The sequence below is a fragment of the Falco peregrinus genome, chromosome 4, assembly GCF_023634155.1.
Source record: "Falco peregrinus isolate bFalPer1 chromosome 4, bFalPer1.pri, whole genome shotgun sequence".
In the NCBI taxonomy this organism is placed as follows: Eukaryota; Metazoa; Chordata; class Aves; order Falconiformes; family Falconidae; genus Falco; species Falco peregrinus.
The window spans coordinates 90295047-90354781 of NC_073724.1; the positions used below are offsets into that span (position 1 = coordinate 90295047).

The 59735-nt window shown below is 45.4% G+C and overlaps 1 protein-coding gene across 1 annotated transcript; it reads right to left on the reverse strand.

Moving 5' to 3' along the window:
- Nucleotides 1–11702: 11702 nt before the first annotated feature.
- SIAH3 (siah E3 ubiquitin protein ligase family member 3) lies at nucleotides 11703–59462 on the reverse strand. The gene is made up of 2 exons (XM_005240257.3): nucleotides 59172–59462; nucleotides 11703–12361 (listed from the first exon to the last, which is right to left on the reverse strand). Exons 1-2 carry the CDS (start codon nucleotides 59304–59306, stop codon nucleotides 11768–11770), a joined length of 729 nt encoding a protein of 242 aa, XP_005240314.1. The 5' UTR covers nucleotides 59307–59462; the 3' UTR covers nucleotides 11703–11767.
- Between the last annotated feature and the right edge of the window lie 273 nt (nucleotides 59463–59735).

A 59735-nucleotide genomic window follows, 5' to 3' on the forward strand; every position in this document is an offset into this window, starting at 1 on the left:
GTTCATGCGTTCATTGGGAATCACCTGCCACATCTCCCTCCTCCAACACCAGCTCTTTTTTTGTGTCTGCCATGAAGAATGTTGTTAATCCTGAAAGTCCTCATCTTTAGACCTTGTTGAAACAGTCTAGGATGGCACTGTCAGGCGAGACAAAAGTGAGGACAAAAGAAATTAAATCTTCTGTGGCTGAACCGGAGACTGATGCTAATCCACAGCCCAGGATGCTCCTTTGGTAACCTTTTGTTATTGCTAGCTGGTAAATGAATGATCTCCCTGGGGAATTTTAGCCTGTGGCAGGAGTGCAAGCACGAGGCACCTTTTGCTTCTAACCTGCAGTGTTTAGGATAGCTTTTGCCCTGGTTTTCCTGGAGATTAAAGTCCCCAACCAAGAGCGGAGGTTGATGTGAGCAATGTACCAGCTTTATTTCTTCTTCCCTTCCAAAGTAGATGTCTAAATAGCTGAAACGGGTCACATCCTCAAAGTGCCCTACCTCCACCTTCCACACTAGAAACTGTTGGTAACCTGTGCAGACACAGGCAGTTATCTTCCAGATGTCTAAAATCAGAAGGGACAACGTCCGTGCTTCATGTCCAAGCAGGAAGCTGGTTCTTGTAGTCCCTTCAGGTCCACTTTCATTTGTACGTACAGCAGAGAATTTCAGGTTTTTCCACTCTGAGTCAGATACAGTTTTCTTTCACTGTTTTGCTGAATTATTTAACATGAGTTTGATGTCCCTCCCAGCTCCTCCAGAGGAATGAGTGGTAATGAGGCAGTAATTTGTATGAGAGACAATAGGTCAGCTGAAGGTACCCTGCTCTGAGAAGAGGGTGGATGTTGTTCCAATAAACCATGAATATTCATCTTGCACGTCTGGTCAGTTTTGATCACTCAGCTTTTTTCAAGGCAATTTCTATCAAGCTTCATGAGTGCCTGAAACAGGTTTTTGGCAATAAGAAAGCAAAGAAAAAGATTGATGTTAAAAGGAATTGACAGGCAATAGGGTTAGAGATCCTGCCTAATTTAATTCTGGTCTTGCAAATAACAAACCTGAAATTAAAGAATTAATCTGTGAAGGTCCTTGACAACTTATGGGGTAGCATTAAAATATATTCCCTGTTAACTGTCCAGAAGAAAAAAACAGACAAACAATATCAACCCCCAAAGCTTGCAGGAAACAAGGAGCAGCCTCCTGTTGTTTCCATTCAGTGAAATGACAGAAAGATTAGAAAATGCCAGGAACCCCTTTCTTTGTTTCCCCACATGACCACCTTCGGGCTAGACACAGGACCAAAGCGCTCTGAATCCTGCGTGGGTTTTCAGGCTCCTGCCGCCAAATGCAGGCAGTGCTGAATCCAGTGCACAAGGGCAGCTGGGGACAGCCCAAGCTGGGAGCACTGGGACCTGAGTTTTGCCTTTGGTGATGGTGACACTTTTCAAACTGGTTATGACTGTGGAAGATGAAAGGTAGGCAATAACAAATCGTAAGGCAAGCTTTAGTAGGCAATGCACTTTGGCAATTGTTCTTTTCTTCCTAATATTTCATTTCTACCCTCTCATGATGTAATACCCTCTTCATAAAAGTAGCCCTCCAATGCAAACAGGTGATACAAGCTGAGAATGCCAAACAGGATTTAATGGCGATTTTCATGGCAGACACTGTGAAATGTTTTACGGATACCAACAGAAAGGTTTATTGCTGCTCTTTTGTGTAATATATCATCATAAGGTTTTCTAGAAAATTATATACATTGGTTCAGATTAAGAAATTGTTTCTGAGGTATCATTGCATGTTAAAGTGGAGCACTTCATACAATGTAATGTATTAAGTCGATGTCAAATATTTGGGACAGACAGAGAAATATGAACAGTAACAAATACAACTATATGTCAGAAAACATGGAAAAGAACACTGCTTAGGATCTGTACAGTAAATTTCTTACCTATTCCTATGCCGCTTTCTTAAATTCCAGTCTGGCATACCTCACCTGGGTTCAGGCAGGTAGATAATCTGTGCTTATCTTCAAGCCTGTATTTAGTCCTTCCCTGTCCATTGAAATGCGTAAGCATATGTGAAAGTCTCCTGACTGAAGTCCTAGGAAAAAATTGCTATGCATTGGTCCTTTAATGAAGCAGCTGGTCTAGGAGCTTTGCCATCATAAGGATCTCAAGTGGCACAGCCTCGTACTGCTCATCCAAAAAGGAACCGTTTCAATTTCCCAAAGGATTAATTTTCTTGAGGCATGAGCAGAGTGATACTGCTTGAATTTTAATAGAAAAAATAGGCTTTTGAAGATGCTGTCATTGATGCTTACAGATGGACACACCTCAGCATCTCAGAGGTTAAGCTAAGCATCTGGATTAAGTGACCTGAACTGTAATTAAATCATGGAGTAGTCATGTTCCAGAAACCCTTCTTCTCCAGTCTTCTGCTGAGCTTCAGTGATGCCGACCTTGCCAGCCCAGCTCCAAGCACTACTTATTGCACTCCTTGATGCTTCTTTCTAACTATCTGAAACTGGAAGCCTGTCTCTCAGTCTCTTGCTGGTTTTCTGCTTGCTGTGCGCTTTGCAATGCCTTGTGCTAGTTTGCCTTAGGGTTAAATGTCTCTATTCTGGGAAATGACACTGTATTATGACATGTGGCATCTAACACAAGGCTGAAGAGATAGCCAGGATCCCCTAACCCTCTGGGAACATGAAGTCTTGTGGAATTATGTTGACATAACATAGCACTGGGTTGCATTCACTTTTCCAGCCGGGAAGTTTTCTTTTTAGAAGAATTAAAGTGAGGACCTTTAAGCACTGCAAGGGGATGGGATTGCTACCTGTGGAGGAATAAGGATAGTTTTGTGGGGTGTTTGGGCTGGAGGCAAGGCTGCTTGCCAGGGAATGAGACCGCTCTGCGGTGGGGTGATGAGGGGACAGCCGGCTCTTCTACTTTGGGGGTGCTGACACTATACCCCATGACAGTGTCTGAGCCAGAGCTGCAGCCTGAAGGCTGTGGTCCAAGGGACTGAGGACCATTCTCAGGATCATGCATCACCATGACCACAATCAAAATCTCTCCCAGATGAAGCGATTTGAATGTGGCTGTAACCACTGGATGAGAAGAGAGCAGTAAACTAGAGGCATTTTAGTGGAAATAAAAATGCTTCCCAACATCACCACTGTTATTTCTGCCTTTCCCTAGAGGACCTGAGGCCAAATATTTGTGTAGCTGTGGAGTCAGTCTCTTGATTGTGTGCGAGCTGGCCAAAAGCAGCCTCTAACTACACAGCCCTTTTCCAACACGCTCCTGCTTGACAAGTTAGTCCCCCGGCCAGCTTGGTTAGTGCTTCTCTGATCAGAGGCAACTGCCACTGAGTCTTTTAACATGCAATTATACTTTGAAAGGTCACTCTGTGAAAATGGTTCCATGAAGCTTCGTGCTTATTGACTGCCTTCCCTGGGCAATTTGCTTAGTTTACATGTAATGAATAAATGCTGTTCTTGGCTGCTGCCCAGCCCAACAGGTCTGAAAACAAAGCTGTGTCAGCTTTCTGCCAGGGCATTATCACTAAAACTAAAGGTTGTTCCATAAAAAACCTCTTGACCTTAGCCTAGGAGTGTATTTTTCCTGTCACATTTGCATTTGGGCACTTTGCCGTAATCCTCCTTATCAGCGTCCTCCATTTCTTCTCGTTTTCAGCTGCTGATGAACTCCACCACTGCTTGTATCTGAGCTAGATTTTGGTGCCATTTTGTACCACTGTCAATTTTCACCTGCAGCGTAGCTCCCAGCTTAACTGTGATGGTTCAGACCTGTCTCTAGAACTGGCTGTTGTGTCCACTTAAGGCACTGAGGAGAAGAAAATGGGGTTTGTCATGTTAGACAGTATATCAGCCTTGTAGATGGCTGCAATCTATAGGGTTAATTTAGCCCCGGGATGGGCAGCACCCATGAGCTCACTCACCATGGGCTAAGCGAGTGACTTAACCTGGTAAAGCAGTAGGACTGTCACCTCAGGATGGCTTCTGATGCTTGTGCTGGCTCACCTGTAGTCAGATCCCAGGTGTAACAGCAATGCAGTATAAATGTAACTGCTTTTCAGATCTAAGGCTCGAAAGGATCATTCTGATTTTGTGGCTTTATGGTGCAGATGGGGTTTCTGCAGCAAGCCTGCACCTGGAAAATATCACAAGTATGTAGAAAAGCTACACTGTGGCTACACAGAAAAGCAGTCATGTCAGTCGCTGAGGAACCGAGAGCCAAAATGTGGCTCATTTGACCTGATATCCCTCAAGTCTGAATGGGAAGTGCAACCATCACTGCACAGGGAAACTCCCCGAGTCAAGTAAGGCTTTCACTTAGGTAGCAACTTGAGTGAAGACAAGTGTGTTTTGCAGGAAAAAAATGCTCTGTTTGTCTCTGGATGGGAGAATCTCTGAAGTTAAGGCTTATATTCAAAGACTTCTCAGTATTTGGGTCTGTGCTGTTTGGAGTTTCTCCCTATGCGCAGCAATGGGCCCTCCAGGACAGACACCTCCATGGTGCTTCTGTGCTGGTGTCAGTAACCTGGACACCTGCACAGCTGGTGACTCAGCTCTGGTTCCTCCAGGTTTCCAGCTGAGATAAGAAGAGCAATCAGGAGGCATAAGTGAAATACAATCCAGCACAGACAGTATGATTAAGTGCTCGCCCTCAATGTGCTAAGGACATATCTCGTGCAGAAATGTTTTTTCAACGTGACTTCTCAGTGTTTACATAACCACAAGCCAACATATGTCAGTCCTGCATAACAGGCTATAAGGCCATAACCCACAGCCTGGCTGTCACCATTAGCCGGTACAGACATACACTGCTGGAGGGCCCAGGTTTAATCTCTGCTGGTTTTCAACACGGGAGTTATCACACGCAGTCGCTGTACAACAGCAATAACAATTTACAGGCTGTCAGGAATGCAGCCAGCCCTCCTCAGACCCGGGGCTGTCCCTGTCCTCTGCCAACCCAGCAGAGGAGCGGCGTGGAGGCTAACCCACAGGAGAATGGATAAATCTCTTTGGCAGCTCTCACACTGGTCACACTGTTCAGTCGATATTAATACTCTTTTTTTGCAGTCCTGGTTAAGTATTTCTTTGTGAAAACTCTGGTAGTGACAGAGCAGGGGCTGTGACATGCTGAAGTTCAACTGTCTCTGCCTACTGGAAATCCTTTTCCAAGGACATGACACAAGAAACTGCTGCCCAGAGGCAACAGCAATATATCTCTGCTTCACTCGGGACTCCCTTAGCTAATTTTTTTTTTAGTTCAGCAGTTCTTTGAGTAATCAGGGTAGCCCTGAGACTGTGACTCTTCTGGATATCTTCTTCCACATCTCAGTAAGGGAAAAGCACAGGCACCACCTGAAGCTTATTTTGAGTAATGATCCCTTTCAGTATCAGCTGCTACTTTTGAAGATGTTATCAGCCCTAAAAGGCCTCACTGCATTATTATTTTATGTTAGTATATTATGTGATTGTTCATTTATATTACTATAATTCCCAGAGGCCTTTCTGTGGATCAGGACACTACTGTGGAAGGTGTAGGAGCACTTAGCCTTGTTTTGTAGCCCAATGTCATTGTCAGGAGCCAGAGAGGAACCTGTATCCTGAAAAAAGAGCCATTTGACGGACATATGAATGGACTAATGTTTGTGTGCATGATCTTGCTTTAATTCTCAAAGCTAAGGGAGGGACTGAAATTGATTTTGGCTGCCATTGGACTGAACATCTCTAGAACTGGTGGCATCCAGTTCTGTGGTCCAGCCATTTGCCACGGAAAGACCCAGACTGGTGCCTGTGGATGTGTCTAGTGCTCCTGCTGTGAAAGGCAGAAGCAAAGATGGAGGGCTTGCCTGCATCCCTGGCATGCACACACACCGATGAGCCTCGCTGAGCCTCAACAGAGCCTCACTGTCTCATGCCTGAAAACCACCTAAAAGTCAACACTAGTAAATTCTCAGGAAAAAGTCTCAAAGTCATCAAAGACCTCAAGTCGGCTGCCTGACAGCTGTTATCTTCAATAGTTGAAGCAGTGATTGTAACATGAAGAAAATGTATATATAGGTTGTGCCTGTGACTCTGAATTGACACTGGACGGGAAGGAGATGTAGTGCCCTCCCCACAGTCTGCTGGCCAGGCAGTCCAGTCTGAAAAGAAAGATTCTTTCCAGACTTGTTTCTTACACAACAGTGTTTTCTTTACTTTTTAAAGTGATCTTCTTTAGTAGAGACAGGAAGAATCTCAGAGTTTTTGAACTCAAGCCAGTAGGACCTGACTGGCAGTGAAATGACTTTTGCTATGCAGACATCCAGTCTGCAGCAATAAGGAAGGTACTTTTAAGATCACCTGAAAAATCTGCCCCAAATCTCATGTTTGCATTTGAATAAGTTTATCTCTTTGTCTAAAAGCTCTGATTTTTTCAGCCTGCACCGCATGGATGTTGAAGCAGTTCATCACTGTTGCCATGAAAGTTCAAAGCCATTTATCTTCAATAAGGTTACTTGATGCAATTTCTAACAGCAAGAACCCCTCAGTCCTGGGGCTTTCTACAAGATTAAGTGATGTATTCAGATAGGCAATGTCTCAGGAGGATTTTCAGTACCTGGAAGATATAAAGCTCATTCTAGTCAAACGACAACAGGCTTTGCAATTGGTGTTTCCCATTTGCCTCCTGCTAAGGTTTGTTAAGCTCTTTTTTGGAGCCTGGCATCCCTTTGTGAAACTACTGTGAGAACAGCCATCTTTGCAATGGATGTTAGTCCTCATCCTTCTCTTGAAGATGATCATTGCCTGCTAATCCTTCACATGCATGTTCTGGAGGGGCAGAGCCCAAAGGGGGATAAAAAAGCTATGCATTAGTCTATTTCCTTTGCAAAGAGAGAAAGAATGAGTGATCATAGTCCTAACCAAGGGTATGAGCTACAGGTTTAATTTGATGTTTTGCCAAAGATTTTTTTGGGTGGTTTTCAGCAAATACTCTCCTACCTTGGTGGGAGCTATTCAGGTGAAAGACAACAAAACTGTCAGGTGCCAGGGCTTGGAGGAACCACTAGCAGCTGCAGGTAGCTGGGTACCCACCAAAACCAGAGGAGCTGTGGGGCAGGATATGGGCTGGGTGTCTGCACTCACTATGCAGCATCAGGGCCATCTGCATGCAGACCCATAGCACCAAGGGCTGGTCCTCTCATCTACACTGCTCCCAAGACAAGGCTCCCAGCAGACAAGAGACCATTTTGCTGGGTGGAAGGTGCTGATGTGAAGAGACACATCTCTGCACAGAGCCTCAGCTCCCCTCTGGTTTGCTACTCTCAGAAGGTCTGATCATTTTCCTGACAGCCCCTGCTGTGACCTCACTCCTAGTGGTTTCTGTTGAGTAATGTTTCTGTCCGGAGGTTGAGCTCTGCCCTCAGTTGCAAGTGTACGCCTCCAGAGCCTGCAGGCACTGCCTTACACTACCCTGCTGTGAAACCCTCTCGTTTTCTGCAGGGTCATCTCTGTAGAAGATGAATCATCTTATGTGAATAGTTCTGGTGATGGTACATGTGGCAATCTTTGTTTTCCGCCCTTCACTCAGATGGTGTGAGCATGCACAGTTAATTGGATTTTAAAAAAAAGGATTAAAAACTCACGCTTGTGTCTGAACAGTTCAGAAGCTGCAGCTCCTCCATGTGAGAAGGTGTTTCTGATCCACTTGGAGCAGAATTGCATCTCTGAATCTGTTCTGACAGACTCTTCTCCAATGAAAGTGTTTTTCAGGTGTGTTACAAGCTAGAAAAGCAGACAAATCACCTACACTACAGTATCGTCAATCAGGTTTCATTCCTTTGATGCCCAAAAGCAGTATGCAGAAATTTATTGTAAACTATTAATTTTGTTATAAGCCTTTCATTGTCTGGAATTTACCATCCCTCCTTTCTTCAGTAGCTCACTGGCCTGTATTCATAAAGGGTGGTATGAAACGGAGGATGTGATATCAGAGTCCAGTGGGAAGAGGACTATTGTCCTACTTCTCAGCAAGCCCTCTGTCTGGCACTGGCACAGCAAGATCCTTTGTCATCTTCAAGATGATGAGACTCGGGAAGCTTCAGCTGATTTATAGAGAGTCATGGATATATGATGTGAGCTTAATTCATAATGGGATTGAGCTGAAAGCACTAATGCTGTTTTACTGCAGGTCTGACATTAACATTCACACTGTGTCTGATGGATAGTGCAGAAGAACCAAAGCAAGTTTTCTAGTGGGTCTGGTAGCAATCCATCTGGCTTAGCCTGATGAAACTATTGTTGCAATTTACTGATCAAGGCACAATTAAATCCATCCATGAATACAGATATGTAAAAACTCTAAAAAAAGGGTCCATCATTTTGCCTATGTAAAAAAAAAAAAAAACAACAAAAAACCCCCAACAAACTAAAGAAGCAGCATTGTAGATAGGAAAAGAGAATTTTGCAACAGCTGTATAGCAATTTTGCCAGACCTCACTTTCTCCTGCACCAAATGAAGGGTATTTCCATATTTCAAAGAGATGTAAGGCAGTGTTCTTCACAATTTTGAAGGAATTTGGAGTCACTGGGTTCAATACATTATAGATGCAAAATACTAGAGTACAAAGTTAATTCTAGAAGTCCCAATTTCAGCCGAAGTTTGGGAAGCAAAGCGACAGCTGCCTTTCAACCATGAGTAGAAAGCTATAAAAAGTGCTATATTATGGGTACTGAAAGACTGCGCATAAACTGAATTTCATTGTTGATCCTATTGGCCAGATTTTAGGATTTATGTCCCACCATGCAGAATATTTGCTTCACCTTTGCTTTATGGCAGCAAAGTGTTGCTCATAGGCTTTGAATTACAATAGAATTAGAATGTCTTCCATGGTAGCAAGTCCTTAAATATACCCCTTAACATTTGAGTTTTACGTTGAGATGCTTATGAAGGCTGGATTTAGGCACCCATATCTCCTTTCTCCCCAAAATGTGTCCTCCTTTTTCATACTAGAAGTCTTACTGGGCATATTTTCATCAGTATTCTAACATATCTGGATTTCCAAAATCCCTGCCAGAGCTGGTGCTTTGCAGCTGTGGAGAGAGGCGAGCAAGGAGGTTACTTGGTTGGCTGCAAAGAGCAGCAACAGCAGTTTAGACAATGGCTCCTAAGAGGCAAAAGTGGGAGGAAGCAAGAAACACCACGAGCTCTGTTGAAGGGTGAAATCCAGGTTGAGAGCTTGAGAACAGGCTGAGAAGGGTGACCACAAGATGAGGGGGAGGACTGGGAAGGAAATGGAAAGGCTGAACTGTTGGTGTTGTCATGAGAAAGCTGTGGGAGAAGGACACAGGGGATGTGAGGAGGTCCATGTCAGGGAGGTCGCATTTCCACTGTGCCTCCTGCCCCATTGAAACCAGAAAACCAAGGTGCTGGCAAGGGATGGAGATGCCCATCCCAGAGAGCTGTTGTTGTCAAACTCATCCTGCTAGAAATACACTGGTCCTTTGGTGAGGGGCATGCCCTAAAATACTGACAGTGCATTCTTCATTTCAGTAGCTATTTCAAGAGCAAAAGCTGCCAGGTAGCAAGAAGTAAATAGTCTGGAACAAATGAATACCCAAGGAATATCCCTCCCTCTAGAACTGGTTGGGATCAGGCAACAAATGCAGCATTACGTTAGGTCTGCACCACAGGGTACAAAGAGCTCAGGCAGTTTAAGCTAGAGGAACTGTTTTTATTGGGGTTTTATTGCTTTATTTTTGGTTTTAATTCAGCAGTAGAATATTTGCCGGAGGAGCTGGAGAAGCCAGTTTCAGTCCACAAAAACGCCAATGATTTATTTATTGCTATCATTTAGGGAAAGGGCAGCAGTAGCTGGTTCTGAATATTTAACATCTCAGGGAAAAAAAGCAAGCCACTCTGAAGCCTGTGTGTTCCAGTGAAACACTGCAAAGCAGCGTGCCCCCCCATCCCCAAAAATTCAGAGGTGGGAGAGCTGTGAAAGTATGCCCCAGCACACTCTTACAGGGACTGAGCCTTCTTCAGAGCTCAGCTTGTGTGGTCACAAAAAGCCTGTTGAAGGGACCCTAGCTCCTCTCTGAGCAGTGACCTGCTATGGCAGCAGGTAAGGAGGCGAGGTACAACTGCAACTCAGAAGGCACTACCTGCACAGCATTCATCTCAGGAAAACTGTGATTTGTTTTACTTCACGCATCATTTGTAACAATTCCCAGGAGAGCAGCAGGTGGGAGAGATCAGCATCAGTGTTTTTGCCTACCCAAAGCCAGCTACAGCAAGACGCCTTTTGAAAAGCTGAAGGACTGTTCTAGCTTGCTTCCCCTCCTTCCTTAGTTTTCCAAGGGACTCAAGCAATGAGCCTCAGTCTCTCCAGCTACTAACTGACCCAACCCGCCAGATGTTTCTCAAACGAGCATTCAGGAGCAGCCAGGCCACAGCCACACGCGGGCAGATGGGAAAATGGGAAAAGACAATTTCCCATGCTTCTCGTGTGTCACACTCGCTGTAGAGCCCTCTCTTTCCACACGTCACCTACTGTGGTGGGATTTCACTGCTGTTGTTGGCTATGGAGGAAACGTGCCTGACTGCAGATGGGACCGAGTGTCCGGAGATGGCCAGCAGCTGCCTCTGACTCTCCCCAAGAATCCATCCAAGGTAGAAGCTCTTAGAGAAGCCTGTGCCTTCACGTGGCCATTGCTGTCTGTGAAACACCCTCAGCAGAAGGAAGGGACCATCATCACCCCCAAGTGTATGGAAGAAAAAAATTTAGGTTTGTCGTTTGTTTTTTTTAAAGGATAACATTTCAAATCTCACAGCCAATTTGCAAAAAGATATTCCGGCTGCATTGCTTTAAATCAATATTTAGCAGCACACAACACATTGTGGGTCTAAGGGGCCCAGAATTCAATAGCAAGATCAGTGTACAAGTTAGGACTGTCCTGATGTTTTATTTTTATTTTGTGAAAGTCTCCTTTTGAATGCTTAAGGAAATAGGAGCTAAAACTGTGAATGCCCGATGGCTGGCTGTGATTATATCCATCCTGGCTCCAGACCATCTAGCAAGTCCTTCACTGCCCGTCATGATACAAGAGTGAGATTTAACCATGCTCACAGTGACCACCCACTAGCTGTCATCTCTGATTTAATGCAGGATGAGGTTTTCCAGGCCCTGTCTTAGCAGAGGTGGTGACTTTGTCTTTTGCAGCTTTCACTGGCTGGTAAGGGAAGTTTCCTCGGAAGTTGAAGGGAGATGCAAGCTCCCTGGGGCTTGGTTGTGAACCACAGTGTAAGGGTTAAATCACTGTTGCTGGTATGGAAACCTGGGTGCTCTTTTCCCTTAGTGGAATACCTTACCTTTTACCAGGCATAGGGGCCTCCTCTAATTACCAGGCAATTAGGCAAACAATGAAGAAAACACATTTGCATAGCATGCTCAGGCAGAAGGTTTCTGTGAGTCACCCTGGGTGCACTTTCCAGGAGAAAGTGTTGTTTCCAGTGTTGCTGAAGGCAACAATAAATTGATTAGCCTCTTTAAAATTTCTCATAAAATTGTATTAACAAAACAGTAAATACATTACACAGAGACCGGAACCACAGGATGTTTACATAACGCCCACTGTGGACGAGTGCTAAATACCATAAAAGACCTGGGACCCACCCACCCCACCCCCAAAAAGTCCACAAGTCCTGGCTCTCAGAAGGCAGAAAGAGCACCATTGTTGTTCCTGGTCCTCTTCCTCTTCCCCCTCATATTTCAGCTTCAGCATTGTGAACTTTGCTGGTGGTTATTGCAATTCCTATTGCTAGGCTTCCATTGTCAGAAAAGAGCTGAGCCAGGGAAGTGTTCAGCACAAGGCAATCTCCATCTGAAATGACAGAGTCAACACACTCCAGTACCGACCTGGGGGTCGCCTCCCATTTGAGGCGCCTCTGGTTCCTGTTGAGCTCCAGCCGGTAGGTGAAGTTGTCAGCTTGGGTCGGCGTGCCGATCAGCATCATCGTGGCGAAGAACTGAGGGTGGCCTTCATACTTCTCCTGCTTCCTGAGGACCAGCAAAAACTGGTGGCCAAGGCAAGAGTGCATGATGATCCAGTCCGTGGGTGCAGGCAGGTGCATGTCTGTGGCCAGGAAGACAATCTCTGCCCCCTGAAGGATGTTGATGCGATGGGTCTGCCTCAGGTGGGACACCACCACCTCCAGGTGCCCTTCCCATGGGCAGGAGAAAAGCGGGCATGTGCAGGGAACCAGCTGAGGGTCATGCACTGCTTCATGGTGATGGCAGGGAGAAAGGATGCCTTGCTCCGCAGATGTCTGTGCAGCTGCGCAGCGGGTCGGTGCATACTACAAGAAGAGAGAAATTACACGTGATAGCAGGTGGATCAGGAACCTGTGCAGATCTTCAAGGTGCAGCCCCCGCAGGCATCAGTCACCTAACATACCGCCTAAAACAGCACCAGTGGGAACATCAGGAGCTCAGCACTCCAGAGATCAGGGGCAATTCCAGACCTGAAATCTGCACAGCAAAAGGTGCTGGCAGTAGCCTTGTTCTCCAGGGGAAGAGAGAAACGGTTTGAGCCATGATAAGTCACTTCAAATGAAAGTGATGTATGTGTTTAGAGAGCGGGGGGAAAAATCTGATTAAAAGGAAAAAAAAGCCCAACAAAGCAAGGACAGCATGGGGCGTTTTATATAGTTAAGGCTCTTGCAGCTCAGAACAAGAAAATGAAATATGTATGGCTTTATTATTCTTTAATGAAACACACTGGCAAATACAGGCGTTTCTCCTGAAACAATATGCTTTATAACACCCATAATTTGTGAAACAAAAGTCAGTTTTTATAGTATACGATGCCTTCAGTTGTGTTTATTTCTTGTCAATGTATTTGTGCTTAATTGATGTGCTTGCCTCCATGAATCTTAAATGGCTTTCAGAGGTGGATGGATGGCAAATATAGGGCACGTAAATTTGGATTAAGGTAGGGCAGCCAGCTAAAAAGGCAGCAGCTCTGGCAGCAGGATTCCATGTGAGGAGTAGGAAGCAAACCACTCTGCCTCTGTCAAGTGGATATTGTTGAAGAGAAATGAGTGAGTCTTATTCAACTAAAAGTGTATCCACATGTAATGCTATTCAGGAAGAGTAATGGCTTTCTGCAATAACTCTGTACATAGACAAACCCTAAGGCACAGGCATGTCGGTTGTGATTCATCCTTCCCAATTTTAAGCATTTACTCCAGCCTCCCAGGATGGAAACCCTGTTACCTTGGACTGCCTCTGCAGTCAATAGAGTGAGGCCACCCTTCCCAGTGGCAGATTCAGATCTTAGCTGGAGTAATCCACCTCCTAAAGGTGATGCTGGCTGCGGCCAGAGTGACTGAGATCCAGCCTGTCTAGCTGTATCTAAATTTTAGATGCTTAAACACAGGAAGACATTGCCTCTCTCTGAACTCCTCTGGAGATGCTTATAAAGAGTACAAGAATTAAGAGTACATACATATATACATACATTTTGCTTTAACATATGTTTTAGGAAGATTTATGTAATTCCTTAAATACTGCCCAATGTCTGCTCATTTTAACACATGAACATATGTACCCGAAATTATAGGAACAACAGTATGGTTCTAACATCTAACAGTTGTTCTCCATGCCACATCCAAGTCATAGCAAATCTGGGTTTTCTTCAGCTGTTTTTGAGCAGAGACTTGTCTTAACCAGGGGCAAGCATAAACCTGTATAATAGGTGCGGGATATGCTGCAGATGGCTCGCTGTCTCATCTCTCTGTGGGTACTGTGATGCCTTTATTACACCCTTGATGTGAGCGTAAGCATTCTTACTGTAAGCAGTTTTTCCTTAATGTTTCCTTAATGTTCCAGTAGTACCAGAACTTGTACTTTTGCTTTCCAGGATGTTTTTGGAAGGCAAATCTCTTGGGTCAACTGTCCTAACTCTCAGGTGATGAGGGATTCCTTGCCAATCCAGGATGACAACGTCTTGGATCTCCATTCTTATTGTGTCAGTAGCTGCCAAGGGATGTGTTGAGCAGAGCAAGGTTGTGATTGCTGCTGCTGTGAAATTCATGGTTCTTCCCAAAGCACTGGGTGTCAAAGGGAGCTGTTTCTTCCTCCTGACATTTGATACGAAGAATAATTGCCTATTTAAGCCCGGCTATTGAACCTTGGCAACTTTTTCTTTGGAGAATTATTGCTGTGATAGTACTGTTCTACTTTTTCCTTCCTCATATTTTATTTGTTTTGCTGTATAAAATCCAAGAATATAAACTTTCCAAGAAGATAATGAATTGAGGACAGATAAATGACTATCATTGTCTGGAAAATAAAACAGGTCATTATAAACTAATTGAGGTTTGTGGCTTTAGTTCCCTGCTTATCACGGTGGGATTGCTGGTTCGCACTTAATTCTACATTAATTTTTGCATCCCATTAGGATGAAAGTTATGGTTAAATTAAACTCTTTTTGGTGAAGGAGGCTACTGCAATGGCGGATCATAAAAGCCTTTTAAAAAAATCCCTGAAATGCTAATTGCCTCATAAAATGAATTCTAATCTCCCAATCTAATACAGTGGGTGTGAGCAATTACTTTCTCTCACCAAACTGTTAATGCAACATCAGTGATTATACTAATTAAAACTAATGAACTCATACTCGCATGCTGATAAACCTCTCAACCACTCGACAAGTTCCAGCCTTCTATCAGTTTTATTTAACTCCTCTTTAGGAAGATGAATCTTAAATTAACCTCTTGAATAACATTCAAAATTAGGTTTTGAAATGTGAAGCTTTATAGACTGTGTATAATTCTTCTCCAAAGATTACCAGAGTCAGAGAACCAGTTCTACTGAGGATGTAATTGAATTTAGAAATGCATTCTCCTAATTTGATGAGCATGGAGAGCAATGGTAGCTCATCCATCTAAACTGTATCCAAGGTAAGGAAATACAAATATCTCAAAAAATCAATTTGTGACAAGCACAGTTCTATGGCTCAGGAACTGGAAAAATAAATTACAATGAGCAATTCATTAGATCTTCTTTGCTTCATTTGTGATATTTTGTGTGTGTGTGTGTGTGCAGATAATTGAGATTTCCCTTTCACAACTCACATTTTTGAAACATTTCCATGAATCATTTCAGCAAAGTATTTTTGATCTGACTTTGTTCAGTTCAGATTTATTGAAAACTCTGGAAAAACAGCACAAACCACATGATCTATTTTTATTCTCTGACTGGGTAAGTCAAAATCTGGTTTCTGAATTATTCAGCATTCCTGTTTCTAAATTATAAATTTTTGAATATTCTGAAATATCTTAAAAATTTCCTGTCTTTGTGAAGAAAAGTCTCACAGAAAACTATTATTTTACTTTTATTTTTGAGGTATGAGTGTAACTGTTGGGGTGCCTGTCCCCTTGTTGGTCTTTCATATGGCTGTGAATGGAACCTCTAAAACTGAAATGCAAAATGGGCATAAAATGGTCACCTTGAGAGCATTTAAAAGCTTGAATAAATATTTATGAACTTTTTTTCCCATGTTTAATCTGCTCCAGTATTTACTTTCCATCATTTATTGCCTGATTACCTAGTTAAATAAGGTTTATTATATTTTTGTGTCAGTCCAGTATTATTTTCAATTACCTTTCAGCCTGTTGGACAGTTTCAGTCAAATTTAACTGTGTGATAGAAGTCTCAAAGGCTTTAATCTTCAACCGGTTTTGTGAGAAAAGGCAGCGCGGTAGAGAAGTATGACCCTTCTGCATCTCCAGGGAGCAACAGCTTGCCCCGTGTGCAATGTTACATTGTCAGATAGGAAAGAACCTAAACAACGGCAGTTTGAACCCACATGTACTGTAGACACTAGAGAACCCACATGAGACAGTGTCTTTATGAACAGGAGAAAAGGCTTCAGCCAGAGTGCTCCTCATTAGATGTGAGATAATCCCACCACGAGACACCAAACCGCAGGACACCAGGCTCTGCCGCTCACAGAAAAATTTCTTTTTAATGATGCAGCTTATTACAGTGTAATTCTTTTAAAGAACAAGTCATTTGGCAAAAAAGTAATTTATAAACACATCATGCTTTTCTTACAGGAAAAAATAAAAAGGGTTATATTTGGACTTGGAACACAGGGTTCCTGGGTCCTGCCCCAGCTTTTCTACAGACTTTCTGCTAAAAATGCAACAAACCACTCTAGGTGTGACTCATCTGTTCTACCTTTGACGTCGGAGGAGTAGGTGGCTAACTCTGAAGAACATCAGCTCCTTTTACAGCCTATGCAGAGCCCTGGAGTGCGATTCACTTGAAAGAAATGAGAGAAGGAGTAACCTAAAAGATACTAAGGAACTGCCCCTGGACACCACTTTCTACATGCAGCCAGGACCAAATCCATCCTCAGGGCAGGCCCACAGAGGTTTTACTGGTTTCTAGACAAGAAGCAGGAGGGTACCCCTATCTTAGTCAGGAGAGAGTTGTACCTTCTCCAGCTGGAGACAAAGCAGTCCATGGAGAAAGAAATGGATGCCTGTTCATCTGAGGGTGTAAATCTGTGGCTCCCTACCACCATTACACTCTGGTCACCAGTGGCTTGATCCAGGGGAAGGTCAAAGGGTAGATCCAAGAGGTAGAGATCTCCAAGAGGTAGACATGAGCATGTCTCTGAGTCTGCAGCTGCAAAGCTGAGGCACCCATCCAGGAGAGAGGGCTTTGGGATTGCTCCTCATGCTCTGAGGGAACTTTTGTATTTTAACTAGCAAAGACTTTAGGTCAGCTATGGTAAAAATAGTGGAAACAGAGACAGCAACCCACACCGCACCCCTGCTGGCTGAGCTCTGGGCCCTGTGGGGTGCTGGCACCAGCTACACCACGATCCCTCAACCTCTGCTTCTCTGCTGCACATGGGCACAGCTTCTAACAGCAGAGCAAAGGTGGCTGCTGCCCTGAGTAGCCAAATGCTTTGCAATTCAGGTCCTAACTTGCAAATGAGAGTTTGCTCCCTGCAAACACCTCAGGGTGAGGGAGTGTTCAATCCAGTTCTCCCACCCCATGGGACAGGATCCAGACACTGATGATCTGGAGTAAAAGGAGGACGAGTAGCACCGTTGCATTGTAGAAGAATAAATGTTGCTAAGGTCTTCAGAGCAAAGGTTAAAAGTCACCTTTCTGCACTGTCCAGTATTTCCCAGTGTTATACTGGGAGCCTGGATGCCTTATTCATACTTTTACTTACAGTAATGCACATGATGTGCAAAAAACCAGCCTGTGAACGGTGCCAGCATGTGCTGAGAATATCCCAAAGAGTGAGGACAAGGACTCATTCGCTGCCCAGTCAATAAAGGTTTTTGACAGCAAAGCAGGTGCTGCAAATAGTCATCCTTTTCCAGACATTTCACACCTGTGCAACTGCATTCTACCCACTGATCACACACAACTGTGCAAACACCCATCAATTCACCTATGGGCTGGGCTGTTTCCTTGGGGAAGTCAGTGATGTAGTCTGAAGGTCATCATGGTGGGTCTTCTGAGTAGGATCACTCAGAAACCAGCAGAGATGAAAATAAAGCCATCAGACACAACAGCCAACCTGAACAGCAGACAGTGCTCCTCTCTCTCCACCCCCGTCCAGCTTTAGCACACCCTGAGACATTGCAACCTAGTCCTCTTCCAGGGAGGGAACCCATATCTTCTCCTTCCGTGGGTCCCAGCTCTTCCTTCCTTAGCCACATCTTTCTTGGCTGGATTACAGGAGGCTTGGTAGGAGCCGTGTATGTTCATGGAAGCTGTCACCTTACGTGGGAGCCAGGGTTTCAAAGGGGCTGTGCTCACACCCCTGCCACAAGCCCGTCACTTCTGCTAATGCTGCTTCCTGCTATGGCTCACCTCTGTCTGAGATCCAGTTTCCTTTTGTGTACAACTTTGTAAAGCCTATATTCTCCAGGGTAACATCTGATTCAGACTGACTTATTATATTAAATTATATATACACTTATATAAACACACATACACATATTTATACAGGGACACATAATGCTTACAGGTCTGTTTTGAATGTTTCTTAGAACAATGCAGTGGGGAAAACCATATTTTTGTGCTGGTTAAACCATTCTGGTGCCTTTTTTATTTAAAAAATGGTGGGATATGGAGGGATGGAAGCCCGTGAATTTTGATAATGAGCTTATTTTTGCTATCATTGTGAAAACAGTGCCAAATTTGAGACTGCATTTTTTTTAAACTGCCTCTAAGAATAATTCACTTTGTCATGTATTTTTTTCTCCGATGAAGCTCCTTGCTGTGGCTGTCTCTATGGATCACAGGCATCTGTTGGCTGATATCTATGACGCTGAGCTAAAGTACAACAGTAGTATTATTTCTCAGTTTAGGGTCAAGGAATTTAGGCTTGGGGAGATTAAAGATCTGAGTGCATTGACCATATTTTATTGCCCAGCTTCTATCACATACCCCCTGATTTTTCATAGGAAAATTGCCTCCTAGAGCACTTGATATTTTCAAAATCCATTAACCTCACATGCAGCTACAAGTGCTTGAACTATCTGCAGATCGGGTCTAAGATTTTAGGTTGAGCATCCCAGGGGCAGAGATCGACTGACTAGAAGCCACCCATGAGAGGCTTGCTGTAAATGACTCCAGTTTCACAAAGTGCTTTCCAGGCAGAGACATGAGTGCAGTCCAGCTCTCCAGGGCCATGTGGTCTTCCTCCTAGCTACAGGACCTCCTTGCTAACATGCCATCACTTATCTCCTCCACCACCCTACCTATGACAAGGGAAAACAAGGGATGCAGTCAGCCTGTAGGCAGGTGGGAAACCACCTGGAAACGTGCTGTGAAAACTTGGTGGATTTTTGGCTTTGACCTAAAGATTTTCTCAGGCAAGGAGGGACCCAAGTCTGCAGCTGGTGAGATGCTTTGAGTGAGAGCTCCATGGCAACTTCCAGGGTTTCTATTGAAACAAATTGGTATTTTCTTTGCCAGTGAACTGTGCCGTTTATTCAGTTTTCTTACTGTCGTCCTCCTCTTCCCTGGCTTCTCAGTGTCTGATTGCTTCTTCTCATCTGTATGGAAACTGCCTCCAATAATTTTCTAATTCTCAGCTTCTTTCTGCCTCATAAAAGCTTTGCCACCCACTAACATCCACCTCCACATTACTCACACCCACCACACAGGGACAGATGCTCAAAAGAACTATAAAGGTGACATGAAGAAAGTAGTGAGTCTTTTAATCCTGGTCTTGATTTAATTTCTCGTCTGCTATTTTCTAGTATGCTAATGAGATTTTATAAATCTATCAGGTGAAAGAAAAGAGAAGGAAAATACCCCAAAACCCTCAACCTATTTTGTCAAAAGCTGTACTTTCATATCTGCAATTAATAAGTCCAAGCCAAGGCTCATGTTGGGGATTTATTTAAAATTTTAATTACACAAAATCCTATTCATTATGAATGCAGCAGCTGAATTTCTTAAGTACTGAATATTAGTTGCAGCTTTGGCAGTGGAGGGATTTGTTTTCCCTACTATCAAATGGCAGCGAGAGGACAACTTCAAGCTCATTTTGCTAATCTCACTTTGCAACATAATCAGGCATGACTTGGTGACACAGCACACGGGATGTGTTAATGGCTGTCCTCATGCTAATTACACACCTCTGACTATGCAGAGGAAATGCTGCTTTAGTACATGTCCACACTGTAGCATCACACTTCTCTTTATCAGAGGACCCTGAATTTTAGACGAGGCCACGTATTTTTAGAGGTATTTTGGAAAAAAAATAAATTTGTTTTTGTGGTAGATGTAGCAAAAATATGTTACGGCATTTTAAATGCATCCCAGATGGAAAGAAAGACATTATTCTCAAATTAAACCCCCTTCCTTGCTTTTCAAAAATCAGTTTTTTCAACATAAACTGTCACGCAGACTTGCAGTGCAAGTGAAAAAAAAAATAAAAAAACCTGACATTCTTCAATATATTGAAAACAATGCAATTATAATGAAATATAAACAGGATTCACACTAAAGCATTTCAGTCTTAGAGATGCTTTCTGAGGGACACCCAGGTATAGACACCGGCAGGGTGGAGCAAGGTCATGGTCTCCAGCTCTCCTGCTTTAAATGCAGGTTTGATGGACCATTCCCAGCCCAGCGAGGACACTGAAACTTCCTGTGTTTCAGGCTCAAGGGAGATCAATCATCTTGCTGACCCCCAGTCCAAGCTGTAGATGGGTCATGGACATCCAGGCAAATGATCCTGGTTTAGCTGCTGTGTTTGCTGGATCCTACCTGAGATCACTTTCTGTGCTTTCTTTGAGGAATAAAACACATTGAGTAGATACAAACAAAACCATGCACATGGGCAATTTCTGTGGAGTATCTTGCACAGTTATTTGCTAGCCAAAATGAATGAAAAGCGTGGAGATTAAGTGGATGAAATGGAAGCATCTGGACCTGTGGAGGTCTGGCGGGTTGGCAAGCAGATCCACATCACCTGCTCTGGGGTAATTGCCCTGTGCCTGCTCCAAGCACTTAAACAAGGATGATTCTTAGATTTAAATCTGTAACCACAGAAAAAAAAGCATCCCAGCTTTCCGTAACACGGTATGAGACCATGACTGCAGGACCAAATAGGATCAGACATGCTCATAGTGGCCAGAGTATCTTTGGTCAATGTGGGTTTATCCTGCACCCATGCTCACTACCCTCACCCATGTGGCCTTTCAGCTCTCTGTTACTTGGGTTTGGGACCCCCTGACAGAAACAGTGGCTTCCTGGAAATTGTGAAGGACTCCTAAAATGAAGGGAAACAATAGAAGATGATGAAATTCTCCTGGTCCTCAAGGAGAAACCCATAAAGGTTCTCTTGCCAGTACCATTTAAGCCCCTTGCAAAGGCATCCAGGAGAGGAGTTGTATTAAAGCTTGTTTTGTGGAGCAGGAGGCTGGGTCCCTGCTGTGGCCAAGCAGAGACAGACTGCCTCTGCCATGAGGAGCTTCCCTGAAGTGCAAACAGTTACTGGGGATGAATCCAGATCCTGGATCCTGAGCTACAGCTACTGTCAGCAATAGAGGTGGAAAAGGGTGGACATCTGCAGGTCAGAAACACGGTTTTCCTCTGCTGGTTTATTCTGGGAGAACCTAAGCCTCCTCCAGAAGGGCTGGAGTCATTATGGATTTGGAAGAAACTGGGCTGGAGGGTGGGACATGCCCCTGGGACCTGATTTGCAACTTGAATTCTCTTTGCTGCATTTTAGGACTGGGCACAATGCAGTGACAACAAATCGTAGCGCAGAGTATTTGATGTTGCATTGCAACTGCTGATGCACTGGGGCATGGAGAAGTTTACTCCCTTCTCTTTGGACTACAAGAAGATTTTATACCTTGTTCTAAGCAAGGGTGATCCCTCTAAATGCCATCTCCTTTGGCCACAGAAGGCAAGTATCAGAAGCCAAAGCACATGCTGTCAGCTTTTGCTCCAGAAGGGCAGGGTGTAACCACTGTTTATCATCAGATCTCTCATGAGACAATGCTGGTTGTGGCTCTGGGTGATGTAGTGAATGGCCTGCACATGTAAAAAGAGATAATCCAAAATGTAGAATTATCTGAAGATTCACTTCATCCTTTATCCACTTTGTGTTTTGGATAAAGCCTGTTAACAAAGTGCAAAACCATTATAGGCTTTAATTCAATGCAAAGTGATAAAGTAGTTCCAAGCTGCATCTGCTGTGTCTGATAGGGGAGGCAGAGTTCACAAGAGCCCTATCTCTGACCTCTTGATTTTGTGTTTTACATTCACACTGAAAAAGAAATTAATATGGAAAAGATTTTTTTTTTAAAAAAGCGATTACCCACTGTGCTCATAAACTTACCAGTTCAGACTGCTTCTAATAACTCATCATCCAATATTCATTTACAAGTTACTACAGTAACAGCATGTCTCCAAGAGGAGCAGATCTGCTGGTGTCATCTGAGATAATTAGACCAAATCCACCCTGAGACAATCGAAATGCTTCCCTTCCATCAGGCAACCTCCAGCTATCACAATTATATGACATTTAAATCTACTAACTGCTCTTTCAGAAATGCACCCCAGGAGTGCCAAAGGACGGCACAAACGTTATTGGTTTGTTGGAAGGAGACCAGGGATGAGGTGGTGGCTGAGCAAGCCGGCAACCTCCCTTGGCGGGTGTGATGTCTCCAGTCCCATCCATGCACACCTCCCTGGCCAAGGAATTGCTCTGTGCTCTGTGTCACATTGGTCTTGCAGTTGCCAAAGGGTAATGGGCAATTAAGGCTATACCAGGCAGGTCACAGAGAGCTCAGACCCTGCGCTGCGGCCGCAGAGGTGGAGCAGGGAGCACGGGGCACGCAGCACTCCTGACGCTGGCTCCCTGTCCTGTCTCAAAGGCTGTGCCTGTGCCTACATCTCTGTAGCAGTCACTGAGCAATGAACGAGCTGTAAGACACTCCTCATTTTTGGTTAAGACCTTCTTCTGAGAGCTGTGTCTTGGGAAATGCAAGAGTGGCTTAAAATCATGTCTGCCTCCCTCCTGCCAAGGCACCGCTGGTACTGGTGGGTGATGGGCACCTCAGACTCATCCACAATGGCCTGGTGTGGTGAAGGTCATGTTCAGGTTTCAGGAGCATTAGGAAGAGAAGACGGGAAAATAAACTGTGCCAAGCCCAGAGTCACTTCCCTTTACAGTACCTGTTCTTGCCCCTTCTCCATTAGTGACCTAGCCCTGCGCTTTCAGTTTGCCCTTGCTCTGGATACCTGCCATGTGAATGCAGTGTTGAATGAAAAAAAGTCTTCCTGTTACAAGACAACCCAAAAGTCATCATTATTCCACTATCAGCTGAAAGTGTGTCTCGAATTTGTACAGTCTTAAGAAAGGGGCGGGGGGCGGGGGTGGGGGGGGGAATGCAAAACAATCCAGAAAACCAATGTAAGCCATTAGCTTTGGGCAAGTCTGGGGAAATTTTTTAAGTTTCTGCAATGTATGTTGGTGTTTCATTGACATATTCTTTGCAGTAAAGAAAGGGACATTTCTGTGGGAACATTTGACTTTTATCACAAATACTTTTAATTTTGTGCAAATCATAGCCTGTTCCTTCTTTATCCTCCCCCTCCAATTCTCAAAGAATAGTTCCTCTATACGTTTTCTTCACATGGGGAGGGTGCAGGTGGAAAGAAAGAACAGAAAGGGAGGCTCATCTTTGCCAGAGAAGACAATGTTCCATCTCTATTAATAGGAATGAAAGTTTAAAGAGCTTTATTGAAGGGGAAAAAACCCAACACCCAACAACCTACTAAGTTAACATTTATGTTTACGGAGAGGTACTGTACTGACAGCCTCTGAGCCTGCAGTGCTTTGCCTGCAGAAGAAGCAGAGCACAGAGAAAAATACCATTCATTTTTTTTTTTCCAAAATTGCCTTAGGTCTGAGACAAAATGGTCTCCTCTAGCCAGGAGAAGTTGAGTCTGTCTCCACGCTACCCTTCCTGTAAGCACTGCCTTTTTGGGGAGGGAATCTGCTGTCATCCCCTAGCCTGCTGGCACCTCCACTCTGACCACATGTGCCATCAGGAAGAGGGAGCATAGAGTCACAGAATCACAAAATGGTTGGGATCGGAAGGAACCTTTGAAGATCATCTATTTTCAAACCGCCCTGCCATGGGCAAGGACATCTTTCCACTACACCAGGTTGCTCAAAGCACCATCCAACCTGGCTTGAACACTTCCAGGGATGGGGCATCCACACCTTCTCTGGACAACCTGTGCCACTGTTTCACCATCCTCATAATAAGAAAATTCTTTCTGTCCAATATAAACCTACTCTCTTTCACTTTAAAACTATTAACCCTGGTCCTGTTACTACAGGCCCTGCTAAAAAGAGTTGTTCCGTCCTTTTTATCAGCCCCCTTTATATACTGAAAGGCCAAAATCAGGTCTCCCCGGAGCCTTCTCTTCTCCAGGCTGAAAAACTCCAGCTCTCTCAGCCTGTCATCATAGGAGAGGTGCTCCAGCCCTCTGACCATTTTTGTGGCCATTCTCTGGACTTGCTCCAAAAGGTCCATGTCTGTCTTGTGCCGGGGGCCCCAGAGCTGGACACAGCACTCCAGGTGGGATCTCATGAGAGCGGAGTAGAGGGGGTGAATCACCTCCCTCAACCTGCTGGACATGCTTCTTGTGATGCAGCCCAAGATAATATGGTTGGCTGCCTGGGCTGCAAGTACACATTGCTGAGTCATAAATGAGATTTCATCCACCAGTATCCCCAAGTCCTCCACAGGGCTGCTGCCAAATAATTCACCATCCGGCCTATGTTGATACCAGGGGTTGCCCCGATCCAAGTGCAGGATCTTGCACTTGATCTTGTTCAACTTTGTGAGATTCACAAGGTCCCACTCCTCAAGCCTGCCAAGGTCCCTTTGGATGGCATCCCTTTCCTCAAGTGAATCAACTACACTGCTCAGCTTGGCGTCATCTGCAAACTTGTTGAGGGTGCACTCAGTCCCGCTATTTGTCATTGATGATATTAAATAGTATCGGTCCCAGTATGGACCCTTGTGGGACACCACTCATTGCTGGTTTCCACTTGCATGTTGAGCCATTGACTGTAACTCTTTGAATGCTGCCATCCAGTCAATTCCTTATCCATCTAACAGTTCCTCCATCAAAACCCTCCCTCTCCAATTAAGAGGTAAGAATACTGTGAACGACCATATCAAAGGCCTTACAGAAGCCCAGGTAGATGACATCTGTAGTTCTTCCCATGCCCACTGAGGTAGTCACTCCATTGTAGAAGGCAACTAGATTAGTGAGGCATGATTTGTCCTTGGTGAAGCAATATTGGCTGTCTCTAATCACATCCCTGTCTTCCATATGTTTCAACATCTTCCAGGAGGATCTGCTCCAAGATTTTACTAGACCTGTCACCCAGCAGAGCTGCAGCTCCTGGGTTCTAGTTATTTTTAAAGCTGGGGAAACTCTTGCTGGAAATCCATTGGCATAGGCTGTGTAGCTCTGGCTGCAGCACCACAGGCTTTTTCAGTTTGCTCTGGTCTCTCTGGTTCTCCATCCTAAAATTTCCTATTTCATTACAAGTGTAGCTTTGGAGAAAGGGGGAAGAGGGACCACTTTCCTTATTCAAAGTCATCCTTGCACTTTAATGTCCCCCCTCTCACCCTCACTTGTCTGGTGGGAAGGTTTTATGTTTTAACTTCAGCCAGGTCCTCCCTGTGTAGCCAGCTTAATACATGTTCTTATAAACTTGTCTGGCTGTACACTACTGCGTACCTTGCACATCTTAAAAGTGAATAATTGTACAATTATTCTGATACATTTACGGATTTTAAGGATTTGAGAGTGGGATAGGTTTTTTTTAATTTATTTTCAGCTTTCTATAGAGAGCTTTTTATAGAGCTTTGTGTGTGACATGTTATTGAACAAGATGACAGACCACTCATTTCATCACATCAAAGGTGTTTCAGCCTTTCTTTCACAGGGAAAACCTCTCTGCTTTTTCCCAAAGGGCTGCCAGGGCTGAAAGGAGGACATGTGGCAGCCCAGTGACTGGACACTGGGAGAAGATCTGCTCCCCTTATATCACACTGCAGTGCTCTCTACCTGCTCCCTGGGCCAGGGTGCATGTGTGTGAGGCAGACCTCAGCTCCACTGCCCAGGGCTCAGGCTGCTGAGCTCCCCGCTGCAGTCCCCGCTCCCTGTCAGGATGTGACTCTTAAGTCACAGTATGGTTTTGCTGCAAGGACCTGCACACCCCTGTGACAATCCGAGTTAGCTGAGGTGGACATTACATCCCCTTCTGGTTTCGTATAGGGCGAGGAGATCTCAGGGAAGACCTCTGGGACCAAGGGTGAACGGCTGTGTGGTGTTTTGTGCAGCCTGTCAGGCCAAAGGCATGAATCGCATGTGTAGTCACCACAGGAGAGATACCCACATTTCCAGGAGGAGCCACTCAAGTGTTTCTGGAAAGTGCCTAACAGCTCAGTGAAGGCTGTTAGGCACCCTCACGCCCCTGTTAGCATAGCTTCCATCTATCTTTAAAACCCTTCTTTTCCCTCCTTTCCACCCTATGAGCATGCAGTGAAGGCTTACCCTGCAATTTCCAAATCCGCAGCGAGTCCATGCTAACTCAGAATGCTAACTCAAAATAACATCTTTTAGACCCACAGGGCTCGCAAGGACTTCAAGGGGAAGGATAACATTCCTTAGCAGCAGAAACACCTGTGACAAAGAACTGGATAAATTTTGGGTGGGATTTGTCTTGTCTAATGTATATGTCTAAAAGACAGACATGTTCAAATCTGAGCTACTCACCTGAAGCTCCCTTAATAACGAAGGTAAGATGTACCTCCACAGAGCAATTAATCATCCCTATTTTGAATGTGCCTATCTTCAGGAAAAGATGAAATTACCTTCCAGCATCTGCAGGTGATGTTCACTTCTCTTCCTTGGCTAGAGGTGGAGCTAGGGTTTCTGGCCCAGAACAGGACATGAGACTTGAAAAGTTTCACCACATTCAGTGCAGCAGGACAGTCACGACTTGGCGTAGCAAAGGGTGTCAGGAGACAGCCACTGTGACTGTTTAATGGGTGATTATGAGCTGCCTATTTGCCTAATGCAGAAAATCCCTTGAGCTGATACATTTTCTTCCCAGCTAAGGGATGGTCATCCTAATTTTCAGGCCTCTAGATTTAACAGTGAAATAAAACTAATTTACAGCTCTTGCCATTACGAGGACCAATTTTCATCTCCGTCCTTCAAGTGAGAGGCACTATAACAAATGAATGATTACTGACCCATGATACCTATTAGAGATTGCAGTTGGGTCATCTCATTTGTTGTTTTAACACAAGAAATTAAGAGCCCTAGCAGGGCTGTCACAGAAATTGAATTGATAATGAGATGAACACTGCCTTTACCAGAGCCTCTTCCTAGAATTACATGCGGTAAGAGCTCAGCAACGACAGGACCTTGAGCCGTGGGCCTGAACTGCAGAGCCCAGCAGGACTTGCTGCTTGCACTGGCTTCCTTCCATTGCTGCCTGGAAGTGCAATCCAGCTGCTGCACGTTGGACTTCACACAAACAAAGAAACAGTTAACCATGTACTTGCTTGGCCCTTTTCTCTCTATCGCTGCCTGCAGCTAAATTGCCCACCAAAGAGGCTTTGAATCAAAAGGGGGTAAGTGGATAGGACAGCTGGCTCCCAACATCAGCTGCTGTGGCAGACCCCTGTGTGCTTAGACTGACGCTGATTGCAGACCAATCCCTGCTGCCTGGTCTCCTTCAAAAATATCCTTAATTCTAGGAAACAAATAGCCTTTAAGTTTTAGGAGAAACACTGGAGAACATCATGGATAAGCGGACTTTGAGCTGTAACTATAACTGTGGGCACTGTGCATCATGTACGTGTAACTCAGCACCACAGCATCGGTCCTGGTCTGAGCCTGTGCTCCAGCTGCACCCCGGACCCTTGGAACCACCAGTCATCTCTGATCTAGCAGTGCTGTTCCTCCCAGCAACCTACCCTGACTCCCCAGGCTTTTCCCATTGTGTGACAGTGCCCTGGTATTGCCTCATATATTGAAGGAAAGAAAATGTTAAGAATCAGCTGCAACTTAATCACCTACTAGCTAGCCATCAGTTGACTAGTTGTTTCTTTTTCAGATCTAACATAAGATGGAAAACTGTCCCGCTACGCTTAGCTCACAGAGGCCTGTTTAGTGCATTCACAGGCAGAGAAAGTACTCAGAGAAGTATCCTACTCTTACTTTGTGGAGTTGGGTTATACCTTTCCCCTCCACACTGGGGTTTCAGCTTAGCACTGGATGGAAGGAGATCAGAGCTATAACTTTATTCTACAGCAGAGCAGCAGAGCAGCAGAGCTAACTGCCCTGTTTTCATAGGCTCAGGGAAGTACAAACAGGAGGCTTTGAAAGGTTGTGGTGTGAAGCTACATGGCAAGACCTGCTTCAGATTTAGACCATAACCCAGAAGTTAAATGATCAATGAAGGGCTTAATATTTTCACTGCTTTCCTCCATCTACAGCCACTTAGGCCAGTGCCTCCAGAGCAGAATAGGGCTGTATGAACACAGGTCGTCCACCACTGCAAACCAGACCAGACCCGGCACCCACCAGCTTAGGATGCAGACCATTAACCTCATCCCTGCTTGGCCCTTTGTCAGCACTGGTGAGAGCGGATAACTTCAGGGCAGGTAGTGGAAAACCTGTTTCCGCAGAAAGTGCTGATGCAGTTATAGTGGGAGACCTCCCACTCCCTTCTATCACTGCAGTCCCAACTCATGCATCACAAATGCTCTTTCCACAGAGCTGCTTTGTCTTTCTGGTGGACCTGAGGTTGCGAGGTCAACGTTGTGAAGTCGGACCTGCATGTCACATCTCCACTTTGCTTCCCATGTGAGCTTTCTTCTCATTTACTCCTGCTGCCTCTTTTACACAAAGATCTGCTTTAGCTTTTGGGCTTGCTCCAGCACCACAGGATAGAATTATATTAAGTATTGATTGGTAACAGATATATTAGAGGGCAATGCTATTGAGGATACATTAAGTAAATGGAAGAGGAGGCCCATGCTGCTTTCTTTCTTTCACTCTGTTGCTGTTTATCAGAATGGCAATCATCATCAGCAGAGATGCAGAGAATCTCTATCAACCATGACTTAAACTGGCCAGAGATCATTCAAATTAATAGGTTATGAAGAAGACTCCGTGCTGTGTTAAGTAGCTGTGGACCTGGTACTACCCTAGGTTACAGAGTAGTTACATAGATGATCTCGTGAAATGAGAATCGTTCAATGAAAAAACTCTGGTGATTCAAGAACCTCAGCATTGTGGTGATCCGCCATAATGCTCTATGTTTCATTTTCAATTATTATCGCTCAATATTTTATTTTGTTTTGTACTTAGAAAGGTGCCAAGGCCTGGTGACGGTGATGGCTGGTTACTGTTTTTCAAGCCGAGCTACTCGGGCAATGATATAGAAGGGACAATAAAAGAAGAGTAGACACAACCACAACTCCAGGTGATGGACATTAAAGTGACACTGGCAGAAGATGAAAGTGAATGTTTCAGGATGAGAAACTGAGGTAAAAAAGAGTTTTAAGCAGCAATTTTTCACTAAGACACAGAAAGCAAGGTAAATTGCAACTTTTTCCTCACAGTCAGATGTGGAAATAAGCATCACTGACAGCAGCATCAAACTAAACTGACTTGCAAATGACCTTTTGCTGGAGTTCCTTGCTACTGGTATTACACGGCTGACTGCAATTAAAGGAATGCAGGCTGAAAAATTAGGAAAGTCTGTGTATGAAATAACATCAGGGTTAAGGTAAACCACCTGAAGCTGTAGAGTGGCCGAGTTATAGCTAAACTGCCTTCCCAGTTCAGTCAGGTATTGTCCTGATTCTGGCATCACTTGGCTATTTCCTTCCGCTGCCTGTAAGGGGAATTGAAGGTAACTAAGCTGAGCTCAGAAGCAGATATCTGGTTTTCAGTTCCTATGTTCTGGTGAGATCAATCCCACCCTGCTCTTGTCTCAGGTCCTGAGCTTCCTGGTCACCTTCAAGCCCTTTGATTCTGTCTGTTCCTGATCCATCTGCTTGGCCCCACACCAGCTTGTCCCCATGTTGCCTCAAACATGGTCCCTTTGTTGTCTCCATGTCCTTCTTCAGATCAGCACTTTTATGAATTTAGGCTCTCCTAATAACACTTCTGCTCTTCCTTGAACACTGTTTTAACTAAACATTGAGACAGGACCGTCACCATCCCACTCTAAACTTAGACTGCTTTCACGATCTCAGCTAGCCAGCTGGAGTACCTCCATGCCCTCTTTTTGCCATGTGAAGATGTGCCTTGACACCAACCATCTAGTTGATAAACTCTATACCACCTGGTCCCTCGTGTGAAAAGCTCCATATGACAAAGCAAGCATCCCTGTTTCTGCCACTACTTGCAGCCTTTAAAGGACAATGACATACAGGTCTTATGTGCAAGGACTAAATTGACAAATAAAGGAGGTCTAGGGACAGATCTTGAGTCCCAGGCTCAGGTGACACAACCTGGCGTACAGACATACCTTCACTGAGGGGAGACAGGAAAGCCTGAACCCGTGCCAAGGAAAAAGTGGTGCAGGTGGTCAAGGTCCACACCTCATTTCTAATTTGCCAGCGTAGGCTACTTTTATACAGATTAATAAAACAGGCCAGGAGCTATTCCCTGGCCCTGACAACAAGTGGCACGTCTTATGTCCATGGGGTTCAACTCGCCTCTCACACAGGGTGACCTCTGCGTTGTGGCTGGTGGGAACAGCCCTGGTCTCTGAGCCCACAAAGGAGAGTGCCTGCTGGCACAGGGCAAATCCAGGGGGAGTGCTGGCCAGCACACAGCATGGACGGCTGCAGGCTGCTGCTGTGGCCTTGGCCTGCTGCGGCATGGTGGATGCAGCCCTACCTGAATTTCCCACACCCAGAGGTGGCTCAGCTTGTGCAGGTGAGAGGCAGAAGTTCATGTGAGGGGAGCTCATGTGCCGTTTCCCAAGCCCTTGAAGGTTAATGGCTGCACAGAGACTGTCAGCCTTCAGGGACATCTTTTGGCACCTTTCCTAAGCACTCGGTCATTTGGAAGGGAAAATAATAAGTGCTTTCCTGTGGAGGGCTTTTTCTTTTGGCATCTTATGTCAAGATGTAGTTACATGTCAGGTACGTGTTTGTTTTCATAAGGCACTATGTAAAAAATATCTTTTCCTTCAAGCACAGACTGTGTCAGCAGCTCTTTTGGACTGATTTCAACTCCTTGGCCATACCACAGGTCTTCTACAGCTAGAAGAGGGCATTCAGGCTTTACCTTCCCTGTCAGCTGAAGAGTCACATCTTTGTGACTTTGCAAACTGCCCTTGAAATCAATGTGGTTGCTATATTAGAAATACTTAGCACATAAATTGTAGGACATGGAGTCAGTGTGTGTTACAAGGCATGATAAGCGTGCATTGAACCTGCTGTACAAGCTCATTTCAAAATCTAGCACAGACTCCTTGTTCTCCCACTTGCTTGGGTCAGAGCTTTAAGGGAGGGTGTGCTTGTGAAGGTACATGGCTAACCTCACCCAGACTCCAGTCAGCCAGAAATGGGCCTGAGCTTTCTCACACATTATGTATTTTTTAATGCTGATATGCCCCTACTGCAGGTTTAGTTGTAAAATGAGCTTTCCCACCTAATTTGCGCACTTTCATCTGAATCTGAGGAAGTTACTGGGTGGGCAGTGGTGAAAGAACAATAAAACAGGAATAGAAGTGGCACACCCACATTTAGACAGGTGCCTTCAAAGGGCTCGATTATGTACACACTGATAAATAACTATAAATGGGTACTTTATCCTGGAATAGTGTGACAGTGAGGGAAAGAATGGAGACTACCTGTGCCAGTTTTTCAAATGCTTGGGCATTTGACCAAGGAGACCACGGTAAGGATGCAGTCAGAAGGTGGTTTTGTTTCCAAGCCCACCAAGGAAAGATACGTCTATGCATGTAAATATTAAAGGCATATCTTGCGTGTTCGCAAACCTGAGCCTATAAAAAGACAAGCTCATTTACCAGGGAAAGTCTTTCTCTGTGAAAAACGTAAAGGCTCTTTAGACGTGCCAGATTGATTTCTTTGTCTTCAAGCACAAATATCAATTAAGCTGAGGTTATGTCCTAGCTTAAAAGCAGGGTGAGATTTATGTGAACAATTGGTTTCAGTTACAGGGAATTAATTTTAAGTGTATAGTACAGGCATAGGAGTGCTTTCCTTTTATGTCATTTGTTTCCTGATACTGGCATTCTGGAGCAAGGGTATCTCAGGTAAATTTGGCTTCTCATTATACATCCAAATCCCATCAGCACAACTATGGACACCTGGAGAAGGGTCACATTCAGTTGAACATGCTCAGCTGTGTGCAGGTGACATCATGTTTCAGCGGATGCACCTCAAGGTTTTGTAGACATCGCTGGTAGAGCAGCCTGGGCTCTGGGGGAAGAGCATGTGCTGAGTGGGTCTTGTTTGCTCTGGAGCGGTGCATTTCCCACTTGGCTGCTTCACTGTTGTGCCACCCTCATTATTTCTGCTACTGCTATTTCTCCAGCACTGAGCATAACAAGTATCTTGAAAAAGGACCATGCAGAAAGGGTGAGCTGCTACAAACACAAATTCTTAGCTGATCAAAGCCAGCACAGCTCCACTGCAGCCATCGCACCTCTGCTACGGAACTGTGCTGCTAGGAGCAAGGAGACACAGGAACAGCAGAGGCTTGCACAGTTTGTGTGCTGACGTGAGGGAAGATAAATTTAGGATCCAGTCCCAGTTCCTGTGGATTGTGTTTTACAGGAGACAGTAGCTAAAAGAAACCAGGCTGCAGTTTACTGTTTTCACAAGGCACGTAGGTATGGAGTCACATTTCTTCTAGCCCAAGATGTTTGTGGTTTTGTCTGCATGACGACCTCACTTCAACAGAAAGAGTGGAGGGTGATCCCTGCCCTGATCCCTTCCACAATGAGGGCATTCCTGTTGGAAGTAGGAGATACGGTTTCCCCGCTAAAGGAGAGACTTCTTGCTTCTAGGATGTTCTGCCAGCAGTGGATGAAACATAGACTGAAAGCTGATGCCAGGGAGTTGCATCTTCTCCTGCCCTCTGTGCTGTCACTCTGTGTTGGGTACACTCACAAATTAAATACTAGTCCCTCAGGGAGCATGGGACTGCCTGATTTTGCACCCAGAGAGCTACAAGTGGGAGACACTCATGTGGGCAAGGTGATGTCCTAAGATGTCAGCCCTTTAGGGGTGGGGAGGCACACTAGGCACATTAGCACATATTCAGTGCAAGCTTTGTTGTACAGGGGCTCTTACAGTGTCTAAGTGATCAGGTTAGGCACTTTTGGAGTTAGAGACCAAGTAGCGCCTAATAGTATTTTAGGAGCTGGATCTTGCCCTAAGTCCCCAACAGGTCATGTTCATGGACAAGTACGGGAAATATCACAAAATGGCTAAGGCACTATCCATCATGGGAATTTATCCATCCTCCAGATACTGGGCAACCACGGAAAACCTTGGGTATATCAGTCTATTAACTACAAAAGACTTACCCTGCTTTGTGGCACCACACCCAAGCTTGCACCGAATGAGTCTCGCACAGTTAGCTGAGAAAAAAGGGACACTTTGAATGAGAATAGTGGGAAAATGAATTCAAAAGGAGGGGTCAGATACTGGATATCTCTGCTCTGCAAGTGGGAGCTGAGCCTGGTGGTGGCTGTGGCTGCAGAAGAAGGTGGGAAGAATGGAACTAGGATCAGCAGGGGTTCAGTCTGAAATGCTTGCACAGGGGTTCCCTAGAAGTGGGGTACATGGTATTGGTGGCATGCAAGCCTCACGTGGTGCCAGGACCTATCAGTCATAATATGCATCCTCAAAAGCACTGCTGATCTTGGTGCCAAGCAAAAAAATCACTTGCAGATAAATGCATCCATAACTCACTTACTCCCTAACAATTACAACCTCCTCTCTTCCTAGAAAGTAGGTCTCTGTGATCCAGAAATCCAGTGCCTGGCTCTGGCTCAGCCCAGGTACATAGCCTTGGCTCAGATCGCTGAGGAAGAGCTGGAAGAAAGTGCAGAGCAGTGACTCATGAAATGAGAAAGGTGAACATGCAAGCAGTGGTAGGATTTCTGAGATGGTGATAGGGAACAACTCAAGGATTCAAGAAGAAAAACACCACTGTGGGAAGATATAAAATCCTAGATGGCAACATAGAGAGTTGGAAACTGGAAACTCAGCAGCACTGAGGACATGCCACAAATGCAGCAGAAACCAAACCTTCCCCAAGTGATGGCTGACTGCCTGGCCAGCAAGGACTCTTCAGGTGTCTTAATGGGGACACTGAGCATAGTAATGCTTCGTCTGGTAGCACATTAAGTCCCAGCTATCTCTTGTCTGCGTCAACTGATAAATACCTGTATTATATTTCGAAGTTGTGTACATCCTGCTTACAGAATCTCTTTGTGCATAGCAAAAGATGCCTGAACAAAGTGACCTAGAAAAGGAGGGTTACAGTTTCCTCTCTCCAGCATAGAAAGCCAGCATGACCAATAGAAGAAAATCTGGTTTCTTTGTTCTTGTTCTCCCTTTTAATCTTCATCATCGCTCCAACTAATGAAAACGAAACATTTTCATTGTGATTTATTGGTGTTAGGGGTTGCCACAAAGGCATAAGGGTAAAAAACACAGCCAGAGTTGTATTTCCACTTGTACACAAGTGGGAAGTGATGTCTGTAGTATGTCATGGTGGAAAGTGATATATGTAGTATGTCAATATGTAGGTGTTGACTTTTTCAGGACAAAATTTCAGATTTTAGTAATAGTCACAGAAAAAAATAGCTTTGAAGATGTAGACTATTTAGGTCGTGGAAGGTTCCAGTCTGCTGGGCTAGAGTATCTACTATCTCACAAAGAGAAATCTGGCTAATGTTTTATCCTTTGTGTTTCAAAGTTCTGAGGTCACTTAATCCCATCCAGCAAGAAAAAGTGTGATTCATCTTACCTAACATCATAGGTTCACAGGCATCTGTGTATGATCCATTCAATACAGGCTCTCCTAAAAGTCAAGGTAAATAGCATAGCCCTCTGGGCTCACCTCCCAATCTGCTTTTGCATCTATACTAGGCATCCCTATTCCCCTTCGTGGGGTAAAATGGGACCCTCCGTTTAGTCGTGTATCTTGTATGTTTGGCACCAGAAAAGAGCAGTGTGCAAGGAGTTAGGAGTCACGGAGGCTGTGGAGCAAAATCAAAATGAGGAGCACTGGCTCTGGCTGGGATGGAGTTAACTTTCTTCACAGCAGCCCACATGGTGCTAGACTTTGGATTTGTGACCAGAACATCATTGATAACACAGAGATGTTTTAGTCATTGCTGAGAAGTGCTTGCATCAAATCGAGGTCTGTTTCTCACTCTGGCCTTGCAGCAAGTTGACTGGGGCTGGGTGAGAAGTCTGGAGGGGACACAGCTGGGACAGATGACCCCAGCTGATCAAAGGTATATTCCATAACGTCACGCTCAGCAATAAATTGGGGAGGGGGTGGGGGGTTAGTCTTTCCAAAATACTCTTTGCTTGGAGACCAGCTGGACATTGGTCTGCTGGTGAGAGGTGGCAAGTGACTGCATTTGCATCACTTGTTATTTGTTTTCTCTCTTTCCTTCACTTATTAAATTGTCTTTTTCTTGACTTGTGATTTTTTCTCACTATTGATCCTCCAGTTCTTTCCCCATCCTGCTGATGGGGAGTGAGTGAGCAGACAGTGGGTGCTTAGTTGCTGGATGGGATTAACCCACCACCAAGGGCAAAAAGGCAAGAAATGTTAGTGAAGATCGAAAGGAAAGGGCACCAGAAAACGGACATTTGCACAAAATAAATCAAATTCTGTAGTCCCCTGGCAACATTGCTGAAACATGAAGGAAATGGGAATGGAACTTCCAGGACTCCAGTGCCACAGAACAAACAAGGAGCCACAGCCTGAAAGTAACAATTTTACTAGAAGTTTATAACATTTGGTTGCACCAGACCTGAAAAAAACCTTCCCATTTTGTATAAGGTCTCAGCAATACTACTATTGTAATTCTGAAAATCCTGTTTGAACAATGCCAGCTGCAGGGGCACCCACACTCAATGGAAGAGCAGTTTGGCAAAGGACGCTGAAACATGACCCAAAGCTGAGACCAAAAAAGCAGGAGGTGAAAAATTTTGAAATACTGAGAGTGACACACTTGGAAACAAACTTGTGTTTGTACCATTTATAGCAAAGATAGTCCACAGCGCTGAGCCATCCCCGCAACTAATCCAGCAGTGGGGAAAGACCTTGCAATACGACGCTGTGGGAAGGTAGAAGGGACAAACAACAAATGAGCTGCTCCATGCCATCCACCACTACTACGCAGAGAAAGCGCAAGGGTGTGCAATCAGCCCAGATGACAGCCCCCAGATCTACACTAGAAGCAGCTATAGGGAAAGTTAGTAGGAAACGTTTGCCCATGCAGTTTGAACAGCAGTCGTCTGCACCAGTTGTCTGCAGTGGAGGAACCACATGAACAGCAAGCAGTGTGGAGCACCAGCAGCTGGAATTGCCAGGGTAATTTTGTGATTTGCAGCAGGCTGACCAGAAAATAAGTGCATACGAAATGAGAGGTCAGGGCAACATGCCAGAATGAGGTCAAGACTGGCGTGCTAGCTTTGTCAGAGGTGTTCCCCAAGGAAATAGGCTGAGCTGGTAGTAAAAACTGGTTGCACGGTCTTTAGCCCCTGCAGATAAAGGTTAACCCAAGCTGTGGTAGCCCGCTCATGGTTCAGGTGTGATGGCAAAGGCACGGGCTGAGCAGCTGCTGTAGGAACAGGGTAACACTATCTTTTAAAAATCAGTTTGTTTGTGAGCTGTGATGGAGAACTACAGCAGAGGGAAGTGGAAGGTTACACTCTGTGGCCGGACAAGAGTGCCCATGTGAAAGCTCAGTGGTGTTTCTCTCCACCCAGGCCTGCTCTAGGTAAGTGCAGAAGAGAAGCGATCTTCTCTTTAACCTTTCAATACACCTCCATGGTGTGAGGCTGTCCCAAAACACAGCGCAGGTGTGGTCTGACCACAGGCACGTGCAGCACGACTTATATCATCTGTCTCTTTTCCGATGGGCTTTCCTGCCTTCCTTCCCTGCTGCTCCAGCCCCACTCTGGTGGCACATAGCTCTGAAGCCAGCATGACCCTCACAGCTCTGAAACCAGCATGACACCCCCGCAACCCTCTGGTTTGCAACTTGCTGCCATGATGTTCCCTGGGCTGACGGCCTAATCTTGACCCGCTGGGCAACACTGCAGCAACGTGTCTTTAGGGCTTCCTCCCTGACTCAGTTACTGTTCCTATTTCACAAAAGCTCCTGATGGTTTGGGAGCATCCTGATATTTTCTGACCGTAAGCTACACTTCCTTATGACTGCATTAACTTTTCTTCCTCTGGTTGTGTATGATATGAAATGCTTAGGAAGTCTGGCAGCTGAATGTGTTACGTCAACACTTTGGCAGCTTGCTGCCCAATGCAGTGGATTTCTTGCTATCCACCACCACACTGAGCTGAAGCTGTGTGATAAATCAGATATGATGAACCCAGCCTGATCTGGTGCAGCCACAGTGACCAGGCCTGGGAGACTCTTTTTGTGTAAAGCACATTTGTGGAAACGCGGCAGCCCATTGCTTCCAGATAAATGCAAATAAAGAAGGAATGACTTAAGTGGGTTACTCCCCACTGCCTTTGGATGTGATGAAGGACACCGCATTAACAAGTCTCCTAGCAGCCACGATAACATTTCTGAGCATGGAGCCAGCACTGGCACCCTCGTTCTCCTTTCCCTACCTCCTTTGAGACAAATTGACCGTGCCTAAGTAAGAAAGGACTTTCCTAATCACATTAGAACCAGCTTAGATGGCAAAGAGGGTAACAGAATTAGAGCTTTTAAACCATTATCTCTTCTTCATGAACATCTGTGTTGATACAAGCCTGTGGAGAGTTCAGGAAAGCTGAGCTATGGCTGATCTCATTATAGCTTTAAGAAACAAAATATATGATGGAGAGCTGGTCCATGGCTGTAAGAAAACTATCAGTCTTTTTAGGCTCTGCTCAAGCCCAGAGTGGTTGTATTCTGATCCATGGTTTAAAAAATAAAATGATCTCTAATTCCTCAAGTCTTTTCCTAGGCTCCATATGCAAACTAATAGATACCTAGTCAGGTAGTGTGCCTATAATTTCATTATATGTGTCATGCCATAGTGTTTTAATCCTGTTGTCTGCATCCTGTTTGAGGCAATAATTTATTGAAATATTTTACATAACCAGAGATGTTATATTGTATAGAGAAGCCAGGGAGTGTGTCTGATCTCCTTGCTATGACAGCAATAAATGAAGTGTTATGGTTATTGTACTCGGGGAGAAACATGAACTCTGCAGAAAAAACGGACTGGATGAAATAGAGGATACGACTAGATTTTGGCTAATGCAAAGTAGACACCTATATGGCAGATGATACAGTGGCCAGGAGTTTTACCACGCAACATGTTTTTCTTAAAAGCACTGAATAGGAACTGTTCACATATTTCTTGACATAAAGGAAAAAGCAGGACTTCCTGTTGACTAATTCTAAGTATAATTTACTGTGAAAAAACTTTTATTCATGTATTTATGTATATAAATAAAGCTAAGAAGGTCAAAAATCATACCAAAATATTCTGAATTTGATTACATCAGACAGATGGGCCCAAAACGCAAAGCCAATATCTGGAGCTGGGTACATTCAGGAAGAAGGATATGTGGCTATGTCCAGCAAAAGAAAATCAAGTAGTGAACCCAAGCACTGAACTCCTGATCATCCACATACATTATCAGCTCACTCCCTGGCTTGCTTTGCCCTCTCCAGCTACACCTCTCCAAGGTGAAATTGCTATAGCGAGAGCTAACCCTCACCGGTTCAAGGAGTCACTGGCGTTTAGCTTCAGGCAAGAGGTTGCTTCCCATCCCTCTTTCATTTAACAGTATAGACATAACCCACCAGTCTTGGGCTTGATAGTGTACTTTGTGCAAACACCACTCCTGCAATGCATTTATACTGATGTGTATAAATGCACGTGTGCATGTATGCACACATCCACATGTATCTTTGTCGCTCCAATTTGGCAGAAACCTGAACCTAATTTTGAAATGTCACAGCTCAAATATAATGCCCCAGAAGAGTTTGCAATGCAAATCACTACAGCAATCTAGTTCACAGCACAGTCCCCAAAATGATAGTATTGGTAACAGACTGAGATGAGAGAGCAAAAACTTTTTAAGCCAGCCTCACCACTGAAGTCTACTAATGAAACTACCCTCTCCATCTATGGACATTTAATTGCTACCTGGCTTTTGGCCTCATTAAATTTCAGATAATTAATCCCCAAGTACTAGATTTTCACTCTGCTCCAAGACACTTCCACAGGTTTTCTTAGCGGTGGCCCTGAAATGATCATTTCCTGCTCTCAGTGCTGGACGTGCTGTGCCAAGCAGTTTATGCATGTCCATTAACAGCGGACCACTTGGCTATATCAAGGGGAAGAAGAAGAAAGAGTACAAGCCTTGCACTATCATCAGTTTCGCAGTGAATTCGAGTGATTAGAAAAACACAGATTCTACCACTTGCAGGTCAGTCACCTCACTGCTCTCCAGGGAGCTCAGTTTGCAGAATGGCCAAAGTTCCAGGCTGAGCTTCAGAGCTGCTGCCACCAGAGTGCCATCGCGCACCCCTCCTGCCCTGGGGTCATCACCAGCCCCACAGAGACATGAATGTACCAGTCCAAAGGGAAGGGACCAAAACCCAGTCCCCCTTTTTGGCATTGAAACTATCTCCCAATTCCACTCCATTCTCCCATTCTGGTTCAAAGGTGGATAAAATCCCAAAGAAATGAGCACAATGGACTCCCCATTGTGAAACGGGGACATAAAACTTAGCTGCAATTTATTCCTAGGTAAATTCCACCACAGATCTAATTCAATCAAAACTTCCCTTTTTCTCTTAAATAATCAGCAGAAGGCATTTGCTGTAGGTTCCCCCTCTGTGACGGGCACCAGCAGAGACATAGCTGGAAGGTGGCATCCCATGGACACTGCCTTCAGGGACAAACAGAAGGTACCTTGTGTGAAATTTGCACTTTTGCCCCTGGAGACTCAACAGCATCTTCATTTTTTTCTATGATTTGGATAACAAGTTTAATGTAATCTCCAGATGACACAGCACAGACTTGAAAGTAGCTCTTAGCTTACTTATTTATTTTCCAGGCTTTTGAGTCCGGCACAATAGCCCTGACAGGAGCTGGAACGTCCTCACTAAGTGCCTGGTTTACATACTTTGATTGAGGTGAGGTAGGGAATAGTGTCTGTCCTTCAATGGGCACCTTTTCTGCAGTAGAAATTCTAGCAGCTTATGTTTACTTTCCTTTTTTTTTTTTTTTTTTTTTTTTTTTTAGCACTGTATTTCTGTGTGTTGTATGTGGCAGGTGCTTGGACTGATTGTCTCCAAAACCAGCATAATTAATGGCTTTCTGTAACTTCAAAATCAAATGTATTTTTATGAACTTCAAAAAAAGACCTTTCTTTCTGCTGATGGGAGGTGTGAACCTGTAAGTGCTGAGCCCCTGAGACTTTCCCTGACTTCAGAGGAGGTTTCATCTCTCATTCCACAGAATTACTGAGAATGCCTTCTTAATGAAAAGAGAGGAGGCTGGGGCTTTCTTCTTTCTGCATCTCAGACCTTGCTTTAACCTCAGAAAGGCCTTGGTTTTTCCATCTCTAAAATGTAGGTGACAGTATTTATAAGTGGACTGGGAGTTTCTACTTGAGGAACATTGTATGAAAGCCTGGCTATTTGCCAAAGACAAGCATGATATTTTCCAGACCAATGAGCCATGGACTCTTTACTGCAGGGGGAAAAAAAAAACCCAACAAAAAATCCACCACAAGAAGATCCAGTCCTCTGAAACAAGTTTCGATATTTAATTAGAACAGAAGTGGGGCATTAAGGCATTGCAACCCTGCCAGGCTGGTACCCCCAAGGCTGAGGGAGCAGAAGGCCCACAGCTGATGTCCCTGATGTGGGGATGACCAAGGCTGCTTCAGGAGCCTGCAGGAGAAGGTGCTGTGCAGGGAGAGTGCTCTCTGCCTGATCCTGGATGGGGAAACCAGCTGGATGGCTCAGGATGCAACTGGGGGGAAAGTAAAGGAGCAATCTGGCAAAATGGGGCAGGGGGAGGGTGCTGCAGCTACTGTGAGAAAGCAGCAGAGGAGGCTGGGGCTCTGCTGTGGGGTAAGTGCTGTGTGCAGGCATCGCTGGCTTTTACAGAGTGCTGAAGCACCAGTCAGTGGTTTTGCAAGCTGGGGTGACTTTCACGAAATCTCACAGGGCAAGAAGTGCTGATCCAGCAGTCAACATGAGCTGTAACTGCACCTGTGAAAGCTGGTAGAGAGAGAAGCATGGGGAAAAGCCGCCGTGGAGAAAAAAGGCTGTTGTGTTGAGCACTGAGAGAATGTAAGGCTATTGCAAAATTATTCCGAGGAAGGGGAGTCTCACCGTATAGATACAAACTTCTATTGTCAATCAGCTGTAATTGATTTTTCTGGGGTTATTTCACTGCCTCCCCTCCAACCGGCAGCAAAGTTACTCCGTTTTTTACAACAGACATAGTGTTTCTGGGGGGATATCAAAGTTCTCCCAAGCAGAGGGGAGGGGATACTTAATTTCCAGGCTTTTGTGGGGGATCTCAAGTTGCTGCTATTTTGTTAACATTCAGGAAAGAGAAAACACTGAACAATGTCTTCCCAGCTTCCCCAGAGCCATCCAAGGTAATAAAATGTAGCCTTTTTTTCTGCTGACAGTACCATTTCTAAAAATACCGTATTTTGCCCATAGACACGTGATCTCTATTGATAAAAGTCACTCTGTCCAAACTAGAGTTCTTTCTAAAAGACATCAGGGAGCTGAAGTTATGGCTTTGAGCTCCTAAGGAAGATCTTAGCTTTGTGCAGCTGGTCTGGTCAGGTTACCATAAGAACCTCTTGTGGCTTTAAATGATGTGAATCTATGTCTGGGAGGCAAGAAAATTTCACTGTACCCTCACCAAAGCTTCACCCTGTGTTATGTCAGTGAAGTTTCCAATTGGGATCCCTCCTTTTGCCTGCCCCTGCACCAGCTTCACAGGCTCCCTCCAGATGCTTGTCCTCATTGACGGATGAACATGCTGTGAGCACACAAAGTCAGTGACAAACATTTGAAAATCCTCAGCCTTGTGACTTGCACTTCATTTAGGTCAAAGAAGACACAAGCGTGTTGCCCTGCAGTTCCTGGGGTTGGTGGCTTAAAAGGCAGCTCAGTGATCCCACTGGATGGTGGTTTAACCCTCATTTGAGGGACCAATGCTGCACTTCCCAGGGGAACTATATCCCTAAGCATGATGCAGAAATGGAAGAGCCATTTAACTTGTGAGAGTCCCATCCTACCCAGGGAGCTACAGCAGAAGGAACCTTTGAAGGACCACACACTTGCTAGGTCCTGACAGACAGATTCCCTTCCCAATTAATATTTGTTGGCGTGTATATATCATTGTCGTGGTTTAACACCAGCTGGCAACTAAGTACCACACAGCTTACTCTCCTCCCGCCTTGGTGGAATGGGAAAGAGAATCAGAGAAAGGTTAAAACCCACAGTATGAGGTAAGAACAGTTTAATAATTGAAATAAAGTAAAATCTAATAATAATGATGATGATGATGAAAAGGGTGATAACAAAAAGAAACAAAGGAATAAAACCCAAGAAGAACAAGTGATGCACAATACAGTTGCTCGGCGCCTGCTGACCAATGCCAAGCCAGTCTCCAAGCAGCAATTGGTGGTCCCTGACCAACTCCCCCCAGTTTATGTACTGAGCATGACATTCTGTGGTATGGGATACCCCTTTGGCTGGTTCGGGTCACCTGTCCTGGCCCTGCTCCCTCGCCCACCGGCAGAGCACAGGAAAGTGAAAAGCCTTTGCCTTAGGGTAAGCCCTGCTCAGCAACAGCTGAAACACCAGTGTGGTATCAACCCCGCCCACATCCTAAATCCAAAACACAGCACTGTACCAGCTACTAGGAAGAAAATTAACTCTATCCCAGCTGAAACCAGGACAATTGCTTAACCCAGATCTGATGCACAGAATTGTGATCTTCATGGTAACAGTCTCCTCTCCTTTGATCATAGCATGCCAGGAGTTTTATGAAAGTCTTTGGTATCTGCTGTGTCTACAGAAGAGTTGATTTATGGTTTGCTTAATGAACATTGTTCTATTGCATATTGATTTTCTGTGTGGTTAATAGTTTAACTTTAAAATGATGTGAAGGGTATAACTATGTTAAACCTGTATGAACAGCAAAACACTCTGACATAACAAAGCAAGAAATTGTTGCTGACCTGCGGGCTAGTGCATCCTCTCTGAGAATCTGCTTAAGCATCATAGCTAACACATTCTCTGAAATAATTTTTCTCAGAGGTGAGCTCATAAGCAAGCTAATTAAATATCAAATTGGTTATTGCAGGTGCATTTACTGGGCATGAAAAAGTGATGCAACTCTGATATTTCCCTCTGTAAATATGTTTTGAATAAGTCATTGGTTGTTAATTACCATACCATAAAATTAAGACAAATAGATGTATTTTGGATGCTATAAGGCATCTGCTTTATGGTAATTAAATAACATCAATGGATTATGCTTAGATAAGAATTCTGGAAAATCAGGAGCATCACATCATGATATGGCATTTATTGCTTTCCCAGGCATAGCTTCTGGATTAAAGGAGGTGCAAGGGATATATCCACGCTGGCGACAAGGGCAGCACGGAGCAGGAAGGAGGGGGCTGATTTGCAGCAAGCTGTTATATCTTGAGGATGACCTGTCCACAAACCCTGTTTCCTGGCCATGAAGTTTGGGGTGGCTGCCAATCTTGTACGTTCACCACAGGTTGCTTCCCACTGGGGTGGTACCCATGAGTGAGCTGTGGGGCACAGCTGCAGGCCTGGGACCTCAGGGTTTTGTCCAGAGAAGGATTTACCCCCTTGAGCACATACATGTTTTTCCTTCTTCAGCTTTAGGACTGGATTTGAGAGGCAAGCCCACCAGAAACGCAGGCTTCCTGCTCTTGCTCCTCTCTTTGCTTTGCAACTGGAGCAGCCACCCCAGGTTGATAGGATTTGTGTGTTTTGGGAGATTTGGCCATGACTTAGCCATAATTTGGCCATGCATCCAAGATGCAGTTTATCTGGTCACATAATATGGCCAGCACATGGCCTTAGTCTTATCTCGTATATTGGGAGTGAAGATAACGCATGAAAATAAAATCATTTGGAACGATGACAGCCTCAGCACTTGTTTCATATGGTGACAGGTATCTGGAAAATTAAGTTCCCTGGCAGGATGAAGGAAGATCTTGCCTTTGACCACATCATACATGTACATCTATTACTGCCTAACTTGCCTCTCCATTCTCATTTTACCCTGTCATAAGGCAGTGCACAGTACCCCCTTGAATTTTCTGTTGGTTAAGAACTTCCTGGAGGTCGCTGAGTTGACAAGTTTTTTTATTTGATCCATGGTATTAGGATGTTTTCTATGAGAATTAAAGCTTTCCTGGAATTAAAGCCCAGAGACTGGATAGCTGTGGTGCAGACACTGTGATTTCTGCCTCTGCTGCAGCTCTGGGAACTCATTATGCTTGCAACTGAATGAGGCACAGCCTAATCGCTGTTGTGCACAGAGAACCACCAAGAAAATCCAAAGCGATGAAGAACACTTTTGTTTATCAGTGAAGATAAGGCAGGCAAATACTCCCATACATTTATTTTTTTAGCAGGTCATTTGTGTGGTGAAGCCTAGATGATTTATGATTGACCTTCCAAGAGTTTTGCCTTTGCCAGGGAAAAACAGAGGTTGCTGCACTGACACATGCTTTTCCAAAGCACTGCCTTTGACCTCTACCTAGGTGGCTGGATTTTACTCCGACTGGAAGCTGAAAGCAGAAGGTGCCAACTTTGCTGTCTTCGTTAGGGAAAAAGTCAGGATGTTGGCGCAGATCTGCCCTAAAACCCCAGTGCACAGCATCAAGGGCACTGTGCATGCCTCATGCTCTGTACCTTAGAACATCACCTTCTGTCCACCTCCACCTTCCCCCATGGTCCCAGGTGGAGCGGGTATCCTCTGTTTCCCTTCTGAAGGCAGGCAGGGATGACATGCTGTGTAATGCTGAGGCAGCATGATTGCTTCGTTCCCTCTCAGTGGTGGCTGCATATTAACTGTGGATTAATGAGCCCTCTAAGTATTCCTTAATGCTTCTAAAATGCTTTATATTTTCTACTTACAGTATAATCATCATTAAGGGATTAAGGTAAAAAAAATATAAACTTAGGTGGCTACAATGAAGCTTCAGCATCTTCATTTTAGGTCTCGCATATTTACAGACTGACTGTGAGACTGGAAAAGTGTATCACCTCAGCCTGGTTGACACCAAAAGGATTGGCAGCTTCACAGTATTTGTGGCAGCAGAGCCAGTTTTGCAGATGGGTCCCTCACACACATACAGCGGCTTAACCTACAGCAGATCTGACTGTTTTGGCCTCCATCCCAAACCACCTAACTGGTGTCATAGAATCATAGGATCATTCAGGCTGGAAAAGACCTTGAAGATCATCGAGTCCAACTGTACATCGAGATCCTCCCACACTACCTCATAACTATTTTTCTAAAGAAGGTCACAAAACAAAGAAATAATTACACTATGCAACCATTAAGAACTAATACGCCACACCTACTCTCCAATAGAAAGTCGGAGAACATTGTTCATCCCCATTTGCAGAGAGAGAAACCAAAGGCATAGACACTTGCAGAGCATCCCAGCTCGCTGATTCCCCCTGCAGCTCCAGTGGCACAACGAACTGCTGCAGCATGTGGATGTGCCCGTCAGGTTTGGAGGCAGATAAACCACAGTGCCTTGGCAGGATGCTGCAGTGAACAGATCCTGTCTCCTGCAGGGCTTGTTAGTTCAGGCACAGTAGCCGCTTAATGCAGCTATTTATCTACTAGAATCAGCCTGGCTCATATCCAGTCTCTGCTGCATCTCTGCTCCATCCTTGCTTGCACCCCAGCTGCTGGGGCGAGCTGGGCAGGGGATGGGAAGCCTGCCTGTGCTGTTGGTGAGCTCAAAGGCTGGCAAAGCTGTTTTGGGTACAGAGGTAAGCACAACAGACTCTCTGTCACCTTTAACTGTGGCCTGGGCTCAGAGCATCGGGTCAGTCATCACTGAGGGCTCTTTAGGGAGCTCAGCCTGATTTTGCCTGTGAACTCAGGAACAGGTGCTGGCTGCGTGGGTCTTGGGGAAGTCTGGTGATACCCACCAAGAGCTGGGGTTGTTCCCCACCAGGGAAATACATTATCCTGTAGGACTTCTTGACTGCAGAGGGCTGGACTAGGTTCTTGCTCATCTTTTAGCACTCAGCTATTTGCAGACACCAGGTGGCACGGGTCTGACTGGAGTGCCTGAGCTGTAATTACAAGTCAGCCAGGACTGCAGTGGGCTGCAACCCACTTCGTGACTTGCCTGTAGAGAGCATAAAGGTCCTTTTCCATGAAAACAACTCAGAAGCTACTTGATCTGCGAGTTTCTTCCATGTTGTAAAAGTCAACAAGCAAAAGTTACCACTACAAAAAGTGCTGAAAGGCTGCTTCTTGTATCAATTAATTTATTTTCCCTATGAGTAAGTAAAGAAAAGTTCTTCCTTTCCCCAACATCTGCTTCATCAGACTGCGTTCTCTTGCTATAGGCTGTTGGTTGGCCTCTGGCAAATTAAAGTTGCTTTAGTTAAAGCAGCAAATAGGCAAAATACCCAGATGCAGTCTGGATTTATCTGTGAACTGGGATGTTGTTTTCTGATCACTGGCTTATTCTTAAAAAATCATTACAAGCTTAAATTTTTTTAAAAGATACCTCACCAGTAATCTTGTGTTTAGCTGCAACACTAAATTATCTCCAGTTGCCTTGTGAAGCTCCTGAAGATTAAGCTGGCTTCAGATCTGTTTTCTGATAGCACCTTCATCTTTTACCAATAGCCTGAAAGAAAATTCATTCTTTATAATCAGTTATTTACAAACCAGTGGTTATGTTTGTGCAACCTTGCATGACCTTAGCATTTCTGAGTCTCTTTTTTGAACTATTCTCTATGGCAGAAGAAACCCTTTACAAGTTCTGTTTTATTTTTAAAGCTGTATTATTTCCTGTATGATCTAGGTCCTTGAGATTCCAGGCAGGAACTGGATGAAAGATTCCAGTTTGGCTGTAAGTGGGAAACCAGATGAAGCAACGGTGAATTACTTTGAGCATTTGTGTCAGTTTTCCTGCTACACTTTAAATCTTGACCTGGGCATAACCATGAATTGTCTGCAGGTAAACACCCCCCCATTTATAAAAAACGTGCTCCTGCTGCACTGCTGCCTTCTTTGGGTTGCATTCTGCCGAGGCTGGTGTGTGGCGGTGGAAAACGTGTCTTTTCACCTACACCCAAAAGCACAGATAATGAGAGCTCTAAACCTGAGTACTTGTCTCGAGGCAAATATTTATATGAGATATTGCTTGACTCAACAAGGGCAAAGAGGTCCCCAGAAAACTTTTGCCAGAATGATGTCAGAGAGGAAACCAAATGAGCCAGACAAGCCCCTGATCACATCACAACTATTTGGTAGGAATGCGAGGACAGAAAATGAAATGTGAATATCTCCCCCAGGCCAACAAACCTTAAAAATGAGCAAAACATTTTTCAAGGACCAATGCTTCAGGGTCCTGTCAGATATTGTCTGGTGAAGCTTGTTAGGGTGGCCCAGGACATTCCTGATCCCAGCATCTGCGCGGCCGCTGCAGGCAGTCACATTCCCACAGCCAAGGCAGCAAAGGGGAACATGTGCCTGCATTTCAGCTGCCTCTTCAGTCTGACACATGAATAAAACCTCTTTTAACAGACCCACAAAGACCTGTGACAAGACTTGGAGGTGGTGTGAGGACCAAGCTCTATCTCCCCCTCTGCTGCCCCTGCACCAGGGCAATGACAACTTTTAAGGGATCGACAAAGTCATGTGGGATAGCAGCATGTTCAGCTGGCCTAACAAAATACAGGTCATCCACAGACTTCCACACTGCAAACCATGATCTGGGCAAAAAAGTCTGTATAAATCAGTGTTTCCTCACCTCTAATGATGCTATCTCATTCCAAGTCACCAAAACCTGTGTAGGACCTCTGGCTGTCACTGATCAAAGACAAACAGAAACAGACTCCATCCGGCCTAGAGCAGACCCAGAATCCAGACAGGGAACAGAAATGACATTACCTAAGCAGCCTCTCTGCTTTGTACCTCTTTGCACAGCTAATTAACACAGCTCACAGGCCAAAAAGCGGGTCTGAAGCATTAGGAATCCTGCCATAGGGGGAAAGTAATCATGAAGCAGTTAATTGAATAAACCCAGAGAAAGTTTGTCCTGCTGGCAGCCAGCCCAATCAGGAGAACGAAAGGCAGATTTATCCAAATGGATTATTTGCTCCATGTGACTTGCTCCACATTATTTGCTCCACTCAGCGCTCTTTAGGAGCATGTTTACCCTTGTTCTGGGGTTCAAAGCCTTTTCTGATAGATGTCGAACAATCTGCCCTCTCCCCTTCAGAATTTATTTCATATTGCTTGCAATTACTAATAAGAGTGCTTATGTTGAAGCATATTTTGAAGAATGTCTTGCTGTCTTTTGCCATCCTTTATCTGCCACAGTGACCTCCTTTCCAATCCAGACTGATTTCATTAGCTGGTAATATCTATGGGCTTTGGGCTACCATAAGGATTTGCATTTCTGATGAGTTTAAATTACTGGATACTTGTGTAACTGGTATAGCTTCATAATTTTTGGCTAGTGTCAGTCTCCTGTGCTGATCCTAGGATTCCTGAGTGTGTCCCACATGTCTGTTTGCCTTCTTCATTCTTTTCAGATATGTCTTTTTGATATGACTTCGGCTTGCTTGTTGTTGATGCAAACACTCAATGGTTGTTCTTGAGACCCTTGTACTACTGCCCCCCTCCTTGCACATAAACTGGTATTATACAGAACAATTCAGGTGGGAAAGGACCTCTGGGCATCACATTGCCCAACTCCTGCTTAAGGGACGGTCAACTGCAAAGATAGTTCAGGTTACCCAGGGTCCCATCGAGTTTTAAAATCCCCAAGAATGCAGATGGCAGAGCCTCTCTGGGCAGCCTGTGCGAGTGCCTCACTACTCCCACGATAAGGACTTTTTGTGTCATATCTAGTCAAAATATCCCTTGCTCTGGCTTATGTCTAGTCCTTGTTTCCTTTCCAGTGTGCATCTGTGGGAGGAGTCTTGTTCTGTTTTCTCTATACAGTCCCATTAGTTAATTGTAGACAGCAATTCCCTTCGCTTCCCCAGGCTGAGCCAGCACAGCCCTCAGCCTCTCCTCCCCCATCCTGTGCTCCAGCCTCCTGACCCGCCTGGTGCCCCTCACTGGGCTCGCTCCTCTGCCTCAGTGCCTTTTCGGTGGCAGGGAACACCAGGGATTCTGTACTCTGGACGTGGTCTCACAAGTTACAGTCCTGCTAACAGAGCCCAGGATGATGTTGGCCTTTGCCACAGGGGTACAATGCTGGCTCACATCCAGCTTGTCCACCAGAACCCCTTTGCCCCTCTGTCTTGCCTGGCAATGGTGACAGCATCTATGGTTTATTCAGTTGCTTTGCCTGAAATTCTCCATTGTCACTTTGTTCAAAAATTTATTCCCTACTTTTTGCATGATGAGAAGTTCCTTGTAGTAGAAATAAATTGAAAGCTCTCACTCTGCAGTTATGTGTCCAGACCTTATTTTGCTGTATTTGAAAACTCCCTCAGAGCTTGTTTTTGGGGAGTGGAAAGCAGGTTGTCTTACCTGAACCTGCGTAAAATAGTAGTGAATATAATACTTGGTGTTACTGTGCCCAAATTTTCTGGATTTATCTTAAGAAGACAATTATCCTGATTGGATATTCTTTTGCATAAGTCAGAAAAACTGTAGCGTATTTGTGGAGTTAATTTCATCTAGCTTCAGCTGGACAAAAATGACATCCATCCCAAGCTAGTTTTCTGGCTTCCTTGATTGTTAGTGGCAAGAAAGACAGTCTTCCTTTGAGGACAACACATCTCACTGATCCTAGACTCCAAAAGATATTGCACCACAGAGGTGTCCTCAGCTCTCAGGTGGTACGAGCAGGCAACTCATAGTACTGCCCCACAAGCAAAGCCTGGCCCCACTGGTCTGTAATGTGCCTTTTCACACCATGGGGGTCCAACCAGCAGATAACACATGCGGGCACGCAGTCAGGTATTCTCACCTGAGCAGATGTAGCAACGCAGTGGTGAGACATCCCTGCTCACTTCCCTATTAGAGAGGAAGATGGCTTCAGTCTGCCCTGTGCTCTTTAGAAGAGATGGATAAGTTTGCTGGACTCCAGCGGGTTTTCCATACGGTCTTTTACTGGATCAAGTTTGGTTATTTTTAAATATGTATGTCTGAGAAAGGGTCTGATCCTGCAAAGCATACATATTTTTGAATCTGTGCACATGCTTGACAATGAACCTGGCGAGGTCTCGCTGAGCTCAGGGCACTACTGTGATAAGCCCACTTGCTGCCATCCTGCCGTTTCCATTTCAGCCTGTCATTTCCACAAAGCCTGAAGGTGACCATAACTGTCCTCTTACCCCAGCTGCTCTATGTAATCCTTGTGTAGTGGCTATTTACTCCATTTTCACATTTATTACTTTGCTTATTTTCCACATGGCAGTCCCTAAGAGTAGAAGAACATTTTCATCTGCTGCTGATGTGGTTTTCTGCTCCATAGCATCTGCCTCCTTGCTCATCTATAGTGTTTGTTTTCTGTGCAAGGGGATGTTACCAATTTCATCTTTTTATGTCTCATTTATGCTCCATTTCTGTTTCTCTTCCCATTTCAGCTGGCACTTGATGTGAAAGAGTGTGTGATCTTGTGTTTAAGATATTCACAGGGATCTGTGTCTCTTCTCCGCCATGCATTTCCCAGGGTTTGGTGAGCAATTCGCTACATCAATATCTCCATGTGTAAATTACTGGTAACATCACTAAGGCTCTGAAAATGATTTATTTTATACTGGGGAGGCCAATATGGAATGAAAAGGGGTTTCAGTTTGGATCTGCTCAGGATGAAATTGCCCTGGAAGAAAAGAATAGAACTGAAAGCACTGCATATGGTGTGGAAATACCTGATTGATGCCTTTCCAAAGTTGTTTCAAATATTTCTACCTTTTACAAAAAGTATACCAAAATAAACATGCAAAGTGCTCAGAGGTCTCTGCCATTGTCCCCCAGTGACACTTCCACGTGGTTGCTGAGACTAAAGGGGAGAGCTAAAGATAAATCCATTAATGTTATATAAGATGCTCAGAAATGTCTCTAAATAAATAAAGTGCTTCAAATTCCACGCTGCATATGTGTCAGGCAATTTATCAGCAGTGCCAGGATGCTTTTTCCTCTTTGGAGGAGAGCTCTGTGGGAGAGCTGAGCAGACGTATTGCAGGTGGCTATTAGCAGCAGGTCACCCAGAACAATTTTCAGGATATCTCCATGCACAACTGAAATTTTGCCATTCAGCACAGCCCTCAATAATCTCTAGGGGTAAGAGCTTCATGGGAGGTTGTGAAAACCACGTGAGGTCACTGCCTGGCCCAGCGGCCTGCTTCTGCAGCATGGAAGCAGAAGGGACATGTGCCTACCTTGGCAGCGTGCATGCCAGACCACCAGCTTAAATTCCAGCTGAAAGTGGATTTGCTTCACCACACCAAAGCACAGGGAAGATATTCTCTTTTGCCAGCACTGGTGAAGGGATCATAGTCATGGCTCACTGTGCTGAGTGGACAACAGGCAGCTGTGACACCTCCAGCCAGACCTGCCTGCTCCCACCCTGATCCAGTGTGCAATGGCAATTATGTTTTGTCGGTATGTAAGGCACTTGGCTTCCTCACCAGCTGCACCTGCAAGTGGTGACACGGACTGCCTTTTGTAGCCCTCCTCATCTTGCTGGCAATCGTTTTAAAGCAATAGGGAAATTGGTGGCACCAAACAAGTGGAGGACTGAATGATTGTGATTTCTTCTGAAAGATCTTAGAGGGAAATAGGAGACCCAAAGTTGCTGTGAAATTAGTGATGCTTTCCTTTCAGCTGGACTAAAAAAAGCCCAAAATTAGGTTACTGAAGGACAGATGAGGCGATTCTTATCATTTAAGACTATGGTATAGCAGGGAACGTGCAGGGTCAGAAGGAACAATAGCGCACAAGAAAAGGTACTTAACAAAAAGAGAAAAGCTACGGCAAGAAAGAAAATGCAGTTTGATGAGTTGTTTAATGTCTCAGCATCCATGCTTTTCATTTCCAAATACAGTATGTGCATAGAGAGGTGGGCTGCGAAGTTGCCGCTCTGCGTTCAGCCAGAGCCAAGCAGAGACTTCAGGACCAGGCTCTCTCCAGCTCCATCAGAAGGTGGATCCAGATCAGCCAAACATGGTGGTTCAGCTCTGTTCGCCTCTATTGCAAAAATCACAACAAAAGCAGGCCAAGGGTATTACCTAAATCTTTTTCAGCTCTCCAAAGGAATTTTCTCCTTTTTGGTGGCTCATGTGCCTCCCAGCACCCACCTTCAGCAGCTCCAGGGAGGACCATGGCTCTGCACCACACTGTGCCATGCCGTGCCAGGGACTTGTGCTAGGGACAATGCCACCAAGAGGTGCTGAGGGCAGCCCATCACAGTCATCACTCCCATGGTCATTGCTCCCAGCACACCAGGGGAGCAGTAGGCCTCTCCACCTCAGCCTCGTGCAGCCAGAAGAGCATGGCTGTGTCCTCCCATGCTCCTCACTGACTCGCTCAGGCCCCAGTAAAGCTGGGTCAAGACTATCCCTGTCATCCTCCCTGCCCTGTGAAATTGCACGATTCACTGTTTTTCCCTCTTCTGCATCAGGCTGAGAGACGCTGATTGCCTGTTGTGATGGAAAAGTTTTGGGGGTGCCAGGAGGGACTCAATGTCTCAGCTCTGAGTCAGCCAGGACAAGGCTTGTGGGCTTTCTATGGTGTATGAAGTGCTGAAACCCCAGCGAGACAGGGCACAGCCACAGCAGCTCCTTTCCTTTGCTTTACTGGAGCTTTTGGGATTCGTTGTGCTTCCTTTAAACTCGGTTTCTTGGATCACTTAAGAACCTCAGGCTGTCTCTGAGAAAAAAAGGAAGTTTCCAAGGGCGCCCCAGCTAAGTGTGCTGGGATGCCTTTGATGCCAGGCAACGATCTTAACAGTGAAACAAAAATGTATACTCCCTGCAAATTCTGACTTTGAGGCAAAATTCATGATGCTTGGAAACCTGGCCTGGGTCCTTTTAACATGGGAGGTTTGCAGGACCATGTTCAGTGCTCAGCTTCTCTACCTGAGGCAACCAGCAACGTGTGCTAATTAATGCCAGCTGTGAGAATGTCTAGGGTTGACTTAACTGGGAAGCAGACTGAGACCTCAGCACTCATTTCATGTAATCAAGGCTTATATTAAAACAGTCCTCTTTCCTCCACACCCCGTGTGTTAGCCACAGCAATTGCTTTGGGGCAGCATTTCTCCCAAGGGGTGTATCTGGGTGGTTATGTCTAACCCAAAGGGCTGCACCAAGAAATTCTCGATATACCGAGCCACATCAGAGTGGGTGGATTACAAAGCTGTATGTGTTGGTGTCTGATGGCTACTCCTCGCCCTGTGGCCAAACACCCTGTTGAGGGGAGAGGCATTTCTCTAATGTTAAAATAACAGCACTGTCTTCCATTGATAACATCTGACTTGAAACATCCTGCAGCCAGGTTGGGTTTACTGAAATTCACCCTCAAAATGAAACGTGGTTAGGAAAGGACCCAATGCTTACCTACTTTATCCCATTGCCAGAGCTGTAGCCTGACAGGCAGGGCCAGTTAACAGTGGTAATTAATTTTCTGCAGTGGGTTTTGGGTGGGCGGTGGGGAGAAGGAAGCTGGAGCACTTTAACACAGAAACTTCTGAGATGGCAGCTCTTCCCCTCCCTCTCCCTTCACGGAGAAGACGCCGGAATTGTTTTTCTGGGAGACCACGCTGAAGCTCTGAGCTGCCCTCCTTTGCAGCGTGCTTGGAGCAAAGCCCGCACCACCCTGCGCTGCCGTCCTGTGGGCTGTGCTGGTGTGTGGGTCTGTGGGCACAAGGTTAGTGCCTTACAGGACAGGGGAGTCCCTGGGACCAGGCAGTGGCTGATGGAGAGCCACCAGGGACAACTGCCAGAGCATGCTCTGCCTTGCCTCTGCAGAGTACCATTATGGTCACATCTGCAGGCAGCTGTGGATTGACAGATGGAAGCTCCCCAGATGCTTGAGGTCAGCTTGGTTTCCAGTTTTGCTCATTGAAATCTTTTCAAACCAAAGCAGGGCAGAAGCAGGGGCGGCAGAGCAACGCAGCTTGCTTCCCTCCACATGTCTGCAAAAGGATTTGAAAGCCTGAGGTGCCCAGTGGTCGCACAGCCCTGGTCCACAGCTGGGACAGGACCCAGGTGCCTTGCCAGGAGCCTGAGTTTGCAGGCAGCAGGGGGTTTTGCAGCCCCTCTGGCCACAGCTGTCATGATCCTGCTGGACATTGGGGCCAAAAGCCACTTGAGATCCCCAAATCACAGCCCCGCATGGGAGATTTGAGGATGTCTGGGCTGAGACAGTGGCAGAGGATGTCTGGAGGTTGTTAGGGGTTTCAGAGACCCTCTCCTGCCTTGCACCAAACAAATAAATAAATCTCATGGGGGTATAATGCACCGTAGCATTTTAATCCTGCTGGGCATGAAGTGGATTACAATGCTATTTGGCTGGCCACTGCGCACGGAGCCAAGCTGTTATAACAGGATTAAGATCCCTTCCCTAACTCAGAACAGATTTGCTTGTTACTTTAGAAAGCAGCTAGAAGACAGCTTGGCCCATAAACCATGCTACAACCCTTTCTGATTGTAAGATTGAACTATTTATGCCCTCCTTTAAATATGCTTCTTTTTGTAATTCAATGAGTTTCTTGAAGTCCTACAGAGATGGAGATGGGTGGGTTTTACAAGAGCATTGTAGACACACTTTTTTACTCTTTACAAAAACATTTTTCACACTCTCCAAAGAGTTAAAGTTGTGTGTAAAAATTCTTGAATGAAGAAGATCTGGTTTACCCAGCCATACACAACACCTTGCAAAGCATCGGCACCCATCTGGGTTGTGATTGCACTGCTGTCCCCTGCCCTGTACCGCTGGTTTTTGGGGCAGAGACTGATGCCAACTAAGGAGCAAGGGCACACCGCCCGTCTTCCCCTTCTACCCAGCCTGCAATTAGCAGTGCTGGGGAGAATTGCTACTAACAGGGGGAAAATGCACAGGAATTCAGTGAGACTCATCTCCGCTAGACCATCAAACCCTGCTTGCTTCTTCCATGTGCACAGAGCACCTTTAAAACTTTCCCTGCATGCTGGGGTCTGCAGCCAGTAACATAAGCAGTGCTCCTTGAATTAATATGGCCTTGGAGGGAGCAGCCACTTGGCTGGGGAGCTCCCTTGCCTGGCCATGCCTCTCCAAGGGGAGACATTCATGGCGACTGTACGCTTGAAGGAAGGCAGGTTACAAGGTAATGCATATAATATGATTAAGAGCAAAGGTGACCTATAGTAATGTGGTAAATATGTGGTTTTCTCTGCTTTGCCAGTGAATTTTGATCCCAGTGTAGCACTGCATTGTAAGGTGCCGCTGCTATGCCTGGCGAAGCTTGTGGGAGGACAAAGAGCAGAAAGCGGCAAGAAGTACAAAGAGGCTCCAAAACACCCCCTGCCCCTGCCTATTCATACCCCTGCCAAAGAGGCGAAATGGAAGGGGGACGGTTGCAAAATTGTCTTTCCTTGTTTAGAGTTGCCTGTGTCAGCCTGTCGTGCCCAGGGAAAATAGCAGCAGATCAATAGAGGTGTCTGTGCTGACATTCTTACTGTCTTGTCCTTTAAGATACACTGAATCACTCATCAGCCTTCCCAGTTAATGAGCCTTTCAGTGGGAAGAAAGGCACAGGTTTCTTTCTAAGTGTGTGCTTCTTTGCCAGCCTCCAGACCTCTCCTAAAGGAAGACATAAGTGATGGGCTCTGGTCATGGTCAGAGGTCTGGGCTATGATTGCAGCAACAGCGTGCTGACAGAACTTTACTGGAGGCTTCCCTTGGTCTAGCTATGGGTTTGTGACAACAGGAGCTGCTGCAGCCTTTCCCTGGAGGGTAGCAGGGTTCCCCTGCCCTTTGCCACTCACTAACTGCTTTACATGATGCCAGATCTCTGGGACACCACCCCTGAGCACTCCCCTGGATGGAAGGAGCAAGAACGGAGGTCCTGCTGCAATTTGACTTTAATGGAGTTATGTCCGTTGGCACTGATCAAGGACCTGACCTATGTGAGGGATGTCAACGTGCATAATGACACCAGAATATGATGCCTGTCATTTATCACTTGCACCAGTCATCCAGGAGCCCTGTTGCCCAGGTGCTGTGGAGATAGGGAATAAAATAATTCCTTTGCAAAGAGCTTACGATTTTGAAATAAGCACAAACATTGAAGGCTTGAAGGTAAGGGAGAGAAATTACATTGCTCCTAGTCCTTGTTACCTAGCAGGCTTGCATTCATCGACCGCGAACCTTAATACAGTTTTCACTCCACTTGTCAATTGTTAAGATAGATTGGGGGGCTGTCAACAGAATGTTACAGTTGAAAAGATCCAGCTAGAAATAATAGACTACGAAACATCAAAGTAGTCATAATACTGTAAACCACCACAGAGGAATGCGTTTGGCCCTTTCATTTTTAATGGTCCCTCAGGTGTTGTTTGGCATACAGGACAATCTGGGGGGGATTTCCCTGTCCCAGCTTCAGAAGTGTCTGCTCCAGGCTGCCCAAGGGAGCAACCACAGCCTCTCCTTGAGCATCCGTGGGGGACAAATGGGCACCCCAAGAAGCAAGTTCATCTGGCTTGTCTCTGACACCAGTTTTTGGACAAGGTGCCTTGCCATCCAGAGGTGACTACATCTTCATCTCTAGGCAAGAGCAGGGGGGGTGAGGTGTCTCGCTCAGAGACAGCTGGCACTGGCCTACAGGCTCCCACTCCTCACTGGTGCTGGTGGGTGGGTGTCGGTAGTGCTGTGCTGGGCACAAAGGGGTCCAACCCACGCATCACTTCTGGGTGCTGCCACGAAGTGGTGGTGCATTCCTTACAGAACTGGTGGGAAACCACACTGAACACCTTGAGAGCAGATCAGAGCTAAAGCCTGCTGCATTTACCCGGCTGGATGTGAGCTGGGTAAACTTGGGACCACCTTCAAAGCATATTTCACTTTATAGTCAGAGGGTTTTTTTCAGAGCAGAGAGGTTTCTTGTCAGCTTGTCCATCTGCCTGGTGTCTCAACAGGCCCGTGTGGGGAAACACATGCCATCAGGTTCCCACTGCCATCCTATAGGGGTAGGAATTCCTAGCCAGGTCAAGATGATTCCTACTGGGGTTTCACTGACACGTCAGACCTTTTCCTAGAGGCTGTCATCTGTTTCCAAGAGAGTTTTGCATCCAATGCCTATTTTCAAGAGCTGCCAAGACAGCACCAAGATTGCTCATCTCTCTACCGGGCTTTGGGTCTGAGCAGTGGAGAGGTTGGCCACAGGGGATTTTAATAAACTGAAGTGCTCTGTGTATTTAAAAGAGAGGAACAGAAACATCAGCTTTTTTTGGTATGCTCGAAGGTAAAATGTTGCAGCTCCTACAACAGCAAATCTGCTACTTGAGAAGAACTGAACTGATAAATTCAGGACTATCCTAGGTACAGTGGAGCAGTCGGTGGACACCCCTCTGTGTGCTTATGAGACCTCATAAGACAGTGCCACTGGCACTGAAATTGTGTTGTGACCTTCAACAACCTTTTTCCTTCTCAGTTGTTTTTTTAAATAATTAAAATTATAGATGAAAGTAGTGGGAGACAGACACATAAAAGGGGTCGAGCACAGAAGCATTCACTTACAAAATCTCCCCATGCACTTAGGAATGTGGCTATTTCTTTTATCCATTTGGATGGCCAGATCCTTTCAGATAATGACAGGGCTGTGCTTTTTTTAAATAGCTTGTGTTGGTGGAGGAGCACAATGCTGGGAGAGGCGAGCCCACACCCGAGCACTCCATCCCCTGGGAGAGCCTGCCCCGGCCAACTGTGCTTCTCAGGCTGAGCATGCCCTTGTGGGGAATCTGTCCTGCTGCCTGAGTGCAGCCTGAGACTGGAAATACAACTCTGGGAAATCTGCCATTCTGGGGGGACAGGTCCTGCTCTGAAGAGGGATTTACCCCATCAACGGACCTCCCTGGGACCTATAGCTCAGGAAAGATGCTCCCTGCAACCACTCCGAGTTCCTCGCAGGGACCTCAACAGAGCCAAAGATAAGTTGTCCTGAATTAAATTAATTTCTAAGCTTGTGTCGGGCTAGCAGCATGGCATTGCAAGTCAGGTTTGCAAGGACTTCCCACAGAACAGGAGCCACTTTGTTAAAGTTGGTCATTCACTACTGTGATAAAGTAATTAAAGCCTCCCAGTCTCTTTCTCCCCCTGCTGCTCCTTCTCTACATACAAACATCAGGGCTTTGGCATAGATGGAGCTGTTGACACTTTGTCAGTGAAAATCCAGAGCTGTGCGAGTAAGAGAAATGCTTTATGGGGACTATAAATAGTTTTGCATTAAGGCAAATGTATTCTCCCGCCTAAAATAGACTCACCTTGCAAACAGCTTAAGGACAGTTTCAGCACCAGAGGAATGCCTTCAGACTCCCCTCAGGAGACAGAAACAGCCTTTCCCCCCCGAAAATGCAAAAAAGAACAGCAGCTGGAGACCCCTCTGCTGCCATCCCCCCTCTCCCTGCTCCCCACTGCCTGGCAGCATCCCGCTGTGCTTGGGTGTCAGCCTGGGAGACCACTCAGCATCCTTCCAGCAAAAAGGGACATTAATTCATCCAACTAACTTTTCCAATCATTTTTCCTAGATGCTTGCAATATGCGTGCTCATTACACAGGTGAAAGGGTTGAGGAAACTTTGGGGAGGGGGAGCAGAGACTTCCCATGATGGCTTGGAGCAGCGGATAGCTTCTCCTTGCTCCAAAGGGAATCATGCAGCCAGACAATGCAAACATCCTCTCTGCCAGGGCTTCAATGTGTTAACAGCACTCTCTCCTTGCTGCCAGAGCACCGTTTCATTCCCTGCAGAGAAATGCCAGTGGGGGTGGGGTGGGGGTGGGGGTGGGGGGGTAGGGGGGTGATGAGAAGATGTCAGAAGAGCAAAAATGTTTTGACTCACCTTTAGGCTGTGCGTTGGGTTGACGACGCAGACAAGTTGCCCGGCAGCTGAGAAAACCCTCTTTGCCTTGTAGTGCTGAAACCGCAGGTGAATAAGATCTAACACAGCTCCAAAGCACTGGGTGAAGAAAAGCATCACAACTTTTGGCGTTGCTGCTGCTGCTACTGCTGCTGGCAGTGGGCAGGGGAAGCAGCGAGGGAGCCCCTGAGTCCTTGAGCCTGGGGAGGGAGTGCAGTCGGCGAGAGCTACGCTCCAGCACGGCTTAGCATGCCTTCATATTCATCATCAAAATAAGACGGGAAGAGGCTTGCAGCAGCGGGGCGGCCAATGGAAAGGACAGAAATGTTATCCTTGAGGTCCGGAGACAGCCAATAACGAATGCCTCCCCTCCAGAAACTCCCTGATGAATTGAGCCTGGTAGAGAATGTATTATTGAACATTACCATACATCAGCACATTGCATTTATCTTGTGATTACAGCCAGTCATATGTAAGGCTGTGGAGATATGCAGGCAAAATTGATTGCTTAACGTCTCCATTTATTAATTGCCTTAATTTAACAAA

Excerpts from the sequence above, each read along its gene's own strand:
- SIAH3 (XM_005240257.3), bottom strand. The coding sequence starts at position 59,306 with ATGCTTTTCTTCACCCAGTGCTTTGGAGCTGTGTTAGATCTTATTCAC. Across the intron at positions 12,362-59,171 it reads ACCCAACGCACAGCCTAAAG|TATGCACCGACCCGCTGCGC; the intron begins GTGAGTCAAAAC and ends CTCTTCTTGTAG.